Raw genomic sequence first — 72,089 nt, 5'->3', positions numbered from 1 at the left:
GAAGACACTATCAGTGTGCCAGATGTTGAAGGGTGTGAGGGAAGAGAAGTGAGTGCAGCTATTATTACAAAAGAGAAGGTGCTCAAAAAGTTGAAAGACCTAAAGGTACATAAGTCACTTGGACCAGAGAAACTGCATTAGGGTTCTGAAGGAGGAAGCAGTAGAGATTGTGGAGGCATTAGTAATGATCTTTCAAAAATTATTGGACTCTAGCATGGTTCCAGAGGACTGGCAAATTGCAAATGTCACTGCACTCTTTAAGAAATGAGGAAGGCAGCAGAAAGCTAATTATAGACCAGTTAGCCTGACCTCAGTGGTTGTGAAAATCTTGGAGTCAATTGGAATAAGATTATGGAATTCTTGGTGACACAGGACAAGATAAGACAAAGTCTGCGTGATTTCCTTAAGGGAACATCTTGTCTGACGAACCTGTTGGAATTCTTTGAAGGCATTAGAAGTAGGATTATAAGCAATTATAAAGAGGCTGCAGTAGATGTTGTATACTTGGATTTTCAGAAGCCCTTTGACATGAGGCTGCTTACCAAGTTAAGAGTATTACTGGAGAATTACTGGCATGGTTAGGTCATTGGTTGATTGGTAGGAGACAGCGAGTGGGAATAAAAGGATACTTTTCTGGTTGGCTGCCAGCGACTAGTGGTGTTCTGCAGGGGTCAGTGTTGGGACCACTTCTTTTTATGCTGTATGTCATTGACTTAGAAGATGGAATAGATGACTTTGTTGCCAAGTTTGCAGATGATATGAAGATTGATGGAGGGGCAGGTCATATTGAGGAAACAGGTAGGATGCGGAAGGACTTAGACTAGAAGAATTGGCAAGAAAGTGGCAAATGCAATACAATATTGGAAAATGCAATGTCATGCACTTTGGTCGAAGAAATAAATGTGCAGATTATTTTCTAAATGGGGGAAATAAAACAAAAACCTGAGATGCAAAGAGATGTTGGAGTCCTTGTGCAGAACAACCTAAAGGTTAACTTGCAGGTAGAGTCAGTGGTGAGGAAGGCAAATGCGATTTTAGCATTCATTTCAAAAGGGCTAGGTTACGAGAGCACAGTTGTGATGCTGAGGCTTTAAAAGGCACCTTGAGTATTGGGAACAGTTTGGGCTCCTCATCCCAGAAAAGATGTGCTGGCATTGGAAAGGGTTCAGAGGAGGTTCACAAGGATAATTTCTGGAAATAAAAAGGTTATCATACAAGGAACTTGATAGCTCTGGGTCTGTACTCACTGGAATTTAGAAGAATGAGGGCTATCTCATTGAAACCTTTTGAATGTTGAAAGGCCTGGACATGGTAGATGTGGAAAGGATGTTTCCCATGGTGGGGGAGCCTTGGATAAGAGGGCACAGCCTCAGGAAAGAGGGGCATCCATTTAAAACTGGGATGCAAAGAAATTTCTTTAGCAAGAGGCTGATGAACTTGTGGTATTTATTACCACAGGCAGCTGTGGAGGCCAGGTCATTGGGTGTATTTAAGACAGAGCTTGATAGGTTTTTGATCAGCCACGATTGAAAGGTGGAGCAGACTTGATGGGCCAGATGGCCTAATTCTGCTCCTATGTCTTATGGTCTCATGGTCTTTACCAACAACCATGGTGTAGTCTGCAAATTTATAAATGGTAACATAAATCATTTATAAATGATGAAAGATTGGCAATCTTCAAGGTCAGGGCCTGGAAATACATTCTGAGTATCAGGTTCCATAACATCGTCACCTAACAGTGCTGCTTGTGCAGGAGACCTTGTCGTGTGCAATGAGTAATTTCCTCAATCAAAACGAAGTACACAGCACCACCTAAAAATAATGTTTGAACCCTTGCACAGCTAAAAGGGCAATAGTTTCCCTCTTGCAGCTGCACAGGAAACAGCGAAGAGTGGAGCTGCTGGTGGGTGAGGTTGTTTGCTTATCACATCCAGTGCTGAAATTCAGCCGTTAATTCAAGTTCGACTCTGTTTCAAATTTCACATTCAGCGTGTCTATCCTCTATTGTCCTTGGTGAGTGGTGTGATACCGATGGGTGGTTATTTTAGCATTGGGTAAGTATTTACAGAGGAAATGGTGCTCAGAAGAAAGATGTTGGTTAAATAGTGTGATTTCCGGCTCTTTTGAAACAGTATTACAAAATGTCACTTGATGTATACACCGCTGGCTAGGAGAAACTGGGGAAAGCCACGGGACCCGGAAGTTACGCTGCCCATGGAAGACAATTTCACTTGGGATGAGGATCTGCAATGTGAATTGAGCTCAAAACAAATTGAAAGTAATAGAATCACATCTGCATGTTATAATATTTGTATTTATTTATATCTGGGCTATAACAAAGTATTACAATCACAGATGCGCCATTTGCTCCAGCAAAACTTTGCATCCCATTCTCCCACTCCTTTCAAACATCCATCATTCCAGTTTTCAGGATAATGCAATAACCTCAATGGTGACAACAAAGTCATCATTCCCATATCTGAAGAACTGAACAAAATGTAAAGTGAAATGGGAACATACTCCTCAAGAGTAGGTTGCAAAAGGACAAAGCAGTCTTTCCAGTGCATGGGTGTTCACAGAGGAACTCCTACAGATTCCAAAGCCCACAGGCTACCAGGGTTTTCCACATTCTGATAGAATAAACATTGAATTCTCAAGGTTCTGGTGAATCACTCCCTTCCTAATTCCGAGGGCGCTGATGGCTGATCTACCCATGACTCTTTCCTCTCTAACACATTCTGCATCTGCCCATCTGCAGTATATGCTTCCTACTGATTAACCCTCTTCCTTTGCCCTCCCCACCTCCCTGTGGAACATTCCATGAACTCCAGCCCTTGGTCAATTTGACCTTTCATTTCCCAGCTTCTAGCTCTATTCCCATTCCACTCTTCCCCTGTATTACTCCACAATCCATACTCCCATTCCACTCTCTACCTGTCCATAACTCCAGTCCACACTCCCATTCCTCTCTTCCCTCTCCATAACTCCACAACCCACACTCCCATTTCATTCTCCCCCATCCATAACTCCACAATCCACACCCCCATTCCACTCTTCCCTCTCCATAACTCCAAAACCCACACTCCCATTTCATTCTCCCCCGTCAGTAACTGTACAAGCCATACTCCCATTCCACTCTCCACTTTCCATAACTCCAGAATCCACAACCCCATTCCACTCTCCTCCTGTCCATAACTCCAAAATGCAAGCAATCTGTCCATATCTACGGAAACCATACCATATAACAATTACAGCACAGAAACAGGCCATCTCGGCCCTTCTAGTCCGTGCCGAACGCTAACTCTCACCTAGTCCCACTGACCTGCACTCAGCCCATAACCCTCCATTCCTTTCCTGTCCATATACCTATCCAATTTTACTTTAAATGACAATACCGAACCTGCCTCTACCACTTCTACTGGAAGCTCATTCCACACAGCTACCACTCTCTGAGCAAAGAAGTTCCCCCTCGTGTTACCCCTAAACTTTTGCCCCTTAACTCTCAAATCATGTCCTCTTGTTTGAATCTCCCCTACTCTCATTGGAAAAAGCCTATCCACGTCAACTCTATCTAACCCCTTGTAATTTTAAATACCTCTATCAAGTCCCCCCTCAACCTTCTACTCTCCAAACAATAAAGACCTAACTTGTTCAACCTTTCTCTGTAACTTAGGTGCTGAAACCCAGGTAACATTCTAGTAAATCTCTGTATCTTCTTTTGTTTTATGGACTACCTATCTTCACCTTTCAAGTTTTCTCTCCTTGTGGCTTTTCTAGTTGCCTTCTGTTGTTTTTTAAAATCTTCCTAATCCTTTACCTTCACAATATTTTGGCTCTATTAAATGACCTCTCTTTTGCTTTCATGTTGTCTTTGACTTTCTTTGTCAGCCACAGCTGCTTCATTCTCCCTTTAGAATACTTCTTTATCCTTCGGCGCTTCTGAATTTTGCCCAGAAACATCAGCTATTGCTGTTCTGCCATTATCCCTCTAATATCCTCTTCCAATCAAGGTGCTGCACATGAAGTTGCTTAGCAAGGTAAGAGCCCATGGAATTACAGGGAAGTTACTAGCATGGGTGGAGTATTGGCTGGCCGGCAGAAAACAGAGAGTGGGAATAAAGGGATCCTTTACAGGGAAAGCGGCCAGTGAGTGAGTTGACCAGTGAAGGAGTGGAGCTTTGAGGCTTTGACTCGAGATATTCTGGCAGCTTTGGCAGTTGGACTGTGCAATCAGATCAATCTAGATTTGAATAGCTCAGACTCAGCAGAAAGCAGCTGATTGGGCAATCAAGGTCAGGTAACCAAGCAGTTTGAAAAGCTCAAACAAATAATAGAGGGGTAGCTCAAGCGGAGTGGCCAGTGAAGGAGTGGAGCTTTGAGGCTTTGACTTGAGAGGCTTCGATGAGAAGAAGTAGAGGACGAGCTTGCTCCCAGTTAGGCTTTACAATGCCTCCTGAGACGGTGATGTGCCTCTCCTGTGAGATGTGGCAGTCTTGGGGGAACTCCCCTCTCCCACAGAGTCACATCTGCCAGAAGTGCTTGCGGCTGGGCGATGTGGAAGACTGCGTGAGGAATCTGGTGCAGCAGCTGGATGACCTTCGACTCATAAGGGAGAATGAGGCAGACATAGATGAGAGCTACAGGGAGGTAGTCACACCTAGGCTGCCAGAAGCAGGTCGTTGGGTGACAGTCCGAGGGGGGAAGCAAAGGGGAGTAGACAGGTAGTGCAGAGCACCCCTGTAGCCATTCCCCTGAATAATAAGTATACCATACTGGCCTTTGACAAGGTTCTGCATGGAAGGTTAGTTAGGAAGGTTCAATCGTTATGTATTAATATTGAAGTAATAAAATGGATTCAACAGTGGCTGGATGGGAGATGCCAGAGAGTAGTGGTGGATAACTGTTTGTCAGGTTGGAGGCCGGTGACTAGTGGTGTGCCTCAGGGATCTGTACTGGGTCCAATGTTGTTTGTCATATACATTAATGATCTGGATGATGGGGTGGTAAATTGGATTAGTAAGTATGCAGATGATACTAAGGTAGGTGGTGTTGTGGATAATGAAGTAGGTTTTCAAAGTTTGCAGAGAGATTTAGGCCAGTTAGAAGAGTGGGCTGAACGATTGCAGATGGAGTTTAATGCTAATAAATGTGAGGTGCTATATTTTGGTAGGAATAATCCAAATAGGACATACATGGTAAATGGTAGGGCATTGAAGAATGCAGTAGAACAGAGTGATCTAGGAATAATGGTGCATAGTTCCCTGAAGGTGGAATCTCATGTGGATAGGGTGGTGAAGAAAGCTTCTGGTATGTTGGCCTTTATAAATCAGAGCATTGAGTATAGGAGTTGGGATGTAATGTTAAAATTGTACAAGGCATTGGTAAGGCCGAATTTGGAGTATTGTGTATAGTTCTGGTCACCAAATTATAGGAAAGATGTCAACAAAATAGAGAGAGTACAGAGAAGATTTACTAGAATGTTACCTGGGTTTCAGCACCTAAGTTACAGGAAAAGATTGAACAAGTTAGGTCTTTATTCTTTGGAGCATAGAAGGTTGAGGGGGGACTTGATAGAGGTATTTAAAATTATGAGGGGGATAGATAGAGTTGACGTGGATAGGCTTTTTCCATTGAGAGTAGGGGCGATTCAAACAAGAGGACATGAGTTGAGAGTTAGGGGTCAAAAGTTTAAGGGTAACACGAGGGGGAATTTCCTTACTCAGAGAATGGTAGCTGTGTGGAACAAGCTTCCTATAGAAGTGGTAGAGGCACGTTCAGTATTAACATTTAAAGTAAAATTGAATAAGTATATGGACAGGAAAGGAATGGAGGGTTATGGGCTGAGTGCGGGTCTCTGGGACTAGGTGAGAGTAAGCGTTTGGCACGGACTAGAAGGGCCGAGATGGCCTGTTTCCGTGCTGTAATTGTTATATGGTTATATGGATACTATAGCCGGGGACGACCGACTGGGGTGAGCCACAGTGGCAGTGCTTCCGGCACTGAGTCTGACCCTGTGGTGCAGAAGGGTGGGACAGAGAAGAGGAGAGCTGTCGTCGTTGGTGACCCTATAGTTAAGGAAGCAGACAGGAGATTTTGTGGATGTAAGAAGGACACCTGCATGGTTTGTTGCCTTCTGGGTGCCAGGGTCTGGGATGTCTCTGACCGGGTGCACGACATCCTGATACGAGAGGGAAAGCAACCAGAAGTCGTGATACATGTTGGTACCAATGACGTAGGCAGGAAGAGGGATGAGGTCCTGAAGTGTGAGTTTCATGAACCAGGCAGAAGGCTGAAGAACAGGACCTTAAGGGTGGCGTTCTCAGGATTGCTGTCAGTGCTACGTGATAGTGATGGTAAGAATTGGAGGAGATGGTAGTTGAATGCGTGGCTGAGGAGTTGGTGCAGGGGGCAGGGTTTTAGATTTTTGGACCATTGGGATTTCTTCTGGGGAAGGTGGGACCTGTACAGATTGGATGGGTTGCACCTGAACTCAAGGGGGAGCAATATCCTTGCAGGTAGGTTTGCTAGCATGGTTCGGGAGGGTTTAAACTAATTGGCAAGGGGGATGGGACCCGGAGCGATGGAGCGGTGGGAGAAGAGCATGGAGTAAAGCAAGATCTAACATATAGAGAGGTTTTGAGGAAAGAGAAGCAGAATAAAGGGTGTTAAGGTAGTAAGGTAGAAGGGCTAAAGTGTGTGTACTTCAATGCAAGAAGCATCAGGAACAAAGATGATGAACTGATCGCTTTGATGCATACATGGAATTATGATGTAGTGGCCATTACGGAGACTTGGCTGGCACCAAGGAAGGAATGGATTCTCAATATTCCTGGATTTCAGTGCTTTAAAAGGGATAGAGAGGGGGAAAAAGAGGAGGGGGGTATCATTACTGGTCAAGGATACTATTACAGCTACAGAAAGGGTGGTAATGTAGTAGGATCCTCTATTGAGTCAGTATGGGTGTCAGTCAAGAACAGGAAGAGAGCAGTTACTCTATGGGGAGTATTCTATAGGCCCTCTGGTAGCAGCAAAGATACCGAGGAACAGATTGGGAGGCAGATTTTGGAAAGGTGCAAAAATAACAGGTTTGTTATCATGGGTGACTAACTTCCCTAATATTGATTGGCATCTGATTAGTTCCAAGGGTTTAGATGGGGCAGAATTTGTTAAGTGTGTCCAGGATGGATTCCTGTCACAGTATGTTGACAGGCTGACTAGAGGGAATGCCATACTAGATCTAGTATTAGGTAACAAACTGGGTCAGGTCACAGATCTCTCAGTGGGTGAGCATCTGGGGGACAGTGACCACCACTCTCTGGCCTTTAGCATTATCATGGAAAAGGATAGAATCAGAGAGGACAGGAAAATTTTTAATTGGGGAGGGCAAATTATGAGGCTATAAGACTAGAATTTGCAGGTGTGAATTGGGATGATGTTTTTGCAGGGAAATGTACCATGGACATGTGGTCGATGTTTAGGGATCTCTTGCAGGATGTTAGGGATTTGTCCTGGTGAGGAAGATAAAGAATGGTAGGGTGATGGAACCATGGGTGACAAGTGAGGTGGAGAATCTAGTCAGGTGGAAGAAGGCAGCATACATGAGGTTTAGGAAGCAAAGATCAGATGGGTCTGTTGAGGAATTATAGGGTAGTAAGAAAGGAGCTTAAGAAGTGGCTGAGGAGAGCAAGAAGGGGGCATGAGAAGGCCTTGGCGAGTAGGGAAAAGGAAAACCCCAAGGCATTCTTCAATTATGTGAAGAACAAAAGGATGACAGGAGTGAAGGTAGGACCGATTAGAGATAAAGGTGGGAAGATGTGCCTGGAGGCTGTGGAAGTGAGCGAGGTCCTCAATGAATACTTCTCTTTGGTATTCACCAAAGAGAGGGAACTTGACAATGGTGAGGACAATATGAGTGAGGTTGATGTTCTGGAGCATGTTGATATTAAGGGAGAGGAGGTGTTGGAGTTGTTAAAATACATTAGGACGGCTAAGTCCCCAGGGCCTGATGGAATATTCCCCAGGCTGCTCCATGAGGCAAGGGAAGAGATTGCTGAACCTCTGGCTAGGATCTTTATGTCCTCGTTGTCCACAGGAATAGTACTGGAAGATTGGAGGGAGGTGAATGTTGTCCCCTTGTTCAGAAAGGTAGTAGGGATAGTCTGTGTTATTATAGACCAGTAAGCCTTAAATCTGTGGTGGTTAAGCTGTTGGAAAAGATTCTTAGAGTTAGGATCTATGGGCATTCAGAGAATCGTGATCTGATCAGGGACAGTCAGCATGGTTTTTTGAAAGGCAGATCGTGTCTAACATGCCTGATAGAACATAGAACGTAGAACAATATAGCACAGAACAGGCCATTCGGCCCACAATGTTGTGCCAACCCTTAAACCCTGCCTCCCATATAACCATCCACATTAAATTCCTCCATAGAGTTCTACCAGGCATATAAATGAGGGTAGTGCAGTGGATGTGATCTACATGGATTTTAGTAAGGTAACTGATAAGATTCCACATGGTAGGCTTATTCAGAAAGTCAGAAGGCATGGGATCTAGGAAGGTTTGGCCAGGTGAATTCAGAATTGGCTTGCCTTCAGAAAGCAGAGGGTCGTAGTAGAGGGAGTACATTTGGATTGGAGGGTTGTGACTGGTGGTGTCCCACAAGGATCTGTTCTGGGACCTCTATGATTTGTGATTTTTATCAACGACCTGGATGTGGGGGTAGAAGGGTGGGTTGTCAAGTTTGCAGACAACAGAAAGGTTGATGGTGCTGTGGATAGTGCAGAGGATTGTCAAGGATTGCAGAGACTTTGATAGGATGCAGAAGTGGGCTGAGAAGTGGCAGATGGAGTTCAACCCAGAGAAGTGCGAAGTGGTACACTTTGGAAGGACAAACTCCAAGGCAGATAGTAAATAGCAGGATACTTGTTAGTGTGGAGGGGCAGAGGGATCTGGGGGTACATGTCCACAGATCCCTGAAAGTTGCCTCACAGGTAGATAGGGTAGTTAAGAAAGCTTATGGGGTAAACACAAGGAAATCTGCAGATGCTAGAAGTTCAAGCAACACACACAAAATGCTGGTGGAACTCAGCAGGTCAGGCTGTATCAATGGGGAGAAACACTGTCGATGTTTCGGGCCAAGATCCTTCGTCAGGACTAACTGAAAGGAAAGATAGTAAGAGATTTGAAAGTAAGAGGGGGAGGGGAAAATGGGAAATGATAGGAGAAGACCAGAGGGGGTGGGGTGAAGCTGAGAGCCGGAAAGGTGATTGGCAAAAGGGATACAGAGCTGGAGAAGGGAAAGGATCATGGGACGGGAGGCCTCCGGAGAATGCAAGGGGGAGGGGAGCACCAGAGGGAGATGGAGAACAGGCAGAGTGATGGACAGAGAGAGAGAAAAAACAAACAACTAAATATATCAGGGATGGGGTAAGAAGGGGAGGGGAATTAACGGAAGTTAGAGAAGTCAATGTTCATGCCATCAGGTTGGAGGCTACCCAGCCGGTATATAACGTGTTGTTCCTCCAACCTGAGTGTGCTTTCATCTTGACAGTAGAGGAGGCCATGGATAGACATATCAGAATGGGAATGGGACATGGAATTAAAATGTGTGGCCACTGGGAGATCCTGCTTTCTCTGGCGGACCGAGCGTAGGTGTTCAGCGAAATGGTCTCCCAGTCTGCGTCGGGTCTCACCAATATATAAAAGTCCACACCGGGAGCACCGGACGCAGTATACCACACCAGCTGACTCACAGGTGAAGTGTCGCCTCACCTGGAAGGACTGTCTGGGGCCCTGAATGGTGGTGAGGGAGGAAGTGTAAGGGCAGGTGTAGCACTTGCTCCACTTACAAGGATAAGTGCCAGGAGGGAGATTGGTGGGAAGGGATGGGGGGGATGAATGGACAAGGGAGTCGTGTAGGGAGCGATCCCTGTGGAAAGCAGAAAGGGGGGAGGGAAAGATGTGCTTGGTAGTGGGATCCCATTGGAGGTGGTGGAAGTTACGGAGAATTATACGTTGGACCCGGAGGCTGGTGGGGTGGTCGGTGAAGACAAGGGGAACCCTATCCCGAGTGGGCTGGTGGGCAGATGGGGTGAGGGCAGATGTGCGGGAAATGGGAGAGATGCGTTTGAGAGCAGAGTTGATGGTGGAAGAGGGGAAGCCCCTCTGTTTAAAAAAGGAAGACATTTCCTTCGTCCTGGAATGAAAAGCCTCATCCTGAGAGCAGATGCAGCAGAGACGCAGGAATTGTGAGAAGGGGATGGCATTTTTGCAAGAGACAGGGTGGGAAGAGGAATAGTCCAGGTAGCTGTGAGAGTCTGTAGGCTTATAGCAGATATCAGTAGATAAGCCATCCCCAGAGATGGAGACAGAAAGATCAAGAAAGGGGAGGGAGGTGTCGGAAATGGACCAGGTAAATTTGAGGGCAGGGTGAAAGTTGGAGGCAAAATTAATGAAGTCAATGAGCTCAGCATGCGTGCAGGAGGCAGCACCAATGCAGTCGTCGATGTGTTACGCCTGTAGCCCCCTCTTTTTTGAGAATCGCAAGATCGCTATTAATTCAGGTCAGGAGACCCAGGAAATGAGAGAGAGACACGCAGGTTCCTCAATGTTTGGAATGTATCCTGGGCCTCCGAGAGACAAAGCCACGGATAACGGCCATTATCTCTTGGAGACGGAATTGTGTATTGAGTGCTGTACGATTCATCGAAGCCCCCAGGCAATGAACCAAGGGGGGTTGGTGCAGGGCTGGCATCATTCCACCCTGATTGACATCTGAGACCCTGTGAGTCAGGATAAAAGAGGGTCTGTGGGAACAGCCCCTCAGACGCACCAGAAGAAACGCTCAAAATCCTGTAACAGCGTAATAGCGAAAGACGGTGGAAAGCCACGTGCGTCCTTTTCCATTTGCCTCAGAACTGGTGGGCCTTGCCACAGAAGAACGGCTTTAGCTAACAACAAAGGGGAAACCAGCCCCCAACGACTCTCAAAGGATTGACATCATAAAAGGAATGGGCAAGTTAAACCTCCGTCTCTCTCTCCAGCCAAAAGCTTGAGTGACTTTTATATTTCCATCGGACAATACATTATCCCCTAGACAACGATAGAGCTATTTCTTATTGATTATTATTATACCCGCGCTTTTAGATTTAGTATTGACGACGTATATTATCTGTATGTTTGCATTGATATTATTTTTGTGTATTTTATCAATAAATATAGTTAAAAATCAGACTTCAACGGACCTCTCTATCTTTGCTGGTAAGTGACCCAGTTACGGGGTACGTAACAGATGTAACGAAGAAAAGGAGGGGGACGGATACCCGTATAGGCTTGGAGCATGGACTGTTCCACAAAGCCAACAAAGGGGCAGGCATAACTGGGACCCATGTGGGTGCACATGTAGACCTTTGATTTGGAGGAAGTGGGAGGAGCCAAAGGAGAAATTATTGAGAGTAAGAACTATTTCCGCTAGACGGAGGAGAGTGGTGGTAGAGGGGAATTGGTTAGGTCTGGAATCCAAAAAGAAGCAGAGTGATTTGAGACTTCCGGGTGGGGGATGGAGGTATATAGGGACTGGACGTCCATGGTGAAAATAAGGCGGTGGGGGCCAGGGAACTTAAAATCATTGAAATATTCAAAGCTTGAGAAGTGTCACGAACATAGGTGGGAAGGGATTGAACAAGGGGGGATAAAACAGTGTCAAGGTATGCAGAAATGAGTTCAGTGGGGCAGGAGCAAGCTGAGACAATGGGTCTACCTGGACAGGCAGGTTTGTGGATCTTGGGTAGGAGGTAGAAATGGGAAGTGTGGGGTGTGGGAACTATGAGGTTGGTGGCAGTGGATGGGAGATCCCCAGAGCTGATAAGGTTAGTGATGGTATAGGAGACAGTGGCCTGGTGCTCCTTAGTGGGGTCATGATCAAGGGGTAAATAAGAGGAGGTTTCAGAGAGTTGTTGCTGTGCCTCGGCCAGGTAGAGGTCAGTACGCCAGACTACAGCAGCTCCCCCATTATCAGCGGGTTCTATAGTGAGGTTGGGATTGGTGCGGAGGGAGCAGAGACCAGAGTGTTCGGGAGTGAGGTTGGAATTGGAACAGGGTGTGGTGAAGTCCAGACGGTTGATGTCCTGTCAGCAATTAGCAATAAAGAGATCCAGAGCAGGTAGAAGACCAGAGCGGGGTGTCCATGAAGAGGAGGAGGGTTGAAGACAGGAGGAGGGTTGAAGACGGGAGAAGGGATCATCGGTGGGGGTAGGAGAGTCCTTGCCAAAGAAGTAAGCTCGGAGACGGAGCCGGCGGAAGAAGAGTTCAGCGTCATGGCGTACATGGAACTCGCTGAGGTGTGGGCGAAGGGGGACAAAGGTGAGGCCCTTACTGAGGACAGAGCGCTCTGCCTCAGAGAGTTGAAGGTCGGAGGGAATGGTAAAGACCTGGCACGGATGAGAGATGGGATCAGAGGGGGGAGGGAGGCTGGTAGTGTCAGTGGAGAGGGAAGGGTTGGAGTGAGAGGAAGATGGAACCTCTGAGGGCCCAGGTGCTGACGATGGGATCTGAGGGAGAGGGGATTGCAGAGTGGTGGTGGGGGAAGGGGAGATGGGAGTCACAATCGCAGCATGTGAAGACCCGGCCTGGAGTTCAAGGCTGGAGTCGCAGTCAGTGGTTGTGCAATCACTTTGAAGCTGGAACAGGCGTTGATGGTGCTGGAGTCCAGGTTTTGAATATGCCCTAGGTTGCTGGGGCAGCTGAGATCGACGGCCGGGCCTGGGGCTGCGATATGAAGTCCATGCCTGCTTGTGGTAGAGCCAGCAGGCTCTGGGGTCTGCAGATGGAAGATCTTGCGATCCTTGCAGGACGTGATAAAGTCAAAGAAACGGCGATTGCATGCATGGATCCGACGGAGGATGAAATAACGGACAGGTCCATTGTAAACGGACAAAAAGGTGTCCCGGAGGCGTGGAAGGAATTGTGATAGGGACGCCACGTACCTTCTCATGGCGGAGAGTGTCGCCCTCAAAGCTTAAGGGGTGTTAGCTTTCATAAGTCGAGGGATAGAGTTTAAAAGTCACGAGGTAATGATGCAGCTCTATAAAACTCTGGTTAGGCCACACTTGGAGTACTGTGTCCAGTTCTGGTCACCTCACTATAGGAAGGATGTGGAAGCATTGGAAAGGGTACAGGGGAGATTTACCAGGATGCTGCCTGGTTTAGAGAGTATGCATTATGATCAGAGATTAAGGGAGCTAGGGCTTTACTCTCTGGAGAGAAGGAGGATGAGAGGAGACATGATAGAGGTGTACAAGATATTAAGAGGAATAGATAGAGTGGACAGCCAGCACCTCTTTCCCAGGGCACCACTGCTCAATACAAGAGGACATGGCTTTAAGTTAAGGGGAGGAAAGTTCAAGGGGGAACTTGAAGGTTTTGAGTTTTTTTTAGAGGAAGGTTTTATACTCAGAGAGTGGCTGGTGCGTGGAATGCACTGCCCGAGTCAGTGGTGGAGGCAGATGCACAAGTGAAATTTAAAAGACTACTAGACAGGTAAATGGAGGAATTTAAGGTGGGGGGTTATATGGGAGGCAGGGATTAAGGGTTGGCGCAACACTGTGGGCTGTAGGGCCTGTACTATGCTGTACTATTCTATGTTCTATTCTGGCTGGCTGCCGGTTACCAGAGGAGTTCCACAAGGGTTAGTGTTGTGACCACTGCTTTTTACAATGTATGTACTGTGGGATTAATGGATTTGTGGCTAAATTTGCTGATGATACAAAGATAGTCAGAGGAGCGGGTAGTGTTGAGGAAACAGAGAGCCTGTAGAGAGACTTAGATAGTTTAGGGGAATGGGGAAAGAAGTGGCAAATGAAATACAATGTTGGAAAGTGTATGATCATGCACTTTGGTGGAAGAAATAAATGGGCAGACTATTATTTAGGTGGGGAGAGAATTCAAAATGCAAAGGGACTTGGGAGTCCTTGTGCAGGATACGCTAAAGGTTAACCTCCAGGCTGAGTTGGTGATGAAGAAGGCAAATGCAATGTTAGCACTCAGTTCTAGAGGTCTAGAATATAAAATCAGGGAATTGATGCTCTATAAGGCACTTGTGAGACCACACTTGGAGTATTGTGTGTAGTTTTGGGCTCCTTATTTTAGAAAGGATACATTGATATTGGAGAGGGTTCAGTGAAGATTTACGAGAATGATTCCAGGAACGAAAGGGTTACTGTATGAGGAACATCTGGCAGCTCTTGGGCTGTATTCCCAGGAGTTCAGGAGAATGAGGGGGGATTTCATAGAAACATTCTGAACGTTAAAAGGCCTGAACAGATTAGATATGGCAAAGTTATTTCCCATGGTAAGGGAGTCTTGGACAAGAGGGCACGACTTCAGGATTGAAGGGCATCATTTACAACAGAGATGCGGAGAAATTACTTCAGTCAGAGCATGGTAAATCTGTGGAATTTGTTGTCACGAGTGGCTGTGGAGGTGGTCATTGGGTGCATTTAAGGCAGAGATAGATAGGTTCTTGATTAGCCAGGGCATCAAAGGGCATGGGGAGAAGGCAAGGGAGTGGGGATGACTGGAAAAATTGGATCAGCCGTGACTGAACGGCGGAGCAGACTCGATGAGCCGAATGGCCTATTTCTGCTCCTGTACCTTATGGACTTAAACAACTTGGGCCAGCTCTTCTCCTGTGCTTCTGTAATTCCCTTTACTCCACTGTATAACTTATACCTCCGATTTCAGCTTCTCCTTCTCAAGTGGGGCAGACGCTTGTGGAACACACATAAAGCAACAGTAGCCATGATCTATACCAAGGGCTGGAAGCAACATCCTTTGAAAGGACACAATATAGCCATTGGAAATATGACTTCAGATCTGGCTATTGGAGGATGAACTTTACCTCAGCCAGCAGTAAATGTGGTAACAAAACAGAAACTCATGAGTTGCTGCACTTTTACAAATTAATATTTATGGAGGCCTTACCGTATTGCTACTGATTCCACACAACTGCAAACTGGATATAAGTTGCGGAGGAGGTAAGGGAGATTAATGGATTAATGGATTGATGTTTTACTTAAAAAATAATTGAAACGTGTTTAAAAATCAAATAAGGTAATACGTGACACAAAAGTTTGGAACACATTTTGGAATTGGAGATCTATTGTTCTAATACATCCATGGATAAGGATACAGTACTTTCTTATTCTATTGGGATGCTAATTTTATGCACATTGACAGTTGTAGTGCTTAATGTATATCAGCTTAGAAGGTAAATGACTGAAATTGTGCAAAGGTTAAAAGCTGATGCTCCAATAAACAATTGTTTGTATAAAAGAGAAGTGTGTGAACTCATTGGGTAATTTTTTTATATAATGCAAAAGTAGCACATTTGCTGGAGGCCTATTGCAGTTCCATGAGTAGTCAACTGAATGAGAAGAGAATAAGTGATCCAAAGATAAATATCCTTGGAACAAGAGTGGGGATATGTTGATCAGAAGAAAATTAAGTCTTCAAATTAGCAAAGTCGAATGAGCCAAGGAATGTGGAAACAGACAAACTAAATGTCTTTGTTATTGCCATATGGTCAAATGAATGCAGGCTGCCATTTTGTGAGTGTTCTTGCAGCCAGTTTGTGAACTATTTTCCAAATTGTTTCTTGCTCAGGGATAACTTAATCAGACCAATTGAAACTGGATACAGTAAGGTTCTACTAAACTTGAGATAATTTCCAAAGAGGAAACTGTTTATTAGGTTATATAAAAAGGACAGCCTATGACTTGCAATAGTGTGAGGCCATTGCTTATCTGACCTAGCTAAACTGGTTTGAATTGGTCTGATTCAGATGGAACAATTAAAGGCACATGAATCACAAGTTTGGGGAAAGAAAAGTAATATACTTGTAATCTGGCACAGGCTAAGCAAATAAGCCTGGGCCAACAAAATCAAAACTAAGAAAGAGGATAAGAATGGAGTATTTTTGGAATACAGGCAGCAAAAGCTCTGGACAACAATCATCAAACAAGTGGAGATTATATTAGGTTCAAGAGAACTGCATAGCCAGAATAAACTCCTATTCCTGGGCATCCATTTTCTATTCTTTGACTATTCAGGATGGTCAGAGAAACCTTCTGGGTAGCTGCACAGATATTTAGTTTTATATGACTTGCACGTTTGTTTTTAAACAACCAATAAATGCAATTGTCAGTTATTATAGATTCACTTTGTTGCGAATCAATTATTGTTGTTGAGGGTGAATACCTGCAACAGAGATAAATCAGTAGAGATATTTGGGGCATGTTTTTTACACAGTGTTGCTGGGGTGGTGGTGGATGTAGTTGCAATAGAGGTTTTTAAGAGGCTTAGACAGGCCCACAAATGTGCAGAGAATGGAGTGAAATAGATCCTGTGCAGGAATTGGTTTAACTAGGCATAACATAGCCAATTCGTGTTCCTTGTAGACAGAAATCTAAAACAAGAACAGCAAATGATTGAAATTCTCTGCATGCTCAAGCAGCATTGTGAAGAGAGCAAGAGAGAAAAAAGTTCAGTTCAATGGCTGTTGAACTGATTTTGATAGATGTACCATGGAGAGCATCCTGATTGTTTGCATTGCTGCCTGGTGTGGAGGCTCCAGTGCACAGGACTAAGAAAAGCTGCAGAGGATTGTAGACTCAGCACCTTCATGGGCACTAATCTCCTCAGCATCAAGGGCATCTGGATTGGGTGTTATGTAATGAACCGGAGGCGATCAGGGAGCTTAAGGTAAAAGAACCCTTAGGAACCAGCGATCACAATATGATTGAGTTCAACTTGAAATTTGATAGGGAGAAAGTAAAATCTGGTGCAGCAGTGTTTCAGTGGAGTAATGAAAATTACAGTGGTATGAGAGAGGAGCTGGCCAAAGTAAATTGGAAGGAGATGCTGGCAGGGATGTCAGCAGAGCAGCAATAGCATGCATTTCTGGGAAAAATGAGGAAGGTGCAAGACGAAAATGAAGAAATACTCAAATGGTAAAATAGTACAACCATGGCTGACAAGAAAAGTCAAAGCTATTGTAAAAGCAGAAGAAAGGGCATACCACAAAGTAAAAATTAGTAGAAAGATAAAGAATTGGTAAGTTTGGAGGGGCAGGTAGTGTTGAGGAAATAGGAAGGATGCAGAGGGACTTAGACAGATAAGGAGAATTGGCAAGAAAGTGGCAAATGAAATACAATGTTGGAAAATGCATGGTCATGCACTTTGGTAGTAGAAATAAATGTGTGGACTATTTTCTAAATGGGAAGAAAATCCAGGAATCTGAGATGCAGAGTGACTTGGGAGTCCTTGTGCAGAACACCCTGAAGGTTAACTTGCAGGTTGAGTTGGTGATGAGGAAGGCAAATGCCATGTTAGCATTCATTTCACGAAGTCTAGAATACAAGAACAGGGATGTGATAAGGTTTTATAAGGCACTGGTGAGGTCTCACCTTGAGTATTGTGAACAGTTTTGAGCCCCTCATCTTAGAAAAAATGTGCTGGCATTGGAGAGGGTCCTGAGGATGATTCCACATTAAAAGGGTTATCATACAAGGAACGTTTGATGGCTCTGGGTCTGTACTAGCTGGAATTCAGAAGGATGAGGGGGAATCTCATTGAAACTTTTCAAATGTTGAAAGGCCCAGACAGAGTAAATGTGGAAAGGATATTTCCCATGGTGGGACAGTCTAGGACAAGAGGGCACAGCCTCAGGATAGAGGGGTGCCCTTTCAAAACAGAGATGTGGAGAAATTTCTTTAGCCAAAGGGTGGTGAATTTGTGGAATTTGTTGCCACGTGCAGCTGTGGAGGCCAGGTCATTGGGTACATTTGAAGCAGAGATTGATAGGTTCTTGATTGGACATGGCTTCAAAGGTTACAGGGAAAGGACTGGGAACTGGGGTTGAGGAGGAGATAGAAAAAGGATCAGCCACGATTGAATGGTGGAGCAGACTTGATGGGCCAGATGGCCTAATTCTGCTCCTATGTCTTATGGTCTCATGGTCTATCTTCAAGAGATGGTGTTCAATAAGGTGGTATCTGTCAGTAAGGACACGCACCAGCCAGCACATGCCCTCTTCTAATTAATATCAACAAGAAGGTGGTACAGGAGCCTGAAAATGCAGGGTCTCCCCTTCTACTGTCAGATTTCTGAACGGTACGTGAACCTATGAACATTCTTGCATTACTTATCTCTCTATGGCATCTATTCAGCTATTTATTTATTTATTCTAACTTATAGTACATTTTTCTGCATAGCACTGTATGCTGCAGCAAAACAATAAAATTCAGTAATAATAAACCTGATTCTGAAACATGGACATGCATTGTATAAATAGTTTCAGTGCCGCCTCCTCATTCTACATGACTGTTACTAAATGGACTCTGGATGAATACTGGACTAAGTGACTGATAAAGAAAGCTTTTTAATTCTATTTTGAAATACTGCTTGCAATGTGTGCATAGCAACACATGCATTTGAACTTCATCTATTTTACTCATACTCCTTGTACAGCTGTTTTTTTTTATCCTTGTCTGAGGCCTGTTAAGTGTGTTTAGGAAAGGGAAGGCAGGTAGGAGGAGGGAATTCTGAATGACGAAGAATATTGAGGCTCCAGACAGGATAAAAGAAATGTGGTAGCTGGGATCAATTGAATCTCTGTAGTAGCATAGAGGATGCAGGATTATTCTTAAAAATGAAATCAGAAGGCAAAGTGGCTCCTGGAAAGGGTTACTGGGATATGGGCTAAATATGGGCAAATGGGACTTAATTTAGACGGGTATCTTGGTCTGCATAGATGGGTCAGGCTAAAGGACCTGTTTCCATTCTCTAGGATTTTTCTGAGGTGTCTGCACCATCATGTTAGGATGATGCTATTACAGCTCGGGGCATCGGAGCTCGGAGTTCAATTCCAAAGTCACCTGTAAGGAGCCTGCATTTCCTCCCCATGGAATGCATGGATTTCCTCTGGGTGCTCCAGTTTCTTCTCCCAGTCCAAAGGTAACTTGGTTAGAAGATTAATCGGTCATTGTATATTGTCCTGATTATACTAGGGTTGAATCAGGGTGTTACTGGATAGCGCAGCTTGAAGGACTGGAAGGTTGATTAAATAAAAATAAAAGTGAACTCTGATGGAAATAAGAAAATAGGAAGTGGAATTGCAATGATGTCTTTTCAATGTATTTTTTGTGTGTGTTGGTGTCTTTCTCCTAAATTCAGTATCAACGGAGTGAATGGCTAATACTTTTTGGTTGGCCAGGTAGATTGTAGTCCCCTGTGGTTTTTGCTAAGAAACAAACGCCTTTCTAAAATTGGTAGAATAGTCCAAAGACAATTATCATAATGAAAATCAGAATCAGGTTTATTGTCACTGACATAAGTCATGAAATGTGTTGTTTTGTGGCAGCAGTACAGTGCAGGCAGAACAAATTATTATGTTACAATAAAATAAATAAGTAATGCAAAAGAGGAATAGTGAGGTAGTGTCATGGGTTCGAGGACTATTCAGAAATCAGATGGCAGAGAAGAAGCTGTTCTGAAAATGTTGTGGGTCTTTAGGCTCTTCTCTAATACTGGCAATGAGAAGATATATACTGGAGAGTGAGGATTCTTAATGATGGATGCCAGCTTCTTGAGGCACCTCCTTTAGAAGATGTCCTTGATAGTGGAGAACTTTGTGCCTATGATGGTGCGGGCTGAGTCTGCAGCCTTTTGATGCCTCCATACTAGACAGTGATGCAACCAGTCAAAATTCTTTTCACAGTACATCTAAAGAAATTTGCTTGAGGCTTTGATGAAATACTAAATCTCTTCAAACTCCTAATGAAGTATAGTTGTTGGTGTGCTTTTGTTGTGATTGCATCATTTTGATAGGCCCAGAGACAGAACCTGTCACATGTTGACACCGGGAACTTGCAATTGCTCATCTTTTCCACCGCTGAGCGCTCAATGAGGATTGGTGTGTGTTTTCTGGCTTCCCCTCCCTGAAGTCTATAACCAATTCCCTAGTCTCCCTGACCTTGAATATAAGGTTGTTGTTGCGACACTACTCGATCAGCTAATCAATTTTGCTCCATGCACGAGATTCTGTCAGTTGCTGTCCTTGTCCTGTTCAAAGGTTGTAAAAACTGTGTGATATTGCATCCAATGGAGGAATTTAAGGTGGGGGGTTATACGGGAGGCAGGGTTTACGGGTCAACACAACATTGTGGGCTGAAGGGCCTGTACTGTGCTGTATTGTTCTATGTTTTATTATAAAAATGGATCAAAGAAGCAACCTTCTTTAACAGGTTCCAGAATTCATCAGTATTTTTTACAGTGTATTAAATCTTCATAGCCTGTAAAACATAATCCTCTGTAAACAATGTGATTATTTCAAGTCGTGTTCCTTCTTCCTTTCTATCAGAAGTGATCTGAAGAACACAAATCCTTCTAGACCATAACTTACAGCTCTGCATAATTCAGAGCTGAACTCTTTATCCATGCTTTGCTAACCTCTGGACAAATGTTAGTTTAGTGCTCTCTTACTCAACCTTTCATCCTGCACTATAGGGTTTGAGAAGAAATTATGTTGTATATTACAAAATATTGTAATATAGATTGGTCAGAAAAGTAAAACCCTGTGGGATCTAAATAAAAGATTAAAGATTGGTCAGCAGAAGTTTTGGTGGATGAAGTGCTATTATCAGTGTGTTTCTGCAGTTCAATGTCTCTTGCTTTTTGAAACGTCAAAAATCTATTACATATATTAAAACATATTGAATTTAGAGTAGGTTAAAAGCTCAGCGCATCTAATGGCCTACTGTCATGGCATGGAATGTGAAATGTTGCTTGAGAACCTGATAGTTACCAGACAGTGAATGGCAAAGATAAAGATGTGATGTAAACTGCAATAGACTAACAGGGAAGGAGGCAACAAGCACTTGAACAATGAAGCTACATTTTAAAGACTCATTGACATTGAGAAGACAAATGTGTCCAAAAGGATGTAACTGGAAGAAGGGATCTGAATGAAGGGCATCTTCCCTGTCCTACTTAATTAGATCCTCAAAGTCTGGCCTGTCTAGGACAGATTTCTGTCCAGGTGCCAAGGGGAGGGTATGTTAGGGTGTATTTTCGAGATATGTGAGCTTTTGAGCAGTGGCCAATCAGCGATCTGAAGCATGAAAAGATGTAGCTCACTCAGGTTCACAAACGGAGTACATAAGACATTGACTTGTGGCAGTTTCGCCAATCAGTGATTGGGATTTATTGGCAAGAACAAATTAAAATAAGGCACGGATAAGCACAGCAGCCTTTGTTGGAGTGGACAGTGTTAGTGTGGGCATTTTGAGGCTTTAACTTTGAGGCTTCAGTGGGGATAGGCTTAAGTGAGAGAAGGCGAAAAGACTGTGTGTAGATTTTTTCCCCTCTCAATTTATTGTTTTTCCTTCTTTATATTTGCACAGTTAGAAGGGTAGGGATGACACAGGATAGTGGAATGCTCCCCTCAGGATGTGGGAAGGTAGAGGGACCTGATGACTTCACCAGCAAGAAGTGCATCCAGCTGCAGCTTCTAACACTCTGTTCAGGAGTTGGAGCTGGAACTGGATGAACTCTGGATCATTTGAGAGGCTGAGTGGATGATAGGAGATGTAAAGAGATAATTAATCTCGAGGTACAGGTTATAGGGGACTGGAAAGAGGTTAAACAGCCAGCCAGAGTACTCCTGTGGCCACCCCCCCCTAAACAATAGGTATAAAGCTTTGGATACTGTTGGAGTGGTTGGGGGGGGGGGGGGGGGGAGAGAGAGAATAACCTAGCAGAAGAAAGTCACAGTGGTCAAGTCTCTGGCTCTGGGAGGGGAGAACAGATGAGCTGTGGTGATAGGGGATTCGTTAGTTAGGGGAATATAAAGGGCATTGTCTTAGAGGGTTTGAGACTGTGGAATAAGCGGGCATGCAAGGTTGATTTCAACGTTTAGGAGAAGTTTGGATAGGTACACAAACTGTAAGGGTATAGAGGGCTATGGTTCAGGTGCAGGTCGATGGGAGTAAGCAGTTTGAATTGAAATCTTAATCTAAATAAATACATACATATTAGAGAGGGGTTCATTTAGATTAAGATTTAATATAACAATACTTAAAACTATATAAAACTTAAGTCAGACAGCACTTATTAAACATGAGAAAGTCTGCAGATGCTAGAAATCTAAAGGATAGCCCTTAACTCAGCAGTGGAGTTATCGGGGCACTGTCATGACGGTGTTTCCATAGCAAGCTATTCTTGTTTTTACGAGGCTGAATTGCTAGCTCGACGCTCAACCCGACTTGGATTTGAACTCTGGAATCTTTGCTCCGGAGTCCGGTGCTGATATTATTGTGCCACCAAGCAGGGAGAAATCTAAAGTAACACACACAAAACCCAGGTCAGGCAGCATCCATGGAAATGAATAAAGAGTCAATGTTTTGGGTTGGGACCCTTCTTCAGGACATATTTAGTGAAATAGGTCAAGATCAGAGAAACATCATGTGCTGAGTGGCCTGTCCAGTACTGTTCAATACATTGAACAACCATTATTTTTTTCTTAGTAAGCCTCTAGGAGAAATATTCATTAAAAATCTTACTGATCTCCTATGTAGACAATCCTGCTAATCTCTAAGGAAACCTACTCGCTCCCTAGCCACCCCTTGTACTTTTAATATACCTATAGAACCTTTTGGGAGTTTCCTTAACCTTATGAGGTTTATAAAAAGATTAAATTTTTGCCAGAATAGTGGAATTTAAAACTAGAGGACATGGATTTATGGTGAGAGAAGAAACTTACTGGAGACTTGAGATGGAATTCTTCCCCCTACCCTCCCCCCCCCCCCCCCCACACACAAACGTGCACAGGTAATGGATATATGAAACAGCTGCCACAGGAAGTGGTTGAGGCCAGAACATTTAAAAGACATACAGGCAGCAAGATTTAAATTTTTCACTGTCAGACGATGTATGGGATTCAGTTCTCAAGTTAGTTAACAACCGCTGTATGTGCCCGCCACTACCTGTTACAGTTCAAGGTTGTACACAGGGCCCATATGTCTAAAACTAAATTATCTCGCATTACCCAGATGTTAATCCCTGCTGTGACAAATGCAAAAGGGTGCGAGGTTTCCCTTATTCATATGTACTGGACATGCCCTAGCTTGGAAAAATACTGGAGAGATGTTTTCCAAACTCTATCCCAAATATTTAATTACAATCTGAAACCTGACCCTTTCATTGCTCTTTTCAGCACTTCCAGAGAGGGGAACACACACCTAAGTCCAACCAAATGTCACATACTGTTTTCTGCCTCTCTTTTGGGCAGGCACTCAGTCTTGCTCAGGTGGAGGTGCTGCTCTGCCCACCCATACTCAGTGGCTTAGGGACATCATGTCCAGTCTATACCTTGAGAAGATCCATTATTCTATTGTCAATTCGGACATAAAAGTTCTAAAAGGTGTGCGGACTCTTTCTTGAATATTTTCAGAATTCCCAGCCAAACTAAATCCCTTCTTCCCTTCCTCTGCACACAACTCCCTGACTCTCAGCATTCTCCTGTAAAACTCTACGAACTCAAACGTGTAAACATACAACAGTTTATGTGTTAGGAAAATACACCTTCTCTATACCAATGCAGCTTTGTGGGGATAAAGGTTCTGTTTAACCCTTTTTGTTAATGCAATGATGGCTTGGAGATGGGAATTGGGAGAGGTAGGTCGAGGCAGGGAGGCAACCAAAGCATGATTGTGCATCTCTTTCGTAGATGTGAATTGTACATTTGTTATGTACTGCACAGATCTCCTTTGCACTACGCTTTCTCGATTTAAAAAAACAATAAAAATATTGCTGAGAAAAAAGACATACAGGCAGGTACATGGATAGGAAAGGTTTAGAAGGACGAGGACCAAACACAGGGAAATAAGACTAGCTTAGGACATTTTAGTCATTATGGACAAGAAAGAGGAATTCATGTAGAGAATAGATACCAACTTAAGTGACGTAAAGGAAACTACCATTGACATTCACACATTATAGTATGTGAAACTAACCAGATTTATACTTTTACCACGAGCCTATTCAGAACACTGCTAATTTCAAATGGCTTATTAACTAGTCTTTAATTGGCTTCAAAAACATGAGAAAATCTACAGATGCTGGAAATCAAAGCAACAGGGTCTCGGCCTGAAACGTTAGTGGTTTACTCTTTTCCACAGATGCTGCCATGAGTTCCTCCAGCATTTTATGTATGTTGCTTTAACTAGCCTTATTAGTTTTACTCACTGTCTCTGAATCCTTAAAGGATACGACATTTCAAATATGATTACCAAAACATGAAATTCAAGGCAAAACTTCCAGTAAGGTCCAAAGATTTATTGAACTAATTAGTGCTACTTGCTAGCTGTGTTTTTTGGAGCAGCACTTTCCAGTGTGCATATCACACACAATCGCACAACTTTATGTCATCAACAACCTGCTCTTATGATAAGACTGAAGTGGAATAAAGCAAAAACAGGCTGCAATAACTTTGTAGACATTTAATGAAGGTAAAAGTTAAATACTCCACAGGGTTAGTAATTTATATATCTATACCACTAGATAACCCCTAGGTTCAATAAACCTGCTAAATATACTATCAAAATGTTACAAAATTTGCTTATTTTCCCACAAATTTCCATATTATAACCAGGTCAGATGTAATCAGAGGATGGAGCTTATGGAGATACTAAACTTGCGTTTGTTAAGATAAAGAAATGGTGACAGCAGTTGAGCACTTAAAGCAATTTTAGACCTGCATTTTAAGTAAGCAGATAATCAAATGTGCGAACATCAAACTATTCAATAATACATCAGAAACAGGGCATTTCACACCGTTCAAATTTTTACATTATAAATTGATAATTTCAATACAGTAGTTGCACAAATTCCAATCCCACGATGCTGGCACATACTAATTCTTAAAAGTACTTTAAAGAAAGCAATTACTATAAAAGATATCTTTGCATTACCCAACACCAATATTTTATTTAAATTCCTCTGAGCAGATCAAATACATCAGGAATATAAACTATGTTTGCAAAATTTGTAAGAATAAATGTTGTTAAATAAACAGTGCAAACAGAAGCTGCATTTTAAAAGCCTTTAGGGAAGCAACAGTATTTGCACTAGAATACAACTTGCAAAGCACAGCCAATAAGGCCTTTGATTGTCAAATAATGGCAAGAACACCACATGAGTAAAGCATCCAAAGTCATAGGGGAAAAAATAATTTCTCATGGTTCACAGATCAAAGTAGCAGTGACAAAGTTATTTGCAAAATGTTTAATCTGGTGACAGTTTCCAGCTGAACGTTTCTGGATTCCTATGAATGAAGAAGACAAGCTTAGTGAGTAAAGAAATAAGTACACATTATTTTATTACTTTTATACTTATGGCCGAAGCTGACATGTATGCAGCCTTATTTTATTCACTTGAAGATACCATTTCAGCTAAGTAAACAAGGGCATCTTTTCTAATAACAGTTGTGATTTTTTTTCAATTACAATAAATTAACTTTATCTATAGATAGATAGATAGATAGATAGATAGATACTTTATTCATCCCCATGGGGAAATTCAACATTTTTTCCAATGTCCCAGTATACAGTATGGATAAAAACAGAGACAGAGAAACTATAGTTTTATACTGCAAACCTGGAATGCAGTGGTCTGTAAAAACAGGAGCACTGGATAAGAAACTTTCACCTTTTTTTAACAGCTTTAAAGTGGATGTAAAGGCAAGAGATTTCAAATTATGATAGATAGTGCTTCAGTGGGATAAAGCCCGCTCTGAAGCACAATTCAACCTAATTAGTTATCTCCTTCATTTAGAGACAATAAGATCATTCCTCAGTGCTATCTGGGATATCAGGAACATTTCCAGTATCTCTGGTGATCATGTTTGCAGGAAGTGTGTCCAGCTAGAGCTCTGACCGATTTATTGTGCAACTAGGGTAGTGGACGGATTCATAGTGGAGCATCCACAATACACAACATTTGGAGTTTAAACTGAACAACTGAGCTATTGCATTTGAGGAAGTCAAATCCAAGGAGAGATAGCAGTTGGCGGCAGGTCCCCGAACAGCACTAATGTACAGAGTGATATCAAGGTCCAAGTCCTTAGCCCACTGAAAGCAGCCATGCAAGTAGGCGGGTGGGTAAAGAAGGTATATGGTACGCTTACCTTAAATTGTTCAGGGTATTGAGTACTAAAGTCATGTTGTAGCTATATAAAACTTCAGTTAGGCTGCAATTAGAGTGTTATGTGCAATCCTGCATGCCCCGTTAAAGAAAGGAAGTGAAATCGTTGGAAAGGGTGCAGAAGAGGTCACTATAATGTTGCTTGGATAAGAAGGTTTGAGCTAAAGGGAGAGGATGGACAAACTTCAGAATGTTTACTCTGTAGCATTGGAGGCAGAGGGGAGAACATAAATTCATAAAATTATGAGAAGCATTGATAGGATACAGAAAGGAAGTTGTGGATAAATGGAACAGGCTGCCTGGGGAAGTGTTGGAAGCAGATACAACAGCGGTGTACAAGAGGCTGTCAGATACATGAATGTGCAAGGTGGATCAGGTTCGGCAGGAGATACATGATCTAATTCAGCACTGGCACAGACATCGTGGGCTGAAGGGTCTTTTCTGTATTTTATGACATCCTTAATAGTGTATTTAATAAACAGGTCACCACAACATTCTTGACTGTTTCTAGGAAAGGTGGCAGGTGACAGAGCAGCTGTGCCTGAACCACAACTGGAAAGGCATCTTTGTAGGAAGGTTTGTTCATGCTTATGGGGAGGGTTTAAATTAATTTTACAAAGGAATTGGATGCAGTTTATATGCAGCTGGAGGAAGTGGTGAGGGAATGAGAGTAAACAGTCAAATGGAAACCACATGAGTAAAGAGCAGGCATAGTACATGGGAGGAATGAAAGGCCAAGCTGTCTATTTTAATGCAAAGGGCACGACTACTTGGACAGATGAACTCTGTTATCAGCACATGGGAACATGATATTCACAAGACATTCTGCAGATGCTGAAATTCCAGATCAACATACACAAAATGCTGGAGGAACTCAGCAGGTTAGGCAGTACCTACAGAACTGAATAAACATTGAACATTTCGGTCCAAGGCAAAACTGAAAGGAATGGGGGAAGATGCCAGAATAAAAAGGTGGTGAGGGTTAGGAGGATAGCTAGAAGGTGCTAGGTGAAGCCAGGTGGGTGGGGAAGGTAAAAGTCTGGGAAGAAGGAATCTGATAGGAGATCATACGATATTAGAGCAGATTTAGGCCATTTGGCCCATCGCGCCTGCTCCGCCATTTCATCCTGGCTGATCCAATTTTCCTCTCAGCCCCAATTTCCTGCCTTCTCCCCATATACCTTCATGCCCTGACCAATCAAGAATCTATCAACCTCTGCCTTAAATGTAGATGAAGACTTGACCCCCACAGCTGCTCATGGCAAAGAATTCCACAGATCTGAAATTCTTATCTCTGCTCTAAAAGGACGCCCCTCTATTCTGAGACTGTGTCCTCTGGTCTCAAGACTCTCCCACCATAGGAAACATCCTCTCCACATTCACTCTATTAAGGCCTTTCACCATTTGATAGGTTTCAATGAGGACACCCATCATTCTTCTTTCCAGTGAATACAGGCCCACAGCCATCAAAAGCTCTTCATGTGACAAACCATTTAATTTTAGAATCATTTTCAAGAAGTTCCTTTCAACCCTCTTCAGTTTCAGCATATCCTTTCTAAGGGGCCCAAAACAGCTCATAATACTTCACCAGTGTTAATAACTTATTACATCCTTGTTTTTATATTCTAGTCCTCTTGAAATGAATGCTAACATTTGTTACGTGACCACAGGTTTTGTTCACTGTGGACTGTCACTTTAAGAGGCGCTTGGATGAGGCGGGACTACGATGTCAGTGTAACAAGCTGCGATGGATTGCTGAGTCTGAGTAAGAATAGAGAGAGAGAGAGAGGGGAGGAAGGAGAGAAGGAGAAAGAGAGAGGGGGGGAAGGAGAGAAGGAGAAAGAGAGAGGGGTTGGAGAGAGGGAGAAAGAGAGGGGGAGGAGAGAGGGAGAAAGAGAGGGGGAGGAGAGAGGGAGAAAGAGAGGGGGAGGAGAGAGGGAGAAAGAGAGGGGGAGGAGAGAGGGAGAAAGAGAGGGGGAGGAGAGAGGGAGAGAGGGGGGAGGAGAGAGGGAGAGAGGGGGAGGAGAGAGGGAGAGAGGGGGAGGAGAGAGGGAGAGAGGGGGGAGGAGAGAGGGAGAGGGGGGGAGGAGAGAGAGACACACATACAAGCTTTGGATTGCAAGCTGCTGCAGCAGTTTGCTACGATATGGGTAAAGTTTGCTACTTACCCATGCCCGAAAGATTGGGTTGTTCAATAGCACATGGTGCACAGTGAATGTGTGACTGTCACTTCGTGTAATCCGTACGTGGATTCTGGTTGGAGTATCCTGTGGAACCACTTTTGTTAAACCTTACCCGGATGTGGGTGAGTATTGTGGTTACCACTTGGAAGAAGGGATATTTCCATGACATGTCACCTATTTCTATGTGGATTTTGGAATGACTTGACGGATAAGATCTTCAGCAGTTGTTATTCTGTTTACCCAGCGTGGAACCTGTGGAATTTCTTCATAACTGCTTTCTCTCTGCATTTTAAAGTGAATTTACAAATCTCTCCCCTCACTCAATTATTCCGTGGAATACTGAACCTTTCTACTTTGCCATCTTAAGGCTTTAAGAATTGTTCCCAAGCTTGAAAGTTTGGGAGCTACATATACACACATAACACTTAACTTCTGTTTATTTTGTTTAACCATATAACCATATAACAATCACAGCACGGAAACAGGCCATTCCGGCCCTCCTAGTCCGTGCCGAACTCTTAATCTCACCTAGTCCCACCTACCCGCACTCAGCCCATAACCCTCTACTCCTTTCCTGTCCATATACCTATCCAATTTTACCTTAAATGACACAACTGAACTGGCCTCTACTACTTCTACAGGAAGCTCATTCCACACAGCTATCACTCTCTGAGTAAAGAAATACCCCCTCGTGTTTCCCTTAAACTTTTGCCCCCTAACTCTCAAATCATGTCCTCTCGTTTGAATCTCCCCTACTCTCAATGGAAACAGCCTATTCACGTCAACTCTATCTATCCCTCTCAACATTTTAAATACCTCGATCAAATCCCCCCTCAACCTTCTACGCTCCAATGAATAGAGACCTAACTTGTTCAACCTTTCTCTGTAACTTAAGTGCTGAAACCCAGGTAACATGCTAGTAAATCGTCTCTGCACTCTCTCTAATTTATTGATATCTTTCCTATAATTCGGTGACCAGAACTGTACACAATATTCCAAATTTGGCCTTACCAATGCCTTGTACAATTTTAACATTACATCCCAACTTCTGTACTCAATGCTCTGATTTATAAAGGCCAGCGTTCCAAAAGCCTTCTTCACCACCCTATCTACATGAGACTCCACCTTCAGGGAACTATGCACTGTTATTCCTAGATCTCTCTGTTCCACTGCATTCCTCAATGCCCTACCATTTACCCTGTATGTTCTATTTGGATTATTCCTGCCAAAATGTAGAACCTCACACTTCTCAGCATTAAACTCCATCTGCCAACGTTCAGCCCATTCTTCTAACCGGCATAAATCTCCCTGCAAGCTTTGAAAACCCACCTCATTATCCACAACACCTCCTACCTTAGTATCATCAGCATACTTACTAATCCAATTTACCACCCCATCATCCAGATCATTTATGTATATTACAAACAACATTGGGCCCAAAACAGATCCCTGAGGCACCCCGCTAGTCACCGGCCTCCATCCCGATAAACAATTATCCACCACTACTCTCTGGCATCTCCAGTCTAGCCACTGTTGAATCCATTTTATTACTCCAGCATTAATACCTAACGACTGAATCTTCTTAACTAACCTTCCATGTGGAAGTCTCTATATTATGAATAGATAATAATAGTGATTTTAACATTAAAACCTGACTCATTTGTGATCTATTACTGCTGGTACATAACATAAAATTGGGGGCTCATCCGGGATATGAACAAAATTGGAACTTATTAGTTATCGATCTGATTGGTTACTTCCTTATTTTGATTGACGTGTGTGGGGTAACCAGCAGCAATTGATATTGGGGAATCTCTGGCATCGCCAAACCCTGCGGCATTAGGGAAGGCTGAAAAGGATGACTTGGTGGCTGTTACTAAAGAGATAGATAGATAGATAGATAGATACTTTATTCATCCCCATGGGGAAATTCAACTTTTTTTCCAATGTTTCGATAAAATCGTTTATGAAAAAGGTAGAGATTCAGAGGAAATTAGCTGAGCACTATATTACTTTGGGGAAGTTCGACGACAAGGTGTTAAGGCCGTTTCCTGAAAGTAAACCCAGTGATCTTGAGCTTCAGTACAAGTTGGAAAGACTACAGATGGAGGCTGAGGAAAGGCGAAGACAGCAACAGTTCGAGTTTTAGTTACGACGAAAACAGCTCGAGGCTGAGGAAGCAGAAAAACAGAGGCAGTTTGCAGCTGAAGAAGCAAACAAAGGGAGGAAGCAGAAAGACAGAGACAGTTCGAGCTAGAGAAGATAGAGAAACTGCAGCAAGGGGGTGCAGTGTTTGACTCTGGTGATAAGTTTGTTGCCAGTCGGGAAGTGCTCCCTCACCACAGACTCACCTGCAAGTTAACCTTTAGGGAATCCTGCACAAGAACTCCCAAGTCCCTTTGTATCTCAGTTTTTTTGTATTTTCTTTCCATTTAGAAAATAGTTACCCTTTTCAATTCTTCTACTAAAAGTGCATGACCATACACTTCCTGACACTGTATTCCATCCGCGATTTCTTTGCACATTCTTCTAATCCATCCAAGTCTTTCTGTAGCTTACTTCCTCAAAACTATCAGCCTCATCAGCTATCTTCATATTGTCTGCAAACTTTGTGACAGAGCCATCAATTCCATTATTGACATATAATGTAAAAAGAATCAGTCATAACACAGACCCCTGTGGAACACCACTAGTCACCGGCAGCCAGCCAGAAATGGCTCCCTTTATTCCCACGCTTTGTCTCTTGCCAATCAGCCAATGCTTTATCCATGCTAGAATCTTTCCTGTAATACCATGGGCTTGTAGTTTGTTAAGCAACCTCATATGTGGCAACTTATGAAAACCCAAGTACACGACATCGCCTGATTCTCCTTTGTCTATCCTGCTTGTTATTTTTTCAAAGAATTCCAACAGATTTCTCAGGCAAGATTTTCCCATAAGGAAACTGTACTGACTGGCTTGTTTTATCATGTGCCTTCAAGTACCACAAAACCTCACCCTTAACAATCAACTCCTTCACCTTCCCAGCCACTGAGGTCAGACTAAGTGGCCTCTCATTTCATTTCTTCTGTTTTTATCCCTTCTTGAAGAGTGAAGTGACTTTTGCAATTTTCCAGTCCTACGGAACCATGCCAGAATCTTAATTCTCTTCTTAGTTTGTTAAGCAACCTCATGTGTGGCACCTTATCAAATGCTTTCTGAAAACCCAAGTGCACGACATCACCTGATTCTCCTTTGTCTATTCTGCTTGTTCTTCAAAGAATTCTGACAGATTTCTCAGGCAAGATTTTCCCTTGAGGAACCAATGCTGACTACAATCTATGTTATCATGTGCCTCCAAGTACCCTGAGACGTCATCATTAGTAATCGATTCCGACATCTTTCCAACTAATGAAGTCAGACTAACTGGCCTATAGTTTCCTTTCATCTGCCTCTCTTCCTTCTTGAAAAGTTAAGTGACATTTGCAATGTTTCAGTCTTCCAGAACCAATTATTATAAGATCTTTATTAATGCCTCCACAATCTCTTTAAGCACCTCTTTCAGAAATCTGGGATGTACACAATCTGATCCAGGTGACTTATCTACCTTCAGACCTTTCAGTTTCTCAAGAACCTTCTCTGTAGTTATGGTGACTTCACACATTTCATGACCCTTGACACCCAGAACTTCCACCATACTGCTAGTGTCTTCAACAGTGAAGACTGATTCAAAATATTTCTTCAGTTTGTCCGCCATTTCCTTGTCCCCCCATTACTACCTCTCCAGCACATTTTCCAGCAGTCTGATGTCCATTCTCACCTCTCTTTTACACTTTATTTACCTGAAGAACCTTTTGATACCCTCTTTAATATTGTTGGCTGGCTTACTTTCATATTCCAACTTTGCCTTCTTTATGACTTTTTTAGTTACCTTCTGTTGGTTTTTAAAAGCTTCTGGTGGCTTCACTATAGGAAGGATGTGGATGCATTGGAAAAGGTACAGAGGAGATTTACCAGGATTCTGCTTGGTTTAGAGAGTATGCATTATGATCAGAGATTAAGGGAGCTAGGGCTTTACTCTTTGGAGAGAAGGAGGATGACAGGAGACCTGATAGAGGTATGCAAGATATTAAGAGGAATAGACAGAGTGGACAGCCAGCGCCTCTTCCCCAGGGCACCACTGCTCAATACAAGAGGACATGGCTTTAAAGTAAGGGGTGGGAAGTTCAAGGGCAATATTAGAGGAAGTTTTTTACTCAGAGAGTGGTTGGCGCGTGGAATGCACTGCCTGAGTTAATGGTGGAGGAAGATACACTATGAAGGAATTTAAGGTGGAAGTTATATGGGAGGCAGGGTTTAAGGGTCGGCATAACATTGTGGGCCAAAGGGCCTGTACTGTGCTGTACTATTCTATGTTCTATGTTCCCAAACTTCTAACTTCCCACTAATTGTTCTTTATATGCCCTCTCCTTGGCTTTATGTTGGCTTTGACTTCTCTTGTTAGCCTTCCAAATTGCTTCCAGAAATTCCAGTCTTCATCACTGCCAGTGTTCTTTTCCAATCAATTCTGGCCAATTCTCTCTCATGCCTCTATAATTCCCTTTTCTCCACTGTAATACTGATACAACTGACTTCAGCTTCTCCTTCTCAAATTTCAAGGTAAATTCCATCATATTTTGATCACTTGCCCTGTTGTTTCTTTTACCTTAAGCTCTCTCATCAATTCTAGTTCATTGCATGACACCTGATCCTCCAGTGGGCTAAACCACGAGCTGCTCTAAAAAGCCAGAAAATCCCCCTCCCATAATCCAGCACCAACCTGATTTTCCCAATATACCTGCACATTGAAGCCACCCATGACAATTTTAACATTGCATTTCTGGCATGCATTTTCCATCTATTTTAATTTGTAGACTACATCCTTACACTGTTTGGGGGTCTGTATACAACTCCTGAGCTGTCCAGAGCTGTAATGCCATCGACACTGGTCTTTGAGGCAGGTCAAGTACTAACCTGGGCAGGGAGAGTACCTGCATGGAAGAAAGGCCTGGCAATCTACTTCTGTATCTTGCCAAGAAATCCCTGTGGACAACAACATTATCCATAGCACCCCCATGAGTCAACAATGACTTGGCAGTACTCAACAGTAACAACATACAACTCCTATCAGGGTCTTTTTACAATGATTCAACATCTTTGGACCCTATGTCACCTCTTTTCTAATGATTTGATTTTTTTTTTAAACCAACAAAGCAATGTTGCTCCCTCTGCCTTCCCGCCTGTCCTTTCAATACAATATGAATCCTTAGACATTAAGCTCCCAGCAGTCATCTTTAGTGACACCTACATCATACCTGCCAGTCTGCAACAGTGCTGCAAGTTCATCTACCTTATTCTGTATACTGTGTGCATTCAAATACAACATCTTCAAGTCCTGTATTCACGGTTTTCGATTTTGTCCGCCTTTTACATTGCAACTCATCCTGTTGACTGCAATTTTGCCCTGTCAACAGCCTCCATTCAGAATATATTCCCTCTGTTTGTAAACCAGCTACCTCATCTTCAGCACTATCATCAGCCTTTCCTACGATACTTCTTACATTGCATTGACATATACACAGCTCAGGACATTAGTCACACCATGCTGAACCTTACGGTTCCTAACTTTGTCTGAGGTCTGCCTCTGCAACCTCTCCAGTATCTGTTCTGGCACTCTGGTTCCCATGTTTTGTTGATCTAATTATGCTGATGATGTCTAATCACTTCTTTTTGCACATGACCTATATCCTTCCATGCTTCACATATCGATGTGCCCATGTCAAAATCCTCAAACAGGATCCAGCAAAAGCTGACTTTTGAATTGAAGATTGTTTTGGAAATCTGAAAGAGTGTACTGCTGTTGGGTGGTGGAACCTGGCCCTTCACCACATTTAGATTATTTGCAGGAGCACAGATTGCTGTGGGGCAAGTGTTGGTAAATGGGTTAGTATATGTGGTTTGGTATGGACTGAGGGGCACTTTCTGTGCTCTAGGTTTTAACTAATGAGGCTATGCAGCTCGAAATGGAAGTTTATGTGTAACAATCTGATTTGTATTTTGGCACATTTCCATGAGACGTCAAGTTGTAATTTAAACTGTACCTTTCACCATTTCTTTACGCTGCAGTCTGTAGGTGTTTTTCTCTGAACAGAGCCGGTGGATGAAATAACCCAGTTGATCAACATTATCAATACGTTCAGTTACCACCAAATCTTCATGAACAAGGTAGGTCTGAGGCAAGTAGGAACCAGTCTGTTGAGAACAGATATTCAAAATCCATTAATTCTAACCATATTACAACCTTTGAGTGGTCATATATAAAAAGGATCTTCCCTCAGTAAATGATTTCAAAATCCTGGGAAGTATCAGTGTTCGGCGAGCAAGGCCAAAATAAACAAATATAAAATTGTCAAAAGTACTGATCAACAATATCCATAAAATAACTGGTTGCATCACCGCTTGGCAAGGAGGGGCCACTGCACAAGATCAAAACAAGCCGCAGAAACTTCCAGATTCAGCAGCTTCATCACTAGCCTACCCAGCATTGAGGACATCTTCAAAAGGCAATGCCACAAAAAGCTGGCATCTATCATGAAGAACCCCAACCACACAGGACATGCCCTCTTCTCGTTGCTAACATCAAGGAGGTGGTACAGGAGTATGAAGGAACACACTCAGTGTTTTAGGAACAGCTTCTTCCTCTCCACCATCAGATATCTGAATGGACAATGAACCCACATACATTACCTGATTATTTTCCCCTTCTCTTTGCAGTAATATAAATTTTTATATATTTCTTACTGTAATTTAGTGTTTTTATTATGCACTGTAATGTACTGCTGCTGAAAAACAGCAAATTTCCAGTGATATTATACCTGATTCTGATTCATTATTTTACTGCCCCTTGCCCCAAAATAGCTAATATATATATTTAATGATCTGGTTTCAACTACTTTGTGGTAGAGAACTAAACAGGATCCACACTCTTTAAGACATTTCTTCTAAATCTCAGTCTTAAATTACTTACCCCTTATCTATGGCTAGCAGGAGATGCTCTCTGCATCTAATCAGTTTAGTAGCTTTGAACAAAATTTCCTCATGATCATTCAAAAAAATTGGATGGGTGAATTCTCTGTTGACTATGATTTTCTTTTAACATTTCAACCACTTGTCTTAATAGCTGTGAACAATCCAGTTATTTTTACCATCTCATTCTGCTCTATCTTTTATGTAAAACAATACCAAAATTCAATGTTAAGATTGTCATCGTAGCAGATACAGAAGTATCAGTGAAAAACTCCATCCTGGATTAGCCAAAATTTAGGAATAATGTTCTTGATTTATAGTGAAAATGCATTTACTGATACTTACTGCAAGTTTCATGAACAGCTCCAATAAGTTACGTGGAGGCATAACAATAGATGTATTCAGTGCAATCACATAGCAGTTATCCAAACTCAGATCGAGATATGCAGTCAAAAGCTAAAAGCAGAAAGCAGAACTTAAGAAAGCAGAAACACATCTGCAGCAATTTTAAAATGTTTAAAGAGCAAACGCGAGGAAATCTGCAGATGCTGGAAATTCAAACAACACACACAAAATGCTGGTGAAACACAGCAGGCCAGGCAGCATCTATAAGGAGAAGCACTGTCGATGTTCCGGGCCGAACTCTTCGTCAGGACTAACTGAAAGGAGAGATACTAAGAGATTTGAAAGTAGTGGGAGGAGGGGGAAATGCGAAATGATAGGAGAAGACCGGAGGGGGTGGGATGAAGCTAAGAGCTGGAAAGGTGATTGACAAAAGTGATACAGAGCTGGAGAAGGGAAAGGATCATGGGATGGGAGGCCTCGAGAGAAAGAAGGGGGGAGCACCAGAGGGAGATGGAGAACAGGCAGGGTGATGGGCAGAGAGAGAACAAACAACTAAATATGTCAGGGATGGGGTAAGAAGGGGAGGAGGGGCATTAACAGAAGTTAGAGAAGTCAATGTTCATGCCATCAGGTTGGAGGCTACCCAGCCGGTATATAAGGTGTTGTTCCTCCAACCTGAGTGTGGCTTCATATTGACAGTAGAGGAGGCCATGGATAGACATATCAGAATGGGAATGGGACATGGAATTAAAATGTGTGGCCACTGGGAGATCCTGCTTTCTCTGGCAGACAGAGCGTAGGTGTTCAGTGAAATGGTCTCCCAGTCTGCGTCGGGTCTCACCAATATATAAAAGGCCACACCGGGAGCACCGGACGCAGTATACCACACCAGCCGACTCACAGGTGAAGTATCGCCTCACCTGGAAGGACTGTCTGGGGCCCTGAATGGTGGTGAGGGAGGAAGTGTAAGGGCAATGGTAGCACTTGTTCTGCTTACAAAGATAAGTGCCAGGAGGGAGATCGGTGGGAAGAGATGGGGGGGGAGGAGTGGACAAGGGAGTCACGTAGGGAGCGATCCCTGCAGAAAGCAGAAAGGGGGGGAGGGAAAGATGTGCTTGGTATTGGGATTCCATTGGAGGTGGCGGAAGTTACGGAGAATTACATGTTGGATCTGGAGGCCGGTGGGGTGGTAGGTGAGGACAAGGGGAACCCTATCCCGAGTGGGGTGGCGGGCGAATGGGGTGAGGGCAGATGTGCGGAAAATGGGAGAGATGCGTTTGAGAGCAGAGTTGATGGTGGAAGAAGGGAAGCCCCTTTGTTCAATAAAGGAAGACATCTCCTTCGTCCTGGAATGAAAAGCCTCACCTTGACAGCAGATGCGGCGGAGACGGAGGAATTGTGAGAAGGGGGATAGCATTTTTGCAAGAGACAGGGTGGGAAGAGGAATAGTCCAGGTAGCTGTGAGAGTCTGTAGGCTTATAGTAGATATCAGTAGATAAGCCGTCTCCAGAGATGGAGACAGAAAGATCAAGAAAGGGGAGGGAGGTGTCGGAAATGGACCAGCTAAATTTGAGGGCAGGGTGAAAGTTGGAGGCAAAGTTAATGAAGTCATGTTGACTTCTCCTGTGAGTCGGCTGGTGTGGTATACTGCGTCCGGTGCTCCCAGCGTGGCTTTTTATATATTGGTGAGACCCGACGCAGACTGGGAGACCATTTCGCTGAACACCTACGCTCTGTCTGCCAGAGAAAGCAGGATCTCCCAGTGGCCACACATTTTAATTCCATGTCCCATTCCCATTCTGATATGTCTATCCATGGCTTCCTCTACTGTCAATATGAAGCCACACTCAGGTTGGAGGAACAACACCTTATATACCGGCTGGGTAGCCTCCAACCTGATGGCATGAACATTGACTTCTCTAACTTCCGTTAATGCCCCTCCTCCCCTTCTTACCCCATCCCTGACATATTTAGTTGTTTGTTCTCTCTCTACCCATCAACCTGCCTGTTCTCCATCTCCCTTTGGTGCTCCTCCCTCCCCCTATCTTTCTCCCGAGGCCTCCCGTCCCATGATCCTTTCCCTTCTCCAGCTCTGTATCACTTTCGCCAATCACCTTTCCAGCTCTTAGCTTCATCCCACCCCCTCCGGTCTTCTCCTATCATTTCGAATTTTCCCCTCCACCTCCTACTTTCAAATCTCCTTACTATTTTTCCTTTCAGTTAGTCCTGACGAAAGGTCTCGGCCCGAAACGTTGACAGTGCTTCTCCTTATAGATGCTGCCTGGCCTGCTGTGTTCCACCAGCATTTTGTGTGTGTTGTTAAAATGTTTAACTTGGGCATTTACATACAGCTTGATCAAACAAGCTGTGGCCCAGAGAACATTATCCTGAGTCTGGCCTTACATTTCAAATTCAAATCTCACTGTGGGAGCTGTGGAAATTAAATTCACCTAATAACTTAAGGTCAGTACTAGTTTCATGGTTATCAATATTACATTCAAGTGATTTTAAAAGCTTATTCTAGCAAGATATTTACACCAGAAGTAAAATGTGAACTTTTCCCAATCTACTCTCTGACATGAACATAAGGAATTCTGATTCACAGGACTCATGAAGTTACTGACATTTAGTCTGCATAGGTGAAGCAAACAATAGCTGATGCCACACTAAAATTATCCTCAGGGAGTAATCAGCGACCTTCATGCAGACTGATCTGAAAGTTCAAAGTAAATTTATTATCAAAATACATATATGTCACCATATAAAATCCTGACTATCTTAGCATATATGATGGTAACCAAGGCCAATGGAATTAAAAAAATAGATCACCACTGGATACCTGAATTTGTAATCAAATTTAGACCACAGATTGGAAATCTGACCTCACATCAGGCTTTTTAGAAAATACAACAAAAATGTGGTACATATTGATGAAGAAATCAGAAACAATGTTTGAACAGATACCATATAGTTAACTCAGGACCACAATTAATTCACTGGACTTTTTGTTTTACCCCAAGTACAGTAATCTAATTTTGAAATCATAAGTGGAAACCTTAGACAAAAGTTGTTTGGCATTCATTCTGTACAACAGCAGCAATGAAAAAAACAGGTACAATTCTGACTGACTTTATCCAAAAGTCATAAATTATTACCAAGAAAAAGAAAAGTCAATGCCCAATGAGCGTTTTTTTCCTCTTTCCTTTCCTTGGAATTTCTCCTTCACTTTCTTGGAAGTGAAGCACTAAAATCTTGACACTAAGGAAGTTTATCATATTTCACCCCACCCATCATACATAATGAAGGGTGTAAAAGTCAATACTGTCTCAATACATATATCATTCAACTTGAAACTTCACAAAACATCAAAATACCATAACATTCTGCAGATCAGCAAGGATGAATTGTAGGGTTCTGCCACAAAATCATTGTATTTAAGATGCAGTTTTATATAGGATGTTCATTTGAAGATTTAAGAAACAAATTTAATGACACTTTATAAAAAACATGGGCCGGCTGGTGGCGCAATGGCATCAGCGCCGGACTCCGGAGTAAAGGTTCCCGAGTTCGAATCCAAGTCGGGCCACCCCCGAGCACACTTTCCATCCGTGCCGGGTTGAGCGTCAAGCGAGTCACTTGTAAAAAGTACAAGGGCCGGGTCAGGAACGTTCATACCATGACCTGGTTAATCTGAAAGGAGACCAATCCTAACACCATGCGCCAGACAAGCATGGCGGACTGTCCGGTGCAACATGCTAAAATAAATTTGTTTTTTAAAATCACAAACTTCAATATCTTGTAAAATAATTCCAAGTTATTCAGCAGTATAAATGAAACAATCCTAAATCTTATATTTCCTCTAAAAATATAACTTATGGATGACATGCTCAAAGGAGTACATTGACACCATGGACTATACTGCATTACTATAAAACATTTGTACAGTTAAAGAGCATAACACTGCAACATATCGAAAATTTAGTTGCAAGATCTAACCATACCAACTCAAAATCATGAATGATGACTGCTGGATCATAATCTTCAAAATCTGGAACTGGAACATTGATTACTGCCACATTTTCATTATTTCCCAAGAACTGCGCATCTTCAAATGCAAGAAAGTAGGGAGCTTCCGTTTTTAGAGTATGTGGCTGAGTACTGGAATCCAAGTATCGCATTTCACCATGAAATACTTTGTTCTGGAGAAAAAAAGCACAATGGTAAAACCCATGTTAAACTCCACCCGTGCAGGTTGTATAATTCTCATTTATACCATTGTGAGTACTCTTAACGTTCTCATAGGTTCACAACCCCACTTCATGAACGACTATTTAAATGACCATTGACTGAATTTTACATAGAAAGGCACAGCATAAAAAACAGACCTACTCAGGCCACCTTGTTGTTACAAACAAATGCTAATCCAATTTTCCCCACGATGTGTTCACCTCTATACAGGCAGTCCCCGGGATACGAACGTCCGACTTATGGACAACTTGTACTTACGAACGGACTGCCATAAAGCCTGTATTAAAAATTTGAGTTAAATACAATGGTCCGTAGTAACAAACGCATGCAATACTTCGTGACGTTCATGAAAACATTGTGCAGCTTCAGCGGTTCGTCGGCACGAGGAAGAAGAACGCTGTCTGTCATTTTAAGCCGGATCACGTTGCTGTTAACACTGTGTTGAGTGTGTAACTTTGTTTTTGGCTTAAATTTTTCTTTTATTTACCTTTGTAACCATGCCTCCAAAGCATAAATCCAATGCAAGTGCTGGTGATGCATCAAAGAAAAAGAAAACGATCACGATTGAAAATAGAGTGGAAATAATAAAGCGATCAGAAAGTGGTGAAACGCCATCGATCACTGGAAAAGCGTTAGGCTACAGTCGGTCAACGATTGGAACAATTTTAAAGGATAAAGTGTTGATAGCAGAGAAGACTGGGATCTAAAAACTCCAGAACTGAAGAAGTTTTTGACAAAAGAGTTAGCTGAAGCCTTTCATCTCATTAAAGCAGGGATAGCAAAGTTAGAGGAGCAAGATCCTAATAAGGAGAGGTTCCCCAAAGTTTACTGTACAGTTACCGAGGGCTCAGCTGCTACAAGGCCACTTATGACGAGAAAAAGAAAAGCTCTGTACAAAGTGTTTCTTAAGTGTTTTATATACATAAAAAGGTAAAATATATACTATATACTAAGACAAACATTTGACTAACTGACGCTAAATAAGAACCGTATGTACCTATTCTGACTTACCTACAAATTCGACTTAAAGACAGCCTTAGGAAAGGATCTCGTTCATAACCCGGGGACTGCCTGTACTTCCTTGTGTGTTAAAGCACTCTTAAGCATTTAAATGCATGTTATCTACTTGAATCTTCACAAGAAACTCATTCCACATTACCATCTTACCCCTCAAGTCTCCATTAAATTTCTCCCCTTGCATGCAAAACTTGTGAAAGCTATTCAACTAAAGCTATTTAATCCAGGCAAAATCCAAGTGAATTTCTTCACTTCCAACTGTTTCATAAGAACATTAATAGGCCATCTGGCCCATCAAGCCTGCTCCGCCATTCAATTATATCATGGCCGAACTGATCATGGACTCACCTCTACCTACTGCCTTTTCCCCATAACCCTTAATTCCCTGACTCTGCAAAAAATCTATCCAACCTTGTCTTAAGTATATTTGGAGTTGGCCTCCACTGCTTCATTGGGCAGAGAATTCCACAGATTCACCATCCTCTGGGAAAAACAGTTCCTTCTCATCTCCATCCTAAATCTACTCCCCCAAATCTTGAGGCTATGGCCCCTAGTTCCAGTCTCATCTAACAGTGGAAACAACTTTCCTGCCTCTATCTTATCTATCCCTTTCATAATTTTCTATGTTTCTATAAAATCCCCTCCCATTCTTCTGAATTCCAGCGAGTACAATCCCACGCGACTCAATCTCTCCTTGTAGTATAACCCCTCATCTCTGGAATCAAGCTGGTGAACCTCCTCTGCACTGCCTCCAATGCCAGTATATTCTTCCTCAAGTTAGGACACCAGAACTGCATGCACTACGCCAGATGCGGTCTCATGAATACCCTGTATAGCTGCAGCATCCTCCCTGCTCTTAAATTCAATCCCTCTAGCAATGAAAGCCAACATTCCACTTGCCTTCCTGATAGCCTGCTGCACCTGTAAACCAACCTTTTGAGATTTGTGCACAAGCACTCCCGTCCCTCTGCACAGCAGCATGCTACAATCTTTTACCATTTAAATAATAATATGGTCTTCCTTCCAAAGTGGAGGACCTCGCATTTACCAACATTGTACTCCATCTTCCAGACCCTTGCCCACTCAACCTGTCAATATCTCTCTGCAGACTCTTTGTATCTTCTGCAGAATTTGCTAAATGACAATTTAGTGTCATCAGCAACTTAGATACACTACACTCAGTCCCCTCTTCCAGATCGTTAAGGCATATTGTAAACAGTTGTGGGCCCAGCTCCGACCCGTGACACACCGCTCACCACTGATCGCCAACCAGAGTAACACCCAGGTATCCCAACTCTGCTTTCTAATAGTTAACCTATCTGCTATCTATGCTAATACATCACCCCAACTCTATGCATCATTATCTCATGGGTAAGTCTTCTATGCAGCATCTTATCGAAACAAGTATATGCTTCACTCAAAACAAACACATACAATGCATTTTGCAGTAACCTATTTTTCTATGTCACCATTTTCAGGGAGACTTAAACCCATAGTCTATCTCAATGCTCCTCAGGTCCCTGCCATCAAACAAACTATTCCGACTTCCAGTCAAGATGTGCCTGCAAAACTACTTCAATTAATATCTTATGGATAGGATAGATCATTAAACCACATATTTCACTTCTTTTATGTCTTATACGTTTGTTTTTTGTCTTGAATGTGATTCTGGAACTGTTGGAGCCTGGTATTTGCAGTTCGGAGATTGTATGGGTGTTTCAGCTCTCTGCATTCTCCAAGGAGGCTGAGGCAGAGGCAGCATGTGGGAACCTCATTGCGAGGAGGTTGCAAGCCGATATTCGACTCCATTTTGCTGATTAGAGCCTCCATTATTACCAATTAAAATGACGAGGGAGATTGAAATGCCAGCTGCCTGCCTTTTTAAAAAAAAATGGCTGGGGGATTGCTCTGCTGCCACAGAGGGCAGACCGCCTCTTTATCACTGGTGAGGTTGCTCTTCATGGAGAGAGTAGACTGCCTTTTTATTGCTAGTGGGATCGCTCTTCAGGAGAGGGGAGACTGCCTTTTATCACTTTGCTACAGAGAGGGAGGAGGTCGCCCAGGTTTTCTACGTTTTGGATGTGAACTTGGGACTTCTTTTTCAGTCTTAAATTTGTTTTATATTCTGTGTGCAGGGGAGGGTTGATGTGCCTGTTACATCTTTGTTCTTTTTTTGTGCAGGGAGGGGGGATTTGGGGGTTGATTATCATGTTGCCTTTCTTTTCTTTTTGGTTTCATGACTATCTAGAGAAGAAGAAATTCAGAGCCGTATATTTTGATAATAAACGAACATTTGGATATATATCCTACCAGAACTTCATTTGTGCACAGTTGTCTGGATTAAGTTCCATCTGTCACCATGTGTATGGCATGCTTCCTTTTATTAATCAAGGCTCTGAATTCAAGAATCAGGAAATTACATTGCAGCTTTGTAAAACTCTGGTTACGCCATATTTGAGGTGCTGCATTCAATTCTGCTCGGCCCCTTATATGAAAGATGCAGAGGCTATGGAGAGGGCGCAGAAAAAGTTTGCTGTGATGTTGCCACAATTAGGGCGTGTGAACTACAAGGACAGTCAGACAAACCAAGCTTGCTTTCTCTGGAGCCAAAGAAGCTGAGGAGAGATCATGCCTATAAAGTTATGAAAGGCATGGATAGACAGCTGGTATCTTCTCCCAAGTTAGATATAAGGGCATGCATTTAAGGTTAAGGGGAAAGTTCAAAGGAACTGTGTATAGCAGGTTATTTTACACTGAGTGGTGGGTGCCTGTGCTGACAGGATGGTGGTGGTGATGCTCAATAGGCTCATGAACATGCAGGAAATGGACAGATATGGACCATAAGCAGGCAGAAAGAATTAGATATCATTAACTTGTGCAGCACAAAATGGTTAACTGAAAGGTCTGCTCCTGTGCTCAAATATGTTCCATTGAGCACCTCTCCACCCAAGTTCCATCTGATATTTTGCTGTATCCTTCATTAACTACAAATCTATGGTCTGATGAAACCAAAATTGAGCTTTTTGGCCATCAGACTAAAGGCCACGCTTGGTGTAAGCTAAACACTGTACATCATCAAAAACACACCATCCCTACCATGAAGCATGGTGGTGGCTGCATCATGCTGTGGGGATACTTCACAACAGCAAGCCCTGGAAGGCTTGTGAAGGTAGAGGGTAAAATGAATGCAGCAAAATACAGGGAAATCCTGGAGAAAAACCTGATGCAGTCTGCAAGAAAACTCTAACTTGGGAGAAGATTTGCTTTCTAGTGACAATGGCCCCAAGCATAAAGCCAAAGCTACATAGGAATGGCTTAAAAACAACTAAGTTAATTGAGAATCTGTGGCTGGACTTGAAAAGGGCTGTTCACTCACAATCCCCATGCAATCTGACAGAACTTGAGCAGTTTTGTAAAGAAGAATAGGGAAAATTTTCAGCGTCCAAATGTCCAAAGCTGATAGAGATCTAAGCACACAGACTCAAGATAAATACTTATGCAATCAATCATTTTGTGTTTTATATTTGTAATTAATTTAGATCGCTTTGTGAAGATCAGTTTCCACTTTGACACCAAAGAGTCTTTTTCTGTTGATCAGTATCAAAAAAGCCAAATTAAACCACTGTGACTCAATGTTATAAAACTGTCAAACATGAAAACCTCCAAGGGGGAGTGAATATTTTTGATAGACACTGTGTAAAACCATGCTGACTCCTTCTGCCATTCCAGATGAACATAAATCCCAACCTATAGAATATTCTTCAACCACATTCATAATACTTATGCAAGGCTCTCCAGCCTATCTTTCCAGGCTTTTCCCTCCTGCTTTTTCTGAACATTTGCCTTGCTGCAAGGCTTACATTCCAGTAACACCTACAAAAAACAGACAAGCCCCGGAAATACACAAAAATCTTTAGAAGAGGTTTCGTTATGAAAATACGCCAAGTTTACCATAAGTTCTACTTCTGATATATGTGTTAGTGCAGGATTCTCCAGGAGGTGTTTTTCATCAACAATCATGAAATATTCGGATTGTACAAAAACTTGCTGATGCAGAGTCATAGGACCATAAAGCACGGAAGCAATCCCTTCAGCCTGACCAGTCCCAAGATCCCTATTCATCTCAGGATTTGCCTCGCAGTATATGTAAACGTACCTGGCTCTACTTCCTCTGGCAGTTCACTCCACTAACATAACACACCGTGTAATAAGATTAGACCTTAAGTTCCCATTAAAATCTTTCCCCTCTCACCTCTCTAAATGGATGTCCCTCTATTCTGAGGCTGACTCCTCTAGGATACACCCTTTACACATCCACCTTATTGAGGCTTTTCAACAAGGTTTCAGAGACCCCTTCTCATTCTCAATTCCAGTGAATACAGGACAAGAGCTATCAAAGGCTTCTCATCTGATAAGCCTTTCAATCCCGGAATCATTTTCGTAAATTTCCTTTGAATCTTCTCAGAAGTCAGCACATCCTTTCTTAATTAGGGGCTCAAAACTGTTCACAATACTTCAGCTGAGGCCTCACCAGTGCCTTATAAAGCCACAACATTACATCTACACTTTTATATTCCAGTCCTCTCAAAGTTAATCCTAACATTGTATTTGCCTTACTCACCAGACTCAACCTGCAAACAAACCTTTAAGGCTCCCAAGTCCCTTTGCACCTCAGAATTTTGAATTTTCTTTCCATTTAGAAAATAGTCAATGTTTTTATTTATTCTACCAAAGTGCATGACCTTACACTTCCCAACACTGTATTCCATCTGCCGCTTCTTTGCCCATTTTCTTAATCCAAGTCCTTCTGTAGCCTTCCTCAAAACCATCTGCCCCCCACCTGTCTTCATATTGTCTGCAAACTTGACTACAAAGCCATCAATTTTGTCATCCAGATCATTCACATATAGCGATAAAAAAAGATCCAACACTGGCAACCAACTAGAAAAGGCTCACTTCTTTCCACTCTTTGCCTCCTGCCAATCAGCAAAACTCTATTCATGCCAGTATCCTTTCTGTAATACCATCTGCACTTGAGCAACCTCATGGTACCTTGTCAAAGGCCTTCTGAAAATCCAAGTACACAACATCAACTGATTCTCCATCCTGCTTGTTATTTCTTCAAAGAATTCCAACAGATTTCTCAATCAAGATTTTCCCATAAGGAAACTGTGCTGACTGGCTTGTTTTATCATGTGCCTTCAAGTACCACAAAACCTCACCCTTAACAATCAACTCCTTCACCTTCCCAACCACTGAGGTCAGACTAACTGGCCTATAATTTCACTTCTGTTTTTATCCCTCCTTGAAGAGTGAAATGACTTTGCAATTTTCCAGTCCTACGGAACCATGCCAGAATCAATTGATTCTTGAATATCATTTCTAGTGCCTCCACAATTTCTCCAGCCACCTCTTTCAGAAAGCTGGGTGCACAGTATCTTGTACTGGTGACTTCTATACCTTCAGACCCTTCAGTTTCCCAAGCATCTTCTTCCTATTATTGGCAGCTTCATGAACTTCTGCCCACTGATGCTCTCAAACTTCTCACATATTGCTAGTGTCTTCCACAGGGAAGACTGATGCAAAATACTTATTCAGTTCATTCACCTTTTCCTTTTCATATTCCTGCCCCTCCATCATCATTTTCCACTGGTCCAACATCGAATCTCATTTCTCTTTTACATTTTATATATCTGAAGAAGCTTTTCATATTAATACTATTGGTTAGCTTACCTTGGTATTCCATCTTTTCCTTTTTTTAAAAAAATGTGTTTTTAAGTTGCCTTCTGTTGGTTTTTAAAAGCTTTTCAATCCTCTAACTTCTCACAAATTTTTTGCTCTATTATATGCCCTCCCTTTGGCTTTTTTGTTGGCTTTGACTTCTCGTCAGCCAGGGTTGTGTCATCCTTCCCTTAAAATTACTACTTTTTTTTGAGATTTCTCTCTCCTGTGCCTTCCCAATTGCTCTAGAAACTCCAGCCACTGCCTCAATGCCATCATCCCTGATAATGTTCCCTTCCAATCAGTTTTGGCCAACTCCTCTCATGCCTCTGTAAAAACCTAGAAACATAGAAAACCTACAGCGCAATACAGGCCCTTCGGCCCACAAAGCTGTGAACATGTCCTTACCTTAGAACTACCTAGGCTTACCCATAGCCCTCTATTTTTCTAAACTCCATGTACCAATCCAGGAGTCTCTTAAAAGACCCTATCATGTCTGCCTCCACCACCGTCACCAGCAGCCCATTCCATGCACTCACCACTCTGTGTAAAAAAACTTACCCCTGACATCTCCTTTAAACCTACTTGCAAGCACCTTAAAACTGTGCCCTTTCGTGCTAGCCATTTCAGCCCAAGGAAAAAGCCTCTGACTACCCACATGATCAATGCCTCTCATAATTTTGTATACCTCCATCAGGTCACCTTTCATCCCCCGTCGCTCCAAGGAGAAAAGGCCGAGTTCACTCAACCTATTTTCATAAGGCATGCTCCCCAATCCAGGCAACATCCTTGTAAATCTCCTCTACACCCTTTCTATGGTTTCCATGTCCTTCCTGTAGTGAGGCGACCAGAACTGAGCACAGTACTCCAAGTGCGGTATGACCAGGGTCCTATATAACTGTAACATTACCCCTCGGCTCCTAAACTCAATCCCACGATTGATGAAGCCAAAGCACCGTATGCCTTCTTAACCACAGAGTCAACCTGCATAGCAGCTTTGAGTGTCCTTTGGACTCAGACTCCAAGATCCCTCCAATCCTCCACACTGCCAAGAGTCTTACTATTAATGCTATGTTCTGCCATCATATTTGACCTACCAAAATGAACCACCTCATATATATTGGGGTTGAAATCCATCTGCCACTTTTCAGCCCAGTTTTGCATCCTATCAGCTGTAACCTCTGACAGTCCTGCACACTGTCCACAACACCCCCAACCTTTGTGTCATCAGCAAATTTACTAACCCATCCCTCCACTTCCTCATCCAGGTCATTTATAAAAATTATGAAGAGTAAGGGTCCCAGAACAGATGCACACCACTGGTCACCGACCTCCATGTAGAATATCACCCATCTACAACCACTCTTTGTCTTCTGTGAGCAAGCCAGTTCTGGATCCACAAAGCAATTTCCCCTTGGATCCCATGCCTCCTTACTTTCTCAATAAGCCTTGCATGGGGTACCTTATCAAATGCCTTGTTGGAATCCATCTACTGCTCTTCTTTCATCAATGTGTTTAGTCACATTCTCAAAAAAATTCAATCAGGCTCATGAGGCATGACCTGCCTTTCACAAAGCCATGCTGACTATTCCTAATCATATTATGCCTCTCCAAACGTTCATAAATCCTGCCTCTCAGGATCTTCTCCATCAACTCCATCAGTAAGGCCTTTGACAAGGTCCTGCATGGGAGGTTAGTTAGGAAGATTCAGTTGCTAGGAAAACATGGAGAGGAAGTAAACTGGATTAGACATTGGCTCAAAGGAAGAAGCCAGTGAGTGGTAGTGGAGGATTGCTACTCTGAGTGGAGGCCTGTGACTAGTGGTGTGCCACAGGGATCAGTGCTGGGTCCATTGTTATTTGTCATCTATATCAATGATCTGGATGATAATGTGGCAAATTGGATCAGCAAATTTGCTGATGATACAGACAGACATACTTTATTGATCCTGAGGGAAATTGGGTTTCGTTACAGTCGCACCAACCAAGAATTGTGTAGAAATATAGCAATATAAAACCATAAATAATTGAATAATAATAAGTAAATAATGCTAAGTGGAAATTAGTCCAGGACCAGCCTTTTGGCTCAGGGTGTCTGACACTCCAAGGGAGGAGTTGTAACGTTTGATGGCCACAGGCAGGAATAACTTCCTATGATGCTCAGTGTTGCATCTCAGTGGAATGAGTCTCTGGCTGAATGTACTCCTGTGCCTAACCAGTATATTATGGAGTGGATGGGAGACATTGTCCAAGATGGCATGCAACTTGGACAGCATCCTCTTTTCAGACACCACCTCTTTTCATACAAAGATTGGAGGTGTAGTAGACAGTGAGGAAGGTTTTCAAAGCTTGCAGAGGGATTTGGACCAGTTGGAGGAATGGGCTGAAAAATGGCAGATGGAGTTTAATGCGGACAAGTGTGAGGTTTTGCACTTCGGAAGGTCAAACCAAGGTAGAACATACAAGGTAAATGGTAGGACACTGATGAGTGCAGTAGAACAGAGGGAGCTGGGAGTTCAGATACATAATTCCCTAAAAGTGGTATCACAAGTAGATAGGGTTGTAAAGAGAGCTTTTGGTACATTGGCCTTTATAAATCAAAGTACTGAGTATAAGAGTTGGAATGTAATGGTGATGTTGTATAAGACATTGGTGAGACCGAATTACGAGTATTGTGTGCAGTTTTGGTCACCTAATTACAGGAAGGATATTAATAAGGTTGAAAGAGTGCAGAGAAGGTTTACAAGGATGTTGCTGGGACTTGAGAAACTGAGTTATAGAGAAAGGTTGAATAGGTTATGACTTTATTCCCTGGAGCGTAGGGGAATGAGGGGTGATTTTGGAAGAGGACAGCGAGGCTTTGAGAAGAAGTGCGGCGGCGGACATTTTTTTTCAAATTGCTTCTCAGATCGGAGTTCTGAGAGGCGGGACTGCGCAGGCGCGTGAAGGAGGCCTGGGAAGGAGGGAAGATATAAAAAGGAGAGAAGGAGTGAGGTAGTTCTCTTTTGGAAGAGGACAGCAAGGCTTTGAGAAGAAGTGCGGCGGCGGACATTTTTTTTCAAATTGCTTCTCAGATCGGAGTTCTGAGAGGCGGGACTGCGCAGGCGCGTGAAGGAGGCCTGGGAGGGAGGGAAGATATAAAAAGAACACAACCTTAAGCAGCGGGCAGCTTCGTTTGCGGGCAGCGGAGTGGGCCGGGAGCAGAGTGTAGGGCTTGGGCTCAGAGGGCTTAGGCGGAAGAGGGCACAGTAGGCTTATCTTTTAGTTCTTGTTATTTTCAGTTATTCGGGAAGTATGAGTGTGAGGGCAGCTTGTTGTTCTCGGTGTCGTATGTGGGAGGTCCTGGAGTCTCCGAGCCTCCCGGACGTCCACATCTGCGCCAGGTGTGTCGAACTGCAGCTCCTGAGGGACCGAGTTAGGGAACTGGAGCTGCAACTCGATGACCTTCACCTGGTCAGGGAGAGTGAGGAGGTGATAGAGAGGAGTTACAGGCAGGTGGTCACTCCGGGGCCACGGGAGGCAGATAGGTGGGTCACGGTCAGGAAGGGGAAGGGGCAGGTACTAGAGAGTACCCCAGTGGCTGTACCCCTTGACAATAAGTACTCATGTTTGAGTACTGTTGGGGGGGACAGCCTACCTGGAGGAAGTGACAGTGGCCGGGCCTCCGGCACAGAGGACTGCCCTGTAGCTCAGAAGGGTAGGGATAGAAGAAAGAGGACCATAGTAATAGGGGACTCGATAGTCAGGGGTTCAGACAGGCGGTTCTGTGGAGGTGATCGGGAGTCCCGGATGGTAGTTTGCCTCCCTGGTGCCAGGGTCCGGGACGTTTCTGATCGCGTCCAAGATATCCTGAAGTGGGAGGGTGAGGAGCCAGAGGTCGTGGTACATGTAGGTACCAATGACATAGGTAGGAAAGGGGAAGAGGTCCTGAAACGAGAGTATAGGGAGTTAGGAAGGCAGTTAAGAAGAAGGACCGCAAAGGTAGTAATCTCGGGATTACTGCCTGTGCCACGCGACAGTGAGTAGGAATGGAATTAGGTGGAGGATGAATGCGTGGTTGAGGGATTGGAGCAGGGGGCAGGGATTCAAGTTTCTGGATCATTGGGACCTCTTCTGGGGCAGGCGTGACCTGTTCAAGAAGGACGGGTTACACTTGAATCTTGGGGGGGACCAATATCCTAGCGGGGAGGTTTGCTAGGGCTACGGGGCAGACTTTAAACTAGTAAGATGGGGGGGCGGAAATCAATTTGAGGAAACTATGGGAGAGGAGGTTAGTTCACCAGTAGAGCAAGTAAGTAGACAGTGTGTGAGGGAGGAAAGGCAGGTGATGGAGAAGGGATGCGCTCAGCCCGAAGTTGTAGGGGAAAAGAAAGAAAAGGATAATAAATTTGAATGCATTGCTAGGGATGAAAAGAGAGGAGGAGGTGGAGAGTATCTTAAATGTATCTATTTTAATGCTAGGAGCATTGTAAGAAAGGTGGATGAGCTTAAAGTGTGGATTGATACCTGGAATTATGATGTTGTAGCTATTAGTGAAACATGGTTGCAGGAAGGGTGTGATTGGCAACTAAATATTCCTGGATTTAGTTGCTTCAGGTGTGATAGAGTAGGAGGGGCCAGAGGAGGAGGTGTTGCATTGCTTGTCCGAGAAAATCTTATGGCGGTGCTTTGGAAGGATAGATTACAGAGCTCCTCTAGGGAGGCTATTTGGGTGGAATTGAGGAATGGGAAAGGTGTAGTAACACTGATAGGAGTGTATTATAGGCCACCTAATGGGGAGCGTGAGTTGGAAGAGCAAATGTGTAAGGAGATAGCAGATATTTGTAGTAAACACAAGGTGGTGATTGTGGGAGATTTTAATTTTCCACACATAGATTGGGAAGCTCATTCTGTAAAAGGGCTGGATGGTTTAGAGTTTGTGAAATGTGTGCAGGATAGCTTTTTGCAACAATACATAGAAGTACCGACTAGAGATGGGGCAGTGTTGGATCTCCTGTTAGGGAATGCGATAGGTCAGCTGACAGATGTATGTGTTGGGGAGCACTTCGGGTCCAGTGATCACAATAGCATTAGCTTCAATATAATTATGGAGAAGGACAGGACTGGACCTAGAGTTGAGATTTTTGATTGGAGAAAGGCTAACTTTGAGGAGATGCGCAGGGATTTAGAGAGAGTGGATTGGGTCAAGTTGTTTTATGGGAAGGATGTAATAGAGAAATGGAGGTCATTTAAGGGTGAAATTATGAGGGTACAGAATCTTTATGTTCCTGTTCGGTTGAAAGGAAAGGTTAAAGGTTTGAAAGCGCCATGGTTTTCAAGGGATATTAGAAACTTGGTTCGAAAAAAGAGGGATGTCTACAATAGATATAGGCAGCATGGAGTAAAGGAATTGCTCGAGGAATATAAAGAATGTAAAAGGAAACTTAAGAAAGAGATTAGAAAAGCTAAAAGAAGTTACGAGTTTGGTTTGGCAAATAAGGTGGAAGTAAATCCGAAAGGCTTCTACAGTTATATTAAAAGCAAGAGGATAGTGAGGGATAAAATTGGTCCCTTAGAGAATCAGGGTGGTCAGCTATGTGTGGAGCCGAGGGAGATGGGAGAGATTTTGAACGATTTCTTCTCTTCGGTATTCACTAAGGAGAAGGATATTGAATGGTGTAAGGTGTGGGAAACAAGTAAGGAAGTTATGGAACCTATGACAATTAAAGAGGTGGAAGTACTGGCGCTTTTAAGAAATTTAAAAGTGGATAAATCTCCGGGTCCTGACCGGATATTCCCCAGGACCTTGAGGGAAGTTTGTGTAGAGATAGCAGGAGCTCTGACGGAGATCTTTCAGATGTCATTAGAAACAGGGATTGTGCCGGAGGATTGGCGTATTGCTCATGTGGTTCCATTGTTTAAAAAGGGTTCTAGAAGTAAGCCTGGCAATTATAGACCTGTCAGTTTGACATCAGTGGTGGGTAAATTAATGGAAAGTATTCTTAGAGATAGTATTTATAACTATCTGGATAGACAGGATCTGATTAGGAGTAGCCAGCATGGATTTGTGCGTGGAAGGTCATGTTTGACAAACCTTATTGAATTTTTTGAAGTAGTTACGAGGAATGTTGACGAGGGTAAGGCAGTGGATGTAGTCTATATGGACTTCAGCAAGGCCTTTGACAAAGTTCCACATGGAAGGTTAGTTAAGAAGGTTCAGTCATTAGGTATTAATGCTGGAGTAATAAAATGGATTCAACAGTGGCTAGATGGGAGATGCCAGAGAGTAGTGGTGGATAATTGTTTATCGGGATGGAGGCCGGTGACTAGCGGGGTGCCTCAGGGATCTGTTTTGGGCCCAATGTTGTTTGTAATATACATAAATGATCTGGATGATGGGGTGGTAAATTGGATTAGTAAGTATGCTGATGATACTAAGGTAGGAGGTGTTGTGGATAATGAGGTGGGTTTTCAAAGCTTGCAGGGAGATTTATGCCGGTTAGAAGAATGGGCTGAACGTTGGCAGATGGAGTTTAATGCTGAGAAGTGTGAGGTTCTACATTTTGGCAGGAATAATCCAAATAGAACATACAGGGTAAATGGTAGGGCATTGAGGAATGCAGTGGAACAGAGAGATCTAGGAATAACAGTGCATAGTTCCCTGAAGGTGGAGTCTCATGTAGATAGGGTGGTGAAGAAGGCTTTTGGAACGCTGGCCTTTATAAATCAGAGCATTGAGTACAGAAGTTGGGATGTAATGTTAAAATTGTACAAGGCATTGGTAAGGCCAAATTTGGAATATTGTGTACAGTTCTGGTCACCGAATTATAGGAAAGATATCAATAAATTAGACAGAGTGCAGAGACGATTTACTAGCATGTTACCTGGGTTTCAGCACTTAAGTTACAGAGAAAGGTTGAACAAGTTAGGTCTCTATTCATTGGAGCGTAGAAGGTTGAGGGGGGATTTGATCGAGGTATTTAAAATGTTGAGAGGGATAGATAGAGTTGACGTGAATAGGCTGTTTCCATTGAGAGTAGGGGAGATTCAAACGAGAGGACATGATTTGAGAGTTAGGGGGCAAAAGTTTAAGGGAAACACGAGGGGGTATTTCTTTACTCAGAGAGTGATAGCTGTGTGGAATGAGCTTCCTGTAGAAGTAGTAGAGGCCAGTTCAGTTGTGTCATTTAAGGTAAAATTGGATAGGTATATGGACAGGAAAGGAGTGGAAGGTTATGGGCTGAGTGCGGGTAGGTGGGACTAGGTGAGATTAAGAGTTTGGCAAGGACTAGGAGGGCCGGAATGGCCTGTTTCCGTGCTGTGATTGTTATATGGTTATACAGTTATACAGTTTTGGTCTCCATATTTTGTCAGGGATGTAAGGGTACTGGAGAGAGTTCAGAGAAGGGCAGCTAGACTCATTCCAGGTCTGCAGGGTATAAGCTTTGAAGAAAGATTGAAGTAATTTAATCTTTTTAGCCTAAATTGATGTAGAATGAGAGCAGACATGATAGAAGTGTTCAAAATAATTAAAGTGCATGCCAGCTGCTACTTCAAAATTAATCCATCATCAAGGACACGGGGTCATAGGTGGAGACTGGTTAAGGAGAGAATTCAGACTAACATCCGGAAGCATTTCTTTACACAGCGAGTTGTGGACACATGGAATAAACTACCTAGTTGTGCAGTTAAGAGTAGTACCTTGGAAACTTTCAAATCTAAACTCAACAGTTAATTCAACACACTATGTGAATAGGAATTTGGCAAGCTTTATTGGGCCAAAAGGCCTGTTCTTGTCAAAAACTTTCTAATGTTTTAATGTTCAAAATCTTCATGCATTTCAGAGGAGAATTATTTAAGGGCCTCATCCATCTCTTCGAGCGCCAAATACAGATGTCCACTTCAGTTTTTGAGGGGTCTCTTGCTCTCTCTAGTTGCTTCTTTTCCCTTAATATACTTACAAAATGTCTTTAGATTCTCCTCAAGCTTCTCTGCTAAAGCTAGCCGATGCCCCATTTTGTCCTCCAGACTTCCTCTGGACTACTCCTGCTGTATTCCCTGTACTCCACTAGGGGATTATATCCAGATGCCTGTACTTCACATCCATGCCTCCTTTTTCCTGGCTGATGCCTCAACATCTCTCCTATCCCTACTCCTACCAGTCACACCCTTCATTCAAGCAGGAACATTCTCCTCCTATCTCACATTTAAAAGCCTCCCACTTGCTGGGTGTCCCTTTGCCCCCAACCAACCTCTGTAAACTTCTGTCTCAAACTGTCAAAATGTTAAAATAAAATGATGAACATGCTAGCCATTTTCTATTGGCTAAGTATATCTTGTAAAAGTGATCAGCGCAGTCATGGTGGGCTGAAGGGCCTGCCCCGCTCACAACTCGACCTCATAAAAAAAACACTGCCACCTCCAGTTTAAATTCCCACGTGGAATATTGCGGTGTACCATCTATGAAATTCCTTTTAATGAAATCAATGCATTTTATGTTGCAAAATGCAACTACTTTGGCAAGTTACCTTTGGAACAATGAATCGATAAAGACAAGCTCCTCCAATTATTAAACCAGACAGTATGAAAGCCAGTCCAAGAAGTGTAAACAGACATCTTCCTGTGGCATTATCACCACCGCTTGCTACAGCAGACTCCGGATCCTATACAAGAGACAACATAATTAATACCATTCTAACATCGTAAATTATCATTCAACAATACTTTTCCCATGGAATTCAGATAATATATTTTCAGTAATAAAAACGTGCTTGCTAGAATTACTGTTCATTTAATTTTAAAATTAGATACTATGATTTTTTCATAAATGTCTTTTAATAACCTACAGTCCAAGTATTTGTACTTGCCATTAAAATAATATAGACAAAAGGGTGTTCTTTCCAATTCCAATAGCTAGTTCAGTTGGTTCTACTTCTACTACAGTAACTAAAAGAGCAATTTGCAGTTTAACATTATATAAACTATTTCAATAAAATGCACATCAGCTGCACTGAAACTTAATTATTTGCAGTGACAGTGCTTAGCTTCAATATATCAATTTTACATACTTACCAGGCAAAAACAAACCACTGCACAAAAAACAAATTCTTCTGATTTGTACAGATCAAATGAAATTGTGAATGTAAAGTAAAAATGAGCAATTCCTGAGCAGAAAATGAATATCAAATACAATATGTGTAGAAGATTTTTAACAGTATTTACCACTGGTTGCAATGAATAATTAAATGATATAAAAAATCCAGAAATCAAATGAACTTCTTCAATGGTGTAGTAATCAGTTGATTCATCAGTCAGCAATGTCAGGTGTTTTATTTGTTATTTTACAATTGCACTGATATGAAAGCATATACAGAGTAAAACAGATCAAAAGATTCCAGAGGGTGAAGCTCTAAGGGTTTTGTTCTGTTGTTCAAGGAGGGAAACGGGGATTACAGGACCATAAGATATAGGAGTCATTTGGCCCATTGAGTCTGTTCCACCATTTCATCATAGCTAATCCATTTTTCTACTCAGCCCCAATCTCCTGACTTCTCCCCATATCTCTTCATACCCTGACCAAAAAAGAACCTATCAACCTCTGCCTTAAGTATGCATAAAGACTTTCGGCCTCCACAAATGCATGTGGCAAAGAATTCTAGATTCACCATTCTCGGATTAAAGAAATTCCTCCTCATCTCCATTCTAAAAGGACACCCCTCTATTCTGAAGCTGTGTCCTCTGGTCTTAGACTCTCCCACCTTAGGAATCATCCTCTCCACATCAACACCTTTCACCATTTGATAGGTTTCAATTAGGTTACCACTCATTCTTCTGAATTCTAGTGAACACAGGTCATCAAACTTTCATGACAAGCTATTCAAACCTGGAATCATTTTCATGACCCTCCTTTGAACCATCTCCAGTTTCAGCACATCCTTTCGAGGATTAGGGGCCCAAACCTTCTCACAATGCTCCAAATAAGGCCTCACAAGTGCTTTATAAAGTCTCAGTGTTATCCAAGAATCTATAAACTGGTGAGCCTTACATTAGTGGTAGAAATTAATGAAGAGGATAGAATTTATGAGCTTTTGGAAAACGATAGTATGATTTGTGTAGAGAAGGTCAAGTGATACTAAATTGACTGACTTTTTCGAGAACATGATAAAGGTGACCGATGAGGGTAGAGCTGGAGCTCCATGACTAGTGCTGTTCTGCAAGAATCCGTTCTAGGAACTGTGCTTTTTATAAATGTAAAAACGTAGATGGGTGGGTTAGTAAGTTCATAGACAATGCAATTGTGGATAATGTAAAGGATAGGCAAAGACACACCAGGATATAAATCAGATATAGACAAGGGGAGAGAAATGGCAGATGGTTTTTAAATCCAACTATGTTCAAGCTGCTGCGCTTTAGATAATCAAATGTAAGGGACAGTTGCTGTTGCCGTGTAATAAACTCTAGCTACGCTACATCACCAATTCTGCATTCAATTCTAGTTACCTCAATATATATATAGGATGTGATGCTTTGGAGAAGATGCAGAAGAGGCTTACCAGGATGTTACCTGATTTGGAGGGCATATAGTCATAGAACAGTACAGGCAGAAACAGACTCTTCAGCTCATCTAATCTGTGCCAAACTATCAACCTCCTTAGTGCTATCAACCTGCCCTCCATAATCCATGTACATCAAATTTTATCTTCAATGTTGAAATCGACCCTATATCCACCACTTCAACTGGTAGCTCGTCCTATACTCTCGCCACCCTCTGAGTTAAGTTCCCCTCATGTTCTCCTTCAGCATTTCACTTTTCACTCCAACCCTAGTTCTGGTCTTACCTAACATCATTTACCCCTATCTATACCCTTCAAAATTTTGTGTACCTCTATCAAATCTCTCTTTGTTCTTTGCTCTGGGAGTAAGTTCTACTCTATTCAACCCTTCCCTATAACTCACATCCTCAGGTCCTGCCAACACGCTTTTCAATTTTCTCTGCATATTTTCAATCTTATTGACATCTTTCCTGTAGGTAGAGGACCAAAAATTGATGAACCTGATTTCACCAATGTCTATTTCAACTTTACCATGACATTCTGTTCTCAATATTTAGATTTACAAAGGCCAATCTGCCAAAAGCTTTCTTTACAACCTTATCTACCTGTGAGGCCACTTTCAAGAATTATGAATCTGTATTCCCAGATCCCTCAGTGCCTTACCACTCACTGTGCAAGTTTTACCCTGATCTGTCTTCCCAAAGTACAACATCTCACACTTGTCTGCATTAAATTCCATAAGATCACAAGAACACATAATCCCTCTCAACCTTAACCTCCTGCTTTCTCCCGTAACTTTTGACGCCCTGACTAGCCAAGAACCCTCTGCTTTAAATATACTCCATGATCATTTGTGGCAATTAATTCCACAGATTCACAACCCTCTGGCTAAAGAAACTCCTTCCAGCAATGTTCTAAATGGATTTCTGTCTATTCTGAGGCTGTGCTCTCTGGTCCAAGACTCACCTACTATAGGAAACATTCTCTCTACATCCGCTCTGTCTAGGCATTTCATCTTACTCTTCTATACTTGAGCGATATAGACCCAGAGCCATTAAACGCTCTGCATGTAACCCCTTTCATTACCAAAATCATTCTCATGAATATCCTCTGGATCCTCTCCACCGCCAGCACATCTAACATAAGGGGTCCAAACCCACTCACAATATCCCAGTGTGATCTGACCAATTTCTGATAAAGCCCCAGCAACACAGTATTGAAATTCTATTCTAGTTCTCTCGAAATGAATACTAACATGCATTTGCCTGCAAGTTAACCTTGAGGGAATTCTGCAAGTCCATTTAAACCTGTGATTTATGAATGTTCTCCCCGTTTAGAAAACAGTCTACACCTTTATTCTTTCTACTAAAGTATATCACCATGCATTTCACTGCACTATATTCCATTTATCACTTTTCTGCCCATTCTCCCAATCTGACAAAGACCTCTGCAGACTCCATGTCTCTTCAACACTACCTGAAACACCCCCCCCCCCACCTACTCCTGTATTGTCAAAAAACTCGGCCACAAAGCCATCAAATTTGTGATACAGAATGTTGATATATAATGTAAAAGGCAGTCTCCTTAGCTTTTATTCTGACAAGCACATACAGGTAGTCTCCGAGTTACGAACATCCGGCTTACAGACAACTCGTACTTACGAACCAAGGGAAGGAGAACGTCATCCGCCATTTAAAGTCGGATCACGACGCTGTCCACCATTTTAAGTCGTTGCCGTTGACACTGTGTTGAGTGTTTAACTTTGTATTTGGCTTAAACTTTTCTTAGTAAGATTCACCCTGACCCCACCCACCCCCGTTCCGGTCGGTGGTGGCGCAGTGAGATCAGTGCCGGGGCTCCTGAGTTCGATCCAGTGACAGACCGCTCCCGTGCCGGACTGATGTCAATCCATTGACTCCTGTACCATCCTTGCCGAGTTGATATTCGGCAAAACTCATCGTACCAAATCAAATGAGACAGGAAATGCTCAAAAGAATTCATGAGTCACACCTGGGGATAATGAAATGTAAAGAAAGAGCAAGGGACATTCTCTATTGGCCAGGTATGTCAACTCAGATAGAGGACATTGTGTCTCAGTGTGCTGCTGTCTGTAATGAAAACAAAAACAGCAATCCAAGAGAGCCTTTGCTTCCCCATCCACTACCAGGAAGACCATGGGAGAAGATTGGCACAGATCTCTTTCACTGCAATGGTGCAGAATATCTGCTTTGTGTGTACTACTATTCAAAATATCCGGAGATCACCAAGTTAAGTGACACGTCCAGTCAAGGTGTCATTACCACAATGAAGTCGACATTCGCAAGACATGGTATTCCAGATATTGTTTTCAGTGACAATGGTCCACAAAATGCCAGCAGTGAGTTCAGAGGGTTCTCAGAAAGCTGGGGATTTCAACATGTTACTTCCAGCCCTGGGCACGCTCAGTCTAATAGACAAGCAGAGAGAACTGTACGAAGTGTCAAGAACATGCTCAAGAAGGCACAAAGCAGCAACGGTGACCCTTACATTGCTCTGCTTGAATACAGCAACACACCGATTGAGGGTGTAGGGCTCTCTCCTGCGCAGCTGTTGATGGGACGTCGTCTGAAGTCCAAACTGCCAACATCCACAACTCTACTGACTCCTGAAAGTAATGCTCAAGTACATGACAAGCAAAAGTACAAGCAAATAAAGCAAAAGAGCTACTATGACAGATACAAGACAGCTGCCAGATCTGCATACAGGTGAAAATGTCAGAATACAGAGAGGAGTCACTTGGCAACCAGCAGTGGTTGTGAACAAACATCAGCAACCAAGATCCTTCATAATTCGCATGCCGGATGGAAGAGTCTACAGGAGGAACAGGAAGCATCTGCTGAAGACAGGCGAGAGGGAGTTTCCAAGTACAGATGCACAGGACATTTCCACAGATACAGACATGGAAACAAACAACACCAAGAGTGAGGGGTGCGACGAAACCTCACGACGCAATGAAGGTGAAGGTTCGGCACAGACCAACAGAGGTGGAAATGCAGACCGCAAAGACACAGAGGTCACTTGAGAGACTGACTCAGATGAATGACAAGCACAGTCACAGTTGTATTGCACATGGTCTGGGAGACAAGTCAAACTTCCAGCTAGATACAGAGACTAGATCTACCTATAGTCTCACACAGTTTGAGGCAAAGTCACAATGTTACGTGAAGATACATGAAGATACGAGTTTGGTTTGGCAAATAAGGTGGAAGTAAATCCGAAAGGCTTCTACAGTTATATTAAAAGCAAGAGGATAGTGAGGGATAAAAATGGTCCCTTAGAGAATCAGGGTGGTCAGCTATGTGTGGAGCCGAGGGAGATGGGGGAGATTTTGAACGATTTCTTCTCTTCGGTATTCACTAAGGAGAAGGATATTGAATTGGGTAAGGTGTGGGAAACAAGTAAGGAAGTTATGGAACCTATGTCAATTAAAGAGGTGGAAGTACTGGCACTTTTAAGAAATTTAAAAGTGGATAAATCTCCAGGTCCTGACAGGATATTCCCCAGGACCTTGAGGGAAGTTTGTGTAGAGATAGCAGGAGCTCTGACGGAGATCTTTCAGATGTCATTAGAAACGGGGATTGTGCCGGAGGATTGGCGTATTGCTCATGTGGTTCCACTGTTTAAAAAGGGTTCTAGAAGTAAGCCTGGCAATTATAGACCTGTCAGTTTGACATCAGTGGTGGGTAAATTAATGGAAAGTATTCTTAGAGATAGTATTTATAATTATCTGGATAGACAGGATCTGATTAGGAGCAGCCAGCATGGATTTGTGCGTGGAAGGTCAAGTTTGACAAACCTTATTGAATTTTTTGAAGAAGTTACGAGGAATGTTGACGAGGGTAAGGCAGTGGATGTAGTCTATATGGACTTCAGCAAGGCCTTTGACAAAGTTCCACATGGAAGGTTAGTTAAGAAGGTTCAGTCGTTAGGTATTAATGCTGGAGTAATAAAATGGATTCAACAGTGGCTAGACTGGAGATGCCAGAGAGTAGTGGTGGATAATTGTTTATCGGGATGGAGGCCGGTGACTAGCGGGGTGCCTCAGGGATCTGTTTTGGGCCCAATGTTGTTTGTAATATACATAAATGATCTGGATGATGGGGTGGTAAATTGGATTAGTAAGTATGCCGATGATACTAAGGTAGGAGGTGTTGTGGATAATGAGGTGGGTTTTCAAAGCTTGCAGGGAGATTTATGCCGGTTAGGAGAATGGGCTGAACATTGGCAGATGGAGTTTAATGCTGAGAAGTGTGAGGTTCTACATTTTGGCAGGAATAATCCAAATAGAACATACAGGGTAAATGGTAGGGCATTGAGGAATGCAGTGGAACAGAGAGATCTAGGAATAACAGTGCATAGTTCCCTGAAGGTGGAGTCTCATGTAGATAGGGTGGTGAAGAAGGCTTTTGGAACGCTGGCCTTTATAAATCAGAGCATTGAGTACAGAAGTTGGGATGTAATGTTAAAATTGTACAAGGCATTGGTAAGGCCAAATTTGGAATATTGTGTACAGTTCTGGTCACCGAATTATAGGAAAGATATCAATAAATTAGACAGAGTGCAGAGACGATTTACTAGCATGTTACCTGGGTTTCAGCACTTAAGTTACAGAGAAAGGTTGAACAAGTTAGGTCTCTATTCATTGGAGCGTAGAAGGTTGAGGGGGGATTTGATCGAGGTATTTAAAATGTTGAGAGGGATAGATAGCGTTGACGTGAATAGGCTGTTTCCATTGAGAGTAGGGGAGATTCAAACGAGAGGACATGATTTGAGAGTTAGGGGGCAAAAGTTTAAGGGAAACACGAGGGGGTATTTCTTTACTCAGAGAGTGATAGCTGTGTGGAATGAGCTTCCTGTAGAAGTAGTAGAGGCCAGTTCAGTTGTGTCATTTAAGGTAAAATTGGATAGGTATATGGACAGGAAAGGAGTAGAGGGTAATGGGCTGAGTGCGGGTAGGTGGGACTAGGTGAGATTAAGAGTTCGGCACGGACTAGGAGGGCCGGAATGGCCTGTTTCCGTGCTGTGATTGTTATACGGTTATATGTTATAAGTTCCAAGGTGTGAAATAAAACGTTTATTAGTCTATGGTAGTAAAATAAAATATACTGCTGTTAGTATTGTAAGATACAATGTAGAATACAGTATAAGTTAAGATGTTTTTTAGTTTATGTCATGACTGTTGCAATGTAAGAAAGGCATTGTTTTGGTAATTCACAGTGTTGTAAAAATATCTTGAGAAGGAGGATGTAATGTACTGTGTGAGTATTCATAGGGCAGAGTGCATATGACGTCAGAACGGGGGTTATAGAAAATGGAGGTCTGGTGAATAAACGTGGTTGTTCAATATACTGCGGTGTCTGAGTCACATCAATACTACAAGAACGATTGGTATGGGCAATAATGTTATTAAGTGGGTGATGGTTCTTTGGTTGCGATTCTTATTAATGGTATTAGGTCGGATAATTTTAGTATTCTGAGGGGCAGCCAGCAGGGCTTCCCTTTATCACCACTACTTTTCACACTAGTGATCGAGCCATTCACACTAGTAGCTGAGGCTATTCAGCGAGACCCCAAAATATCTGCTCCAGACATAGAACTAAAGTCACATAAAGTTACATTGTATGAAGATGATGTTCTAATTTTCTTATCAAACCCTGCTATATCAGTGCACCACCTTATACAATGCATCAAGTCATTTAGCGCCTTTTCAAGTTATAAAATCAACTTTACTAAATCAGAGACTATGCCTCTGGGGAATCTGCAGCAGGTACCTGGCACTCAGGGTGTTTTCCCCTTTAAATGGTCGCAGACAGGTTTTGTTTACTTTGGCATATTTATCAATTGTTCAAAGCTAACTTCACACAGCTATTTGACAAAATCGAACAGGATCTTAAGCAATGGAGCATTCTTCCCATTTCCGAATATCCTTGCTCAAAATGAACATTCTTCCTCTTCTGCTCCACCCAATACGAATAATTCCAGTCATTTTTACCCAACAAATACTTTTTTAAAAAATGGCTTGTTTATTTCTTTCATCTGGAACAAAAAAAAAGACCCTGTATTAAAATGTCTAAGTTACAGCTTCCCAGTAGTCTAGGGGGTCTGGATTTTCCAGACATCAAAAAATATCTATTAAGTTCCTTTTCTTCTTATGTGGTTGACTGGGTTTGTAGGGACCCCTCCTCAATTTGGCTAGACATTGAAGCTTCACAAACAAAATGCCCTCTTAATAATTTGCTTTTCCTCAATAAGATGCAACCAACTAAGGAATTGTCGCAATCTAGTAAAAATTAATACAATCAGGGTATGGACGGCGGTTCGACAAATTGAGGGCAATGCAGTGAAATTATCACACTTTACTCCAATAACCGGCAGTCCAGATGTTCAGCCTGGCATAATAGATTCTGAATTTAAACTTTGGATTTCTAAGGATATTTTCCATCTAGGAGATTTGCTTGATAAAGGAAAGTTGATGTCTTTTAGTCAAATAGTACAGAAATTTAACAAACTCAACAAGGATCTTTTTCGTTTCTTTCAGATAAGAGATTATATACAGAAAAAAACATCATTGTTAACTGATTTCTATAGTTCTGGCATAGAAAAGAGGGTGTTTTGTTCTAAGGATGAAGTCCATTAGTACTTCTTACAGCATCCTGAGGTAATGTTCTTGTGGAGAGGCTGAGCAGCTGGGAATGTTCTGGGAGGAAGAGCTGGGAATAAAAATTACAGCTGAAACATGGGAAGACATCTGTGATAATGCAAGAAAGATTTCAGTTTGTAATAGAACTAAAGCATTGCAACTCAAAATTCTGCATAGAGCCCATCTGACTCTAGATTGTCTCTGGAAATTTAAGACAGGGGTTTCTCCAATGTGTTCTAAATGTAAAGTAAATACTGGAACTTTCACCCACTGTTTTTGGACTTGTCCCAAACTTCAGGCATACTGGAGTGATACTGTGGGTGAAATGGAAAAGATTCTGAAGATAGAGCTTGAACTGGACCCAGTGTCTTTTCTCTTAGGCTTACCCAGCAGTCCTATTATTAATGCACATCAGAAAAAACTTTTTAACATCCTGACTTTTTGTGCAAGGATGAACATTTTACTTTGTTGGTTATCCAATAAGCCCCCTGGACTTTTTGGTTGGTGTAAATTAATAATGGAATACATTCCTTGGGACTTTTTGACATGAATGGTACACTCAAAAACAAATAGTTTTCATAAAACACACCAACCTTTTCTGCAGTATATAGATGCAAACATGTCTGCTATACTAATAAGGGCTTTTGTATAGGATGTTGTGGTGATGTCTATATTTTGATGTAAGTGTTCTGATAACTGATATCTGTGAGGGGAAGAAATGTAAATGTATCTGGAAATTGGAAGTTTTGTTAAGCTAAGCAAAAAACCTACTATCACAACCTTATGTTCCTTGCAACAGTCTATGTTCTCTTTACAAATGTGTTCCTCTAAATCCCCCCGACTGTTTCGTGATCAATAATATAGCCCTATTAACATGGTCTTCCCTTAATTTCTCAGTTCCACCCATAAAGCTTCATTAGTCGAGTTCTCCAGTCTGTCCTGACAGAGCACTGCTGTAACATTTTCCCTGATTAGTAACGCCACCCCCCCCCCCCACCAATCCCTCACACTCTGTCGCATCTAAAACAACATAACCTCAGGATACTGAGCTGCCAGTGCTGCCCTTACCGTAACCAAGTCTCACTAATGGTTACAATATCATAATTCCATGAGTTGATTCATGTCCTGAGCACCTTTCCTACAATATTTCTTGTATTGAAATAAACAACTCAGAAGATTAGTCGCACCATACTCAACCTTTTGATTGTTTGAGATCTTAACAAGTCTCCACAACCACTCCACTCTCTGTTCAGACAGGTACTTAACTCCCTGAACTCACTTTGCATAATCTTGTCCCTCTTCCAACCTAGTACCTATAGGTGCTAGTGTTATATATGGGCCACGACTTCTGGCAAAGCTCACACTCCCAGTTAAGAAAGCTGAGTGACTAATCTGGACTTCAGGAGGGGAATTCACTCAGATCCACTCCCCAAGTAGAAAAAGACAGCAGCAGATCGTGACAGCTTATTTCATATCTGATCAGTGACTAATCAGCATTTGGGATTGATTAGCAAGAGCAAATTAAAGGAAGGAAGGGACAAGTGCAGCAGTCATCATTGGAGTGGGCAGAGTTAGAGTGGTGAATCTTGAGGCTTTAGCTCTTCTAGGCATCAGCAAAGTGAGGCTTCAGTCAGAGAAAACAATAAAAAGAAAAGCTCAAGGTAAACTTCATCTGTTCAGTTAGGACAGCAAATACCAGGTAAGATCCTCTTGTGGAATGTGGGAAGGTAGGGAGACCTCTAGTGTCCCTAATGAATACAAACGCAAGAAATGCATCCGCTGCAGTTTCTAACAATCCGCATTAAGGAGTTAAGGGGCTGCAACTGGATGAACTCCAAAGCATTCGGGAGGCTGAAGAGGTGATAGATAGGACATATAGAAAAGTAGTTACACCAAGGTGCAACAGATATACCACTTTGGATATTGCTGGGGGAGGTGGGATGACACAAAGGAAAGTCACAGTGGTCGGGTCTCTGGCACTGAATCTATGCCTCAGAGAGAAGTGGGGAGAAGGGCACGTTCTGGTAATTCGTTAGCTGGGGAATGGACAAGAGGTTCCATGGGCAATAATGAGATTCCCAGATGGTACGTTGCCTCCTGGGTGCCAGGGTCCAGGACATTTCGGATCAAATTTTCAGCATTCTTAAGTGGGAAGGTGAATGGTCAGAGGTCGTAATCCATGTAGGTACCAATAACATGGGAAGGACAAATAACGAGGTTCTGCAAAGGAAGTTCAGGGAGGTAGGTGGTAAGTTAAAGGGCAGATCACCAGGGTTGTTATCTCAGAATTGCTATCCACAGCACATGTTAGTGAGGCCGGGACAAGAAAAATTATACAGTTTAACACGTGGTTAAGAAGTTGGTATAGGAGGGCATAAGATTTTTGGATCATTGAGCTCTCTTCCAGGGAAGGTGGGACCTCTACAGAAGGGATGGCACACCTGAACTGGAGGGTGACTAATATCCAAGCAGGAAGGTTTGTTAATGCTGCAAGGTGGGGTTTAAACTAGAGTTGCAGGGGGATGGGAACCAGAGTGCCATAACAGTTAGTGGAGAGATTGTGGAGACAGATGTTGCTAAGACCTTAAACAAAGTCAGAAATCAAAAGGTTAAGCATGGTGTGACTAGTGTTTTGCGTTGCCAAACTTCAATGCAAGAAGTATCATAGGAAAGGCAGATGAATTCTGGGAATGGATCAACACTCGGAATTGTGACATTATGGCCATAAGTTAGATTTGGTTGCAGGAGGGGCAGGACTGGCAGCTCAGTGCTCCGGGGTTCCGTTGTTTTGGACATGACAGAGAGGGAGGAATTAAAAGGAGGAGGGTGGCATTACCAGTCAGGAAAAATGTCATGGCAGTACGCCATGTGGACAGACTTCAATAGTGAGGCTTTATGGGTGGAACTGAGAAATGAGAAAGGTATGACTACATTAATGGGAATATTACAGACCACCCAGCAGCCCTAAGGATTGAGAGGAACAAATTTGTAAAGAGATCATAGACTGTTGCAAGAAACATAAGATTGTTATAGAAGGTGATTTTAACTTTCTACATACTGACTGGGAACCCCATACTATAAAAGACTAGATGGGATGGAGTTTGTCAAATGTGTTCAGGAAAGTTTCCTTCATCAATATGTAAAAGTCCCAATGACAGAGAGCGTGTCACAGTCGGCACTCCTTATCCGAGAGTTCCTCATCCGCAAATTCAACCAACCGCGAATCCTGAAGTGCTCTTGCAGCACTTGTTGTTCGAGCATGTACAGACTTTTTTTTCTTGTCATTATTCCCTAAACAATGCAGTATAACAACTATTTTACATAGCATTTACATTGTATTAGGTATTATAAGTAATCTAGAGATGAGTTAAAGTATTCGGGAGGATGTATGTGGGTTATTGTGGATCAGGATCGAAAAAATCAATAGTTTTCTTACTTATAAGTCGGAACAGGTACATCTGGTATTATTTAGTGTCAGTTAGTCAAATGTTTGTCTTAGTATACAGTATACATTTTACCTTTCTATGCATAGAAAACACTTAAGAACATATGTTTCAGCACCGGGCTTGGGAACGGAAGTTCCCAAGTTCTATGCAGTGAAAGACTGCTCCCGAGTGCGCTCTCCATCCATGCCAGGTTGATGTGAAGGATCAAAAACTCAAAACCCCAAAACCCAATAATTAAACAACTGCGTTGCTTATTAATAATTGTAGCTTTCATCGGGGCAGGGCCTTCCTCACTTTATCCTTTAAAATTGTTCCGATCGTTGACCGACGTAGCCTAACACTTTTACAATGACCGATAGCATTTCACCTCTTTCCGATCGCTCTATTATTTCCACTTTATTTTCAATCGTGATCGTGATTATTTTCGTGAACAGAAATACTGCGGATTCAGAGCTCCGCTGCCGGGTCCCAATGTCCACCACACTGAAACAGGTTAAATAAGGTCTGGGGATCCACCGCATTAAGACTGGTTGAATAAGGGACTTGAGCATCCGCATTGTTTTGGTATCCGCGAGGGGTCCTGGAACCAATCCCTCGCGAATAAGGAGGGCCAACTGTATTAGATCTGCTATTAGGGAAGGAGACAAGACAGGTGACAGACGTTTGTGTAGGAGAACACTTTGCATCCAATGACCACAATGCCATTAGTTTCAAAGTAAATATGCAAAAAGATAGATCTGATCTGCAGGTTGAGATTCTAAATTGGAGAAAGGCCAATTTTGAAGGTATCAGAAATGATCTGGCAAGTGTGAACTGGGACAGGCTGTTTTCTGGCAAAGGTGAGTGGGAGGCTTTCAATAACAAAATTTTGAGAGTACAAAGCTTGTATGTGCTTGTCAGAGTAAAATCATAAAGATAACAAGTGTAAAGAAGAGATATTGAGGCCCTGATTACAAGGAAAAAAGGAGGTGCACAGTAGGTATAGGTAAGTAAGAACAAATGAGGTACATATGGAGTACAAGAAATGCAAAAGAACACTTCAGAAAGAAATCAGGATGGTTAAAAGAGCGCATGAAGTTGCTCTAGCAGACAAAGTGAAAGAGAATCCCAAGGGATTCTACAGATGTGTTAAGAGCAAAACAGACAGACAGACATACTTTATTGATCCCGAGGGAAATTGGGATTTGAAAAAGGATTGCAAGGGGCAAAATTGGTCCTCTGGAAGACCAAAATGGTAATGCATATGTAGAGCCAAAACAGATGGGGAACATCTTAACTGAATTATTTGAATCTGTATTTACTCAGGAGATGGACACAAAGTATAAAAAGGCAAGGCAAAGCGGCATCAACTTCATGGACCCTGCACAGATTACAAAGGAGGGGGACACCCCGCTCTAGTCTTCTGCATCTCTGGATCTTTTTATTGAAACATCAATGACCCCCTTCTCCAATTCTCAACCCTCCTCCTCTTCTTGGACACCCCACTCTGGTCTTCTGCCTGATCTGAATCTTTTCATTGAAACCTTGACCAACAGAGGAGGAGGTGTTTGCTACACTGAGGCAAATCAGGGTGGATAAATCCCTAGGGCCAGATAAGGCATTCCTTCAGACCATACAGGAGGCAAGTGCAGAAATTGCTTGGGCAGTAGCAGAGAGATTTAAATCATCCTTAGCAACAAGGGAGGTCCCAAAGGATTAGATGGTAGCCAATGTTGTTCTACAGTTTAAAAAAAAAGAGGTTCTAAAGATAAACCAGGAAATTATAGTCTGGTGAATCTGACATCAGTTGTGGGAAAGTTATTGGAAGATATTCTTAGGACCAGATATAATTATTTGGATAGACATGGAATATTAAGGATAGTCAGCATGGCTTCATGTGTGGTAAGTCATGTCTAACTAATCTTAGAGTTTTTTGAGGAAGTTACCAGGAAAGTGGATAAAGACAAGAAAGTAGATGTTGTCTACATAGACTTCAGTAAGGTATCTGACTAGGTCCTATGTGGGAGGCTCATCCAGAAAGTTCAGTCGCTTGGCATTCAAGGTGAGGTAGTAAATTAGATTAGACATTGGCTTTGTGGGGGGGGGGGGGGGGGGGAAGCCTGAACGTGAATGTACAGGGTTGTGTCTCTGACTGGAAGCCTAGGACTACTGGTGTGCTGCAGAGATTGGTGCCGGGTCCTTTGTTGTCCGTCATCTATCTATAATTGATGATCTGGAAGATAAAGTGGTTAACTGGATCAGCAAATTTACAGATGACACCAAAATTGGGGGTGTAGTGGACAGTGAGGAAGGTTATCATGGCTTGCAGAGGGATCTGCATCAGCTGGAAAAGAGGCAGATCAAATATAATGCAGACAATTGCAAGGTTTTACACTTCAGTAGGACCAGCCAGAGTAGGTCTTACACAGTGAACAGTAGGGCACTGAGGAGTGTGGATCTGGGAATACAGGTCTATAATTCATTGAAAGTGGCATCACAGTTAGATGTGATTGTAAAGAAAGCTTTTGGCACATTAGCCTTCATAAATCAAAGCATTAAGTACAGGAGATGGATGTTATTTTGAAGTTGTAAATGGGGTATTGTGTGCAGTTTTGGTCACCTACCTACAGGAAAGATGTAAACAAGGTTGAATGAGTGCCGATATTTACAAGAATGTTGCCGGGTCTAGAGGACCTGAGTTATAAGGAAAGATTGAATATGTTAGAACTGTATTCTTTACAACATGGAAGATTGAGAGGAGATTTGATAGAGGTATACAAAATTATGAGAGGGTATAGATACGGTAAATACAAGCAGGCCCTTTCCACTGAGGTCTGGTGAAATTATAACCAGAAGACATGGGTTAAGGGTGAAAGGTGAGAAGTTTAAGGCAAACATGAGGGGAAACTTCCTCATTCAGAGGGTCATGAGAGTGTGGAATGAGATGCCAGCACATGTGGTGCATGCAAGCTTGATTTAAGTGAAGTTTGGATAGATTCATGGATGGTATGGGGTATGGAGGGCTATGGTCCTGGTGCAGGTCGATGGGAGAGGTTTCAGAATGGATTAGATAGGCCAAAGGTCCTGTTTCTGTGCTGTACTTCTCTATAACTCTAAACCATTTAATAGTTAATATTCTAATTTAATATTCTAAGTTTGGAATATTAGACTCAGAATTTACAAATTCTACTGGGGGCAATTACCAATCAAAATTCCTTTCTGCCTAAAGTACGTTAAAATAAAGATGTCGTACGTGTCGTTTGAACTTGAAACTAAAGGGTTATTGCATATCAAGGAAACAGGAACTGAAGAGGCACTTCCGTTGTTTACCACAACTCTATTTCACTTCCGTGAATACAAAGCAAACTTGGCAGATCCGTGCAGCCTCCCCATTCTTGGTTACATGTTTAATTGTGTTGGGATAGCGACTGTCTGTAACCCACTGTACCTAAGCGGTACCCAAGGGACGGTTAAGCCCTTTAGTTATAACGTTGTTACATATCTGCAGTGGGCAAAACGGTTATAGTAATTTAAATGTTTCAGAATTTACACAGCGCGCACATCCGGCCCTCAGCAGTCGGAGGAAAGCTTCCCCCCCCCCCCCCACCACCCCCACACACATTCAAAACACACCACTACCGCACACCCCCCCCCCCCCCCCCATACACCACACCGACACCCAACACACACTCCCAATACTGTCCCACGATCGTGCTGCCGGTGAGCACCCCACCCTCGGGTGACCACTGTCTCGCCACCCCACTCTCCCGGCCCTGCTCACCAGCTCGGGAACCAGTAACGCTCCCTTGGCGTTTTTTTGAACGACAGGCGAGTTAAAGCCAATTTTCACCATCTTCAACCCCAACCCTCCAACGTAATCCGACTAATGGCTTCCACTCGACCGACGACGCAGACTTCCCTTTAGCTGGGCGCGCGCTCCCGTTGGCAGCCGTCGCACGGCGCGCTCCCGGACCCGGGCCCGGAGGCGTGCGCTCGCGGCCGCCTCCACTGGTGGGAAGCGGCAGCTGCAGGATCCGCAGTGTCTCCCAGCACGTGTCTGTGACACGACACACGTGTGCGCACTGGTGGCATATGGAGGGGGGCAGAGGTTGGGTGCGAGGGGCAGCTACTGGGCATAGGGGTGTCTAGCAAGGGGGAGTTAGGGAGAGGAGAGGAGAGGGGTGGAGCAAAGGAGGGGTTAGGGGAGGACAGAGGAGGGGGAAGGAATGGGGGTAGGGGAGAGAGGGAGGGAAGTGGAGGAAGGAGAGGAGGAGTGGTGGTTGGTGAATGTTGTGGGGATATTAGGAAATAGTGTAGGTTCAGGTAGAGGGAGGATCTGGAAAAGGAACTGCAAATGGAGGGTTTGGGTGAGTGTGTTGGTGGAAGGAGATTTGAATCAAGTTGAATCTAGTCTGGAAGACAGAAAATATTGTAATGATTTGAATGAAGAGGAAGGCAGAGATATTTTGAAAAAAAGGAGAGAAGACTTCAAGGTATTGCTTAAATTTGACCCGGAACATCCACCCTCCATCAACCCCATTAAATTAACTTAGGGAATATAGGTTATACTTCCTAAGGAGAGAATGTGTTAATCGTTTGTAAGGATAAGAAACAGTGTGAGAAGGCATTATGATTGAAGA

At 42.8% G+C, this 72,089-nt stretch overlaps 1 protein-coding gene across 1 annotated transcript; it reads right to left on the bottom strand.

Annotated features, from left to right (window-relative positions):
- Positions 1 to 24,539: 24,539 nt before the first annotated feature.
- On the bottom strand, positions 24,540 to 71,412 carry LOC140734550 (integral membrane protein 2A-like). The gene is made up of 6 exons (XM_073058676.1): positions 71,231 to 71,412; positions 55,321 to 55,455; positions 39,830 to 40,027; positions 35,829 to 35,939; positions 34,559 to 34,709; positions 24,540 to 25,378 (listed from the first exon to the last, which is right to left on the bottom strand). The coding sequence occupies exons 1-6, from the start codon at positions 71,300 to 71,302 to the stop codon at positions 25,290 to 25,292; spliced, it is 756 nt and encodes a 251-aa protein (XP_072914777.1). The 5' UTR covers positions 71,303 to 71,412; the 3' UTR covers positions 24,540 to 25,289.
- Positions 71,413 to 72,089: the final 677 nt, after the last annotated feature.

Source organism: Hemitrygon akajei, chromosome 10 (genome assembly GCF_048418815.1).
Source record: "Hemitrygon akajei chromosome 10, sHemAka1.3, whole genome shotgun sequence".
NCBI classification, from domain to species: Eukaryota; Metazoa; Chordata; class Chondrichthyes; order Myliobatiformes; family Dasyatidae; genus Hemitrygon; species Hemitrygon akajei.
The sequence above is the reverse complement of the archived record's forward strand: the minus strand, read 5'-3'. Positions and strand labels throughout refer to the sequence as shown.

What these genes read in the sequence shown, in the direction of transcription:
- LOC140734550 (XM_073058676.1), bottom strand. Translation starts at nt 71,302, where the DNA reads ATGGTGAAAATTGGCTTTAACTCGCCTGTCGTTCAAAAAAACGCCAAG. An exon ending in CGTTACTGGTTCCCGAGCTG is followed by an intron (nt 55,456 to 71,230) that starts GTGAGCAGGGCC and finishes TCTCTTGTATAG; the next exon opens with GATCCGGAGTCTGCTGTAGC. An exon ending in AGCTGTTCATGAAACTTGCA is followed by an intron (nt 34,710 to 35,828) that starts GTAAGTATCAGT and finishes TGTTCTCAACAG; the next exon opens with ACTGGTTCCTACTTGCCTCA.